The sequence below is a fragment of the Lucilia sericata genome, unplaced genomic scaffold, assembly GCF_015586225.1.
Source record: "Lucilia sericata isolate MDLA Ls3-8-SP2 unplaced genomic scaffold, ASM1558622v1 Contig001390F_arrow, whole genome shotgun sequence".
Classification (NCBI taxonomy): Eukaryota; Metazoa; Arthropoda; class Insecta; order Diptera; family Calliphoridae; genus Lucilia; species Lucilia sericata.
This window is the reverse complement of record NW_023995330.1, coordinates 72,433-137,019: the sequence shown is the minus strand read 5'-3', so window position 1 is coordinate 137,019 and position 64,587 is coordinate 72,433. Positions and strand designations below refer to the sequence as shown.

The 64,587-nt window shown below is 30.6% G+C and overlaps 1 protein-coding gene, 1 long non-coding RNA gene and 1 pseudogene across 2 annotated transcripts; all 3 read right to left on the bottom strand.

Moving 5' to 3' along the window:
• Positions 1–4,106: 4,106 nt before the first annotated feature.
• LOC119611209 lies at positions 4,107–11,889 on the bottom strand. Its single transcript, XR_005232052.1, has 2 exons — positions 11,701–11,889; positions 4,107–4,166 (listed from the first exon to the last, which is right to left on the bottom strand). It is a non-coding gene; the product is annotated as an uncharacterized LOC119611209 (long non-coding RNA).
• Positions 11,890–18,479: 6,590 nt separating this feature from the next.
• Positions 18,480–20,023, bottom strand: LOC119611207 (annotated as a pseudogene).
• A 2,191-nt stretch (positions 20,024–22,214) lies between these two features.
• Positions 22,215–23,319, bottom strand: LOC119611206 (mitochondrial 2-oxoglutarate/malate carrier protein-like). The gene has a single exon (XM_037966707.1). It carries the CDS (start codon positions 23,207–23,209, stop codon positions 22,277–22,279), a length of 933 nt encoding a protein of 310 aa, XP_037822635.1. The 5' UTR covers positions 23,210–23,319; the 3' UTR covers positions 22,215–22,276.
• Positions 23,320–64,587: the final 41,268 nt, after the last annotated feature.

Below are 64,587 nucleotides of genomic sequence, written 5' to 3'. Positions count from 1 at the left end.
CTAAAGTACCTAACAACATTTTCAATTGTAGCAAGAAAAATATTTGTTATTTAAATTTAATAATATTATTGTTTAATTTAATATTAAACATTATTATTATGGAATTTTTTTTTCTTAAATATTATTAAAAAAAATTATTTAAGTAGTTTATGGTATTTAATAACATTTAAAATTGCCATAGCTTCTAATCCCTTTTTCCAGTACAAGGCAAAATAGAAAAAACAGACAAAGTTAGAAAAGGAAATAATACTATAAAAATACTATAAACAATAAAAATAGCAACAAAAAACAATAATTTCATTAACCTGTTTACCGACGACAATTATGAATATTTTTTGCTAGTTTTTAAACAAAAAAAAAAAAAAAAAATAACTTAAATAAACAACATGTGACGTAAATTGTTTAAAGGTGCTGGCCTTAAAAAATAATTTAAACAAATTGAAGATTATAAAATTTAACAACAATATTTAGTAGTAAAAATAACATACAAGTAGTTGTTGTTTAAATATCTTTATTTAATAAAGATAAAATAAAAACAACAAGAAGATCACGAACAATTACGATATTTCACACCCAGTTAAAATTACGATAAAGCTGAAAACTTTTTATTTAAAAGATACGGTTGAATATTGCTGACTTTTATATGTATGTATGTTTGTTTATACATATGTATATGCGTGTCTTTTAGCTTATGTTTGTTTGGTTGTTTTATAATTTTCTTTAAATTTAATTGTGGCAGTTTTTTTCTATAAACACTTTTTTTTTTACTCTGTTGTTTTACATTGTTAATTAGCAAATAGTGACAAAAATTAATATACATTTTTTTTTGTAAATCTGCCGCCTTTAAAAGACGCAAATTCTGTGAAGTATTAACTCGATTAATTATGCGGTTTTGCTTAAAAGAAAAAAACCCAATGAACCACTGCAGAATTTACAATATTTAATCGAATTTAAAATTGTCAGACGATTAGTTATAACAAATAAAAAAGGCTACTAAAAATGAATAGTCTAACTTATAGTAAGAATTCATTTAGCTATAATGATCTACTAATGGTATAAACCAGTCTATGGACTCGATTGTAGTGTACATTTTAAACACGATTATAGCCTACATATTCGACTGTAGACTAGATCATAGTTAAAATTATATACTAGACTATAGTGCAGACTATAGACTGGAATACAGTCCAGACTATAGAATAGACTATAGTCACCACCATAGGCTAGACTATTGTCCTGACTAGACTATATAGACTAGGCTATAGTCTTGACTATACACTAGGCTATAGTCTTGACTATATACTATGCTATAGTACTTGACTATAGAGTATAGACTAGGCTAGAGCTTTGCCTATAGACTAGGATATAGACTTGACAATAGACTAGGCTACAGTCTTGACTGTAGACTAAGCTTGACTATAGAATTGACTATAGACTAGACTATAGTCCTGACTGTAGACTAGACTATAGCCCTAACTATAGACTAGACTATAGTCCATACTATAGCATAGACCATAGTCATCACCATAGGTTAGACTATAGTCCTGACTATAGACTGGATTATAGTCTTGATTATAGACTAGGCTATAATCTTGACTATAGACTAGGATACAGTCTTGACTATAGACTAGGCTCTAGTCTTGACTATAAGATAGGCTATAGTCTTAACTATAGACTATAGTCTTGACTATAGACTAGACTATGGACTAGACTATAGATTATAGTCTTGACTATAGACTATAGTTTTGACTATAGACTAGACTATAGTCCAGCCTATAGACTAGACTATAGACTAGACTATAGTCCATACTATAGAATAGACCATAGTCATCACCATAGGCTAGACTATAGTCCTGACTATAGACTAGATTATAGTATTGACTTTATACTAGGCTATAATCTTGACTATAGACTATAGACTATAAGATAGGCTATAGTCTTAACTATAGACTATAGTCTTGACTATAGACTAGACTATAGACTATAGTCTTGACTATAGACTATAGTCTTGACTATAGACTATAGTCTTGACTATAGACTATAGTCTTGACTATAGACTATAGTCTTGACTATAGACTATAGTCTTTACTATAGTCTTGACTATAGTCTAGTCTTGGCTAAAGACTAGACTATAGTCTTGACTATAGACTAGACTATAGTCCAGCCTATAGACTAGACTATAGTCCAGACTACAGAATACGCTATAGAGTAGTTAGTAGTCGATATAGACTAGATTATTAACTTGGCTATATTGCAGACTATAAACTCCCGACTATAGACTAGACTGTAGTACAGACTATAGGCCAGAATATGGTCCAAACTGTATAATAAACTACAGTCCATATTATAAACTATGCTATAACCCAAACGACAGACTAGACTATAATCCAAGCTATAGACTACACTATAGGACAGACTGTAAACTCTACTATAGTCCAGATCACCTACCAGATTATAAAAAAAACTAGTGGCTATAGACTAAGTTATAGTCTAGATTGTAGACTAACGATATTCCAGACTGCAGGCCAAATGCAGGCTATAGAACAAACTATAGTCCAGACTATAGTGTAGATTATAGACTAAACTATAATCTAGACTAGACTATAGTTCGAACCACAGTTTAGACTATAATCCAAACTATATTCCAGACTATAGACTAGACTATACTCCAGACCATCGACTAGACTATATTGCAGACTCTAAACTAAGCTATAGTCCAGACTATAGTCCAGAATTAGTCCAGTTCATACCATAGACTATGCTATAGTCCAGACAATAGAATAAACTATAGTCCAGACTATAGACAAGATTATATTCTAGACTATCATCCTAATCATAGTCCGGAATATAGACTAGACTATATTCCATTCTATAATTCAGATTATAGACAAGACTATGGACTTGATAAAAGCCTAGATTATAGTATAAACTGTAGTCCAATTTAAGGCAAGACTTTAGTTCAGACTAGGGACTATACCATAGTTCAGACAATAGACTTGACTAAAGTGTGGACTAGACTGTAGTTCAAACTTAAGGCTAAAATATAGTTAGGCTAAAGACTAGACTATAGTTCAAGCCATGTACTAGACTATACTCTAAACTCTAGTCCAGACTATAGACTTGACTAAAGTGTAGTATATAACTAGACTAGACTGTAGTTCAAACATAAGTCTAAAATATAGTTAGGCTAAAGACTAGGCTATAGTTCAAGCCTGTACTAGACTATACTCTAAACTATATACTAGACTATAGTCGAGTCTATAAACAATCCAGAATGAAAATAAGACTATATTTCCTACAATATTTAAGAATAAAGTCCATAGTTTAGACACTAGTGAATTGATCAGACTATAGTCCAGATTGTGGAATAGGCTACAGAAAGGACTATACTAAAGTATACTCCAGACTATAAGCCGTAGTCCATAAAGACTAGACTACATTCAAGACGGTAAACTATATACTAGACTATATTCCAGACAATGGAGGCTGATCAATTATACTTTTAAATAAAAAAAGTTCTACTAAGAAATATCTAAATTTAATTAACACATATTATTTGATTAGAAATTTTCAGGAAATTGATACAAAATGCATGGGATTTTCTCGAGAGAAAAAACCACTCAACAAAATGAACATTGCAAACAATTTATAAAAATTCATATGAAAAAGCCAACAATTTGCCTACAGCAATTAAAAGCTAATCAAATCGTAAAATCAATTGACTGAATAAATTATTTTAAAACAAATAGATTTCCATCTAGACTTATTGTAGTGTGTAGCCAGTAAACAGTTGACTTAAATAAATTACTTTACTTAACAACACGATTTTTATTCAAAATCGTGATAATGTTTTCAAGATAAATGGACAAATATTTAAGTATACTACATAAATGATTTGAAATATTTTTTTAAAATTTTTAATAAATATCTTAAATACTTACATATATAAAATAATAAATCCTTTAACTGTGTTCTTGTGATTCTTTACAGCTTTTCAAATTAATCCATGGGTGGTTTGTTTTACTTTTCTAAAAGGCCCTAAGTAGTTGTCACTTTTTGCAGACAGTTGTGTGGGTGAGTTATTTAATAAATATTTATAATTTTTTAAAATTTTTTTTATTCACATTTGCTTTTGTTGTTTTTTTTTTCAATTTTCACTTAATTTTCTGTAAAAAAATACATTTACACGCTTAAATTTAAATCAACATTATATGTCGCCAATAAACTTTTTTTTCACTTCCTTCAAATAGCATTTTTGAACCAAAAGTCTTATTGAAAAAAAACACGATCAGTAAAGTTATCTCATATCAGTGATCAATAGGAAAATCTCAAAAACTCTTTAATCCTCATTAACTTGGTAAATTGATCTCTATCTGAGATCTCTTCATATATTATCGTTTTTATTCGATCTGCGATCACTCCAATCTAAAATCTTCAATAATTTCGAAAATAAGCATTAAATTAATCATGATCAATGATCATTCATGAGAATATATCAATAACTTAACAAATAGGAATTAAACCTGATCAGTTATAAGGTGATCAGTGATCAAAAACTGTTTAATTCTCATTAACTTGGTAAATTGATCTCTATCTGAGATCACCTTATAATTAACGTTTTTATTCGGTAAAAGGATTTGTGATCATTCATAGTATATAGTATGATCTGCGATCACTTCAGTTTAAGATGTTCAATAATTTCGAAAATAAGCATTAAATTAATCATGATCAGTGATAATTCATGCATGGGAATATATCAATAACTTAATAAATAGGAATTTAACCTGATCAGTTATAAGATGATCAGTGATTTCTATACAAAATTGAATCTATGAGCCACTTGATAAAAATAAAATGAAAATGATTCAAAATTTTGTTCAAAATAAGCTCTATCGACACATACGATTATGTGTAATGATCATACGATTATATTACATTAAAAGTATCGCGATCGATCGTGATCAGTTACATTTTTACATCAATATTTTCTTTTAGAAACTTTATTTCTGAATAAATTGTCATGATCTATGATCAATCACTAAAGATCTTAAATCGTTAAGAAATAAGCGTTTTATCGAAAAAGAAGAATCTCGATCTACGATCACACACGAAACGTAAAAAGTAGAACAATTTCAATTTTATGATTTAATTATTTTACGATCTCAATTTTATGCATTGTGGATCGTAGATCACTTGGTAAATAAGTGTTTAATTTAAAATTGCAATAATTAACACATTGTTTAATTAAGAAAACAAGCTCGATTGGCTCATACGATCAATATTTTATGATCATACAATCTTAAGAAAAGAGAAATAACTCGATCGATCGGTGATCAGTTACAATTTTCAATTGTTATTTTCTATTAGAAACTTTAAAGCTTTTATCGTTAATAATTTTTAAAATAAACAATTTTTCCAACAAGAATCTCGATCAGCGATCATGTGTATTTCTAAAAAAGTAGAACATTTGAAATTTTATGATTTTATACTTTAAAGATCTGTTATTTTTTAAAATAATCAATTTTGGATTTCATTTGATAAATAAGCTCGATTGGCTCACGATCAATGTTTAATGATCGTATGAACTTAAGACTAGAGAAATAATTTATCGATCGGTGATCAATTACAATTTTCAACTGATATTTTCTATAAGAAACTTTAAAGCTTTTATTTCTAAATAAATAATGTTGATCTGCGATCAGTAATCACTCACTAAAACTGTTAAATTGTTAACAACTTCTATGAAACAATTATCTCGATCGGCGATCATGCATATACAGAGGGAAAAAGAAATATTTACGGCTGGTACCAAATTGACACCAAACTGTTTTTAATTTTTCAATACCATCCGTTGTCAAAGTATATAAATACGTACAACAACACTATGTAATGTTGCCAACATTGCAACAATTCGTTGTCGATCTCTAAATTTTGTGCACATCCGTTGTCTAAATGTTAACAAATGTGGTAAGCTCACTATAGGCAACGGATTGTGTGTCAAGTGAGCTTACCACGTTTGTTAACATTTAGACAACGGATGTGCACAAAATTTAGAGATCGATGTTTATAAAATTTACATTTCGACAACGAATTGTTGCAATGTTGACAACGTTGCGTTGTCAAAATAAAACATTTGAAATTTTATGATTTAATACTTTTACGATCTGATTTTTTTTACAAAATAAACTGATTTCTTCAAACATTTTTCCTCGCTGTTGGTAGTAAATTTTGATGAACTATATATTCATAATATTATGTACTTGTACTAAATAAAATTTTATATATTTTTTTTAAATTTTCTCTCATTTTAAACATTTATGGAGGCAAATATCACTTTGAAGATTTAATTAACACTTCCGCAATATTATTTTTATTTTTTTCAATTATTATTCTCTTGTTACTTGAGATTTATTTTTCATTCTTTTTTTTTTCAAATTTATACTACATACTATTTTTTCCTTCTTTTAGACATAAATGAATTTCTGTTTTCTTGAACAAAAAAAAAAAAAAAAAAAAAAAAAAAAATAAAGAAAATTATTTTAAATTGAGTTTAAATGTGATTGTCACCGTTTTTGTGTATATAATGGAGTTTGGTGTCTTTTTTTCAGCTGCATTTTTTTTTATTTCATTTCAATTGATTTAATCTAAATCAAAAATCTTTTGTTAAATAAACAAGAAAAGAAAAAAAATCTTATTGCGGTTTAGTATTGCAATGCTCAGGGTGTGAGTTTTCTACAGATTTTCTAAAGAATTGTAAAGAAAATAAGTGCACTACTTGAACTCTTAGCAATTTAGAATGTATAGAAAGTTATTTGGTTAATGGAACGTGTTTAATTTAAATAGTTGTTTAATGTTGTTTTAAAAGAAGCTCCTTCATATGATCGAAATTGGAGCAAAACTATTTGCCTTGTAACTGAAGCATTTGCTAGAGGTATTTTAATGATAATTTACTTTTAATTAAGTTTTATTTTAGAAAAATTTTATTTTCAATAAATCTATTAATTGACTTTTAATAATCTGAAAATGACCCTAAAGCATTTCTATAAGGAAAAAAATTGTTATCATGTTTTCAAAATATAAATAATAATAATAATTTAGAGAATGCAGGCATAAAACAAACAAAATTAGATGATCTCAACTTTTTAAGTGCAATTTTATTATATTTATTTTTTTAAATATTTTGAATAAAGAGCTGCTTTATAAAGACAACACATTTACTATAATAATATTTGCCAGCAAGGCCCAGAATATATTAGAGTGAATAATAATTAGCAGCTGCAAAATAGATGAGAACACTTTTATAACTTTGTTGATCAAGTATGTATGTAGTAGTTGTCGATCAGTAGTCCCATCTCAATAAGAATCTTCAATTCCTTAAAATTTTGTAAATAAGTATTTGAGTTCGATCACTAATCAGTTGGAACATTACTTTGAGCATGAAAATTGAGCTTGATTAGTAAAATGAAAAGTAATATCAGATCAGTGATCACTTGGAAAATCTCAAAAATTCTATCTGAGATCACTTCATAAATTAATGTTTATTCGGTAAAGGGATTTGTGATCATTCATTGTAAGTAGTTCTGCGATCACTCCAGCTTAAAATCTTCAATAATCTCGAAAGTAAGCATTAAATTAATCATGATCAGTGATCATTCATGCATGGGAATATAACTTAATTTAACCTGATCAGTTATAAGGTGATCAGTGCTCAAAAACTCTTTAATCCTCATTAACTTTGTAAATTGATCTCTCTCTGAGATCACTTCATAAATTAACGTTTATTCGGTAAAAGGATTTGTAATCATTCATATTATGTAGTTCGATCTGCGATCATTCATAGTATGTTCGATCTGCGATCACTCCAGTTTAAAATCTTCAATAATCTCTAAAGTAAGCATTAAATTAATCATGACCAGTGATCATTCATGCGTGGGAATATATCAAAAACTTAATAAATCGGAATTTAACCTGAACAGTTATAAGGTGATCAGTGATCAAAAACTGTTTAATTCTCATTAACTTGGTAATTTGATCTCTCTCTCTGAAATCACTTCATAAATTAACGTTTATTCGGAAAAAGGATTTGTAATCATTCATACTATGTAGTTCGATCTGCGATCACTCCAGTTTAAAATTTTCAATAATCGGGAAAGTAAGCATTAAATTAATCATGATCAGTGATCATTTATGCATGGGAATATATCAAAAACTTAATAAATGGGAATTTAACCTGATCAGTTATAAGGTGATCACTCCCAATGGAAATAATAGGAAAATCTCAAAAACTGTTACTCCTCATTAACGCGATAAAGTGATCTCTATATGAGATCATTTCATAAATTAAAGTTTAATTGGTAACAGGATTTATGATCATTCATATTTCTGATCTTTGTCAATAAAAACTTAATAAAAATCCTGAAACCCTTATTAAATCCTAAACAAATGTTTGATAAAGGAAAACTGCTTGATCGGCGATCAACCCAAGCGATAACTTAGGTTATGTGAATATTAATCCCTTTGTGGAAACTGAGTTTAGTACGCCATTATTACTCTGGATCCTACCCGAACCATTTCGCGACACGACTAAAGAAGTTGATCGTTTTAATGTTTAGCCATAAGTCGTGCAGAAAATGTTTTACAATTGTCTTAATCTATGTTCCCCTTCGGGGACGGGCTTTGACAAAGAAAGTGGATAGGATATCATCGACTTCCTCTTCTTTTATGCTTTTGAAGATTTAAGCTCTTCTAGCAAGAAGAACAAAAGTCCTGTTCTCTCGAAAGTGTTGATAAAGTTGCGTCATTCTACAGGTATCCTCGATTGACCTCTTGGAACGTTCATTCTCATGAATCGATCACTTGCAGCTTCTTTTTGCAAGACTATCCATGTATCCACTGTCCATTGTATTATCTATTGATGCCCCAGAATCCACAAATATTCTATACTATGGAATATACCCGTCATTTCGTTCACTGCCCTACAGCGAAGAATGCACCAAGTTTGATGTCATATAATCACTATTAATAGCGGCTTAAGGCAGCTTCTTTTTGCAAGACTACCCATTGTATTATCTATTGATGACCCAGAATCTACAAAAATTCTATACTATGGAATGTACCCGTCATTTCGTTTAGAGATGCCCTATTGTGAAGTAACAAGTTTGATGTCATATAATCACTATTAATAGCGGCTTAAGACAGGCCTAGGACTGTATAATTTATGGAACCTAAGGCAATGTACAGCCTATTTTGTAGCTGATAGTTTAACTGGGCGCAACAAGAATCCCCGTTGCTTCAGAGCCATTAATGCAAAACTCCTGAGATTCATCACGGAGAATTTATTCCATCTCATTTTGAATCGTGTTCGATCTACACGGAGATATGTTCTCCCGCGTTATGGCCAAGTATATGTTTTTACTGCTATTTACTCTGATCTGTAGGTTAATTTGTAACAGCGCGATCGATTGCGATCAAGGTAAGTCTATGGCGGCAATGTTTAGCCAACATAAAGAAGAACTTTAGTTTGTTTATGCAGATACTTAGTAGAGTGGGAGTTAGCGTATGTAGAGGCTAAAGTTAAATGCCAAAGGAACTCTTGGACGCAACTGATTCTCTTGTTAGTAAAAGAAAAGCTATTTTTGCAAAACCTTTCGCCATTGTAGAAACGGTTATCTAATGATGACCCGGAATCCAGTAAAATCCTATTGGAATGTACGCGTCATCTAGTTAAGAGATGCTCGACATTGAGGTTCCAAGTTTGATGTCGTATAATTACTATTAATAGCGGATTAGAGCAGGCCTAAGGCCTGCTCTTTGCCTTAGGTTCTCTGTGGAACCTAAGGCAATTTATAGCTGTCGAGAATACTGTCCCAGGCCTGCTCTAGTTTAGCCGTCAGAAAAAAGTTTTCTTTTAAAGAAATTTCGTTACAGTGGGCGCAACAGAGAAGCTTAGCCGAGTCTATGTTTTTACTGCTATTTATGTAAGGACTCTGGGCTTTAAGACAGCTCCATTGTTTGCGATCAAAGTGGGTCTGTGATGGCAAGGTAAAACTTTAGTTAATCTATGCAGATTATAAAGTGTTTCCAGTGGGAGTTAGCGTATGTAGAAAGGACCTGGAATGTACCCGTCATCTACTTAAGAGATGCCCGACATTGAAGTTCCAAGTTAGATGCCGTATAATTACTATTAATAGCGGATTAGATCAGGCCTAGGGCAACAGCTATAAATTACCTTAGGTTCCGTAGAGAATACTGGCCTAGGCCTGTTCTAGTTTAGCCGTCAGAAAAAAGTTTTCTTTCAAAGAAATTTCGTTACAGTAGGAGCAACAGAGAAGCTTAGCCGAGTCTTTGTTTTTACTGCTATTTATGTAAAGACTCTGGGCTTTAAGATAGCGCCATCGTTCGCAATCAAAGTGGGTCTGTGGTGGCAAGGTAAAACTTTAGTTTAACTATGCAGATAATAAAGTGTTTAAAGTGGGGGTTAGCGTATGTAGAAAGGACCTATTTGGCTCAATTCTCAATACTTATCGATCAATACATCGTCAAACGACAGTAATAAGACTTCATACGATAAAAATATTTTTAACTAAATGAGAATTATAATGTTAATATGTTAAGGATTTGGTTGATTGTCAAATATCGCAATTTAATTTGATTTTCTTCCATAAATCTCTAGAATATTATCTATATATCCAATGATTTAAAAGTTAAAAATTATAATTTTCACGGTGGATCTATATATTTAAATTTGTTGTTGTAGTTTTCAATAACCATTGAAATATTTGGTAAAATATTCACAATTTTTATTTGTTTTTAATTTAAAATTCCAATTTAAAGAAAAAATGTATTTGAAGGAAGTCAAAGTCACGTCTCAATATTTTCACACTAAAAAACTTTGTACTTTATTGTTAATTATTTTTTTAAATATTTAAATAATATATTTTTAGTATTTTTTAATAAAACTATAGAAATTATATTTGCTATTTTTTCGGTAGTTAAGCAAATTGTCAACTACATTATTTTTTTTTTTTTCCAAAAAAAATTATATTTTTAACACAAACAATTTAAATAAATATTTATTTAAATGTTATATTTTTGATTCAAGTATTTATGCTCTTTTCAATTCCTTCTTTTGTGGAATTTTTCTTTAATATTTTTGTCAAACACTCAAATTATTTGTCAAACTTGTTAACACTTCATTTTTTCTTAAACCACAAGATTTTTTCAAAATTTTTTCCATTATTTTTTGTTTAAATATTTTATTGCTTTTCATATTTCATTTGTAATTTTTTATTAACACAAGATAAAAAAATATATTTAAAAAAAATATATTTTACTATTATTAAGTAATACCGCTAAACACACGTTCTCAATACACGAAGTTTTAAACTAAATGAAAAAAAAATCCACAGACGTTGAATAAAATTTATTTTTCATATGAGGAAAACCAAAAAAAAAAAAATCAACAGAAGAGAGATAACGATCGTTTTTATTACATTTAATGCGTTTAAATTACACAAGTTAAATGACACTTGATTATGAAAAATTATTTTATTTGATTCTTTTGTTATACTTGCTGCTGCTACTACAACTACTGGCTGTTGATTCTAATTTAAGTGCTTGAATTATAATAAAAACGAATGAGCAAACTGCTGCAGTTAACCAGATACTGCTTAATATATATATATTTTTAAATTTATTTACATTATTATTTTCACTTTTTTACACTTTTTCAAACTTTTTTCCACTTTAACACTACTACCAGAAGGAGATCCAACCGCACGATCGAACTGCAAAAATACGACTGATAAGCGTTTTTAAATTTAAGTTCTACTAAACCAACCATCCAGCCAGCCCATATTCATCCCAATTATTCATCTATCTAGTTACTCCGACCGTAGTCGTGGTAGTCTCTAATCTAAACATGTTGATGAAAGTGATATTGTTCGTCTCAGTTGTTTGTTTGTATGTGCGAGTATTTTTATAATGTTTAAATGTTAAGTGCAAATAGTGTAATATACACAATCAAATTGGTGTGCTTTTTTTCTTTCTCTAGCATGCAATAAAAAATAAATTTAGATAAAATTCTTAAGGTTAACTTAGCAACGACTGTATAGCACCCTTATGTTTAAAGGTGTGATTTATAGATTTCATATTTGTAAAGCTCTAATTAACAGGTGTGATCGAACAGTGATGATCTTACACCATATACACATGATAAAACGTTATTGTATTATGATCGTGGACATTTGTGTAAAATTGAAAAATTTCTGTTCATACCGTTGATCTCCGAAATATCGCAATATCTGCTCACACGCAATAATTTTTCTATTATTTGTTTAGCTAATCTAGTCTATAGTCTAGTCTATAGTCTAGTCTATAGTCTAGTCTATAGTTCTAGTCTATAGTCTAGTCTATAGTCTAGTCTATAGTCTAGTCTATAGTCTAGTCTATAGTCTAGTCTATAGTCTAGTCTATAGTCTAGTCTATAGTCTAGTCTAGTAGTCTAGTCTATAGTCTATCTATAGTCTAGTCTATAGTCTAGTCTATAGTCTAGTCTATAGTCTAGTCTATAGTCTAGTCTATAGTCTAGTCTATAGTCTAGTCTATAGTCTAGTCTATAGTCTAGTCTATAGTCTAGTCTATAGTCTAGTCTATAGTCTAGTCTATAGTCTAGTCTATAGTCTAGTCTATAGTAGTCTATAGTCTAGTCTATGTCTAGTCTATAGTCTAGTCTATAGTCTAGTCTAATAGTCTAGTCTATAGTCTAGTCTATAGTCTAGTCTATAGTGATAAGCCTAGTCTATAGTCTAGTCTATAGCTAGTCTATAGTCAGTCTATAGTCTAGTCAAGTCTAGTCTATAGTCTAGTCTATAGTCTAGTCTATAGTCTAGTCTATAGTCTAGGTCTATTAGTCTAGTCTATAGTCTAGTCTATAGTCTAGTCTATAGTCTAGTCTATAGTCTAGTCTATAGTCTAGTCTATAGTCTAGTCTATAGCTAGCTTAGTCTAGTCTATAGTCTAGTCTATAGTCTAGTCTAGTCTAGTCTATATCTAGTCTATAGTCTAGTCTATAGTCTAGTCTATAGTTTCTAGTCGTCTATAGTCTAGTCTATAGTCTATCTATAGTCTAGTCTATAGTCTAGTCTATAGTCTAGTCCTATAGTCTAGTCTATAGTCTAGTCTATAGTCTAGTCTATAGTCTAGTCTATAGTCTAGTCTATAGTCTAGTCTATAGTCTAGTCTATAGTCTAGTCTATAGTCTAGTCTATAGTCTAGTCTATAGTCTAGTCTATAGTCTATAGTCTAGTCTATAGTCTAGTCTATAGTCTAGATAGTCTAGTCTATAGTCTAGTCTATAGTCTAGTCTATAGTCTAGTCTATAGTCTAGTCTATAGTCTAGTCTATAGTCTAGTCTATAGTCCAGTCTATAGTCTGGTCTATAGTCTAGTCTAGCCTAGTCTAGTTTAGTCTAGTCTATAGTCTAGTCTAGTTTAGTCTAGTCTATAGTCTAGTCTATAGTCTAGTCTATAGTCTAGTCTATAGTCTAGTCTAAAGTCTAGTCTATAGTCTAGTCTATAGTCTAGTCTATAGTCTAGTCTATAGTCTAGTCTATAGTCTAGTCTATAGTCTAGTCTATAGTCTAGTCTATAGTCTAGTCTATAGTCTAGTCTATAGTCTAGTCTATAGTCTAGTCTATAGTCTAGTCTATAGTCTAGTCTATAGTCTAGTCTATAGTCTAGTCTATAGTCTAGTCTATAGTCTAGTCTAATAGTCTAGTCTATAGTCTAGTCTATAGTCTAGTCTATAGTCTAGTCTATAGTCTAGTCTATAGTCTAGTCTATAGTCTAGTCTATAGTCTAGTCTATAGTCTAGTCTATAGGTCTAGTCTATAGTCTAGTCTATAGTCTAGTCTATAGTCTAGTCTATAGTCTAGTCTATAGTCTAGTCTATAGTCTAGTTATAGTCTAGTCTATAGTCTAGTCTATAGTCTAGTCTATAGTCTAGTCTATAGTCTAGTCTAGTCTAGTCTAGTCTAGTCTATAGTCTAGTCCTATAGTCTAGTCTATAGTCAGTCTATAGTCTAGTCTATAGTCTAGTCTATAGTCTAGTCTATAGTCTAGTCTATAGTCTAGTCTATAGTCTAGTCTATAGTCTAGTCTATAGTCTAGTCTATAGTCTAGTCTATAGTCTAGTCTATAGTCTAGTCTATAGTCTAGTCTATAGTCTAGTCTATAGTCTAGTCTATAGTCTAGTCTATAGTCTAGTCTATAGTCTAGTTCTAGTAGTCTAAGTCTAGTCTATAGTCTAGTCTATAGTCTAGTCTATAGTCTAGTCTATAGTCTAGTCTATAGTCTAGTCTATAGTCTAGTCTATAGTCTAGTCTATAGTCTAGTCTATAGTCTAGTCTATAGTCTAGTCTATAGTCTAGTCTATAGTCTAGTCTATAGTCTAGTCTATAGGTCTAGTCTATAGTCTAGTCTATAGTCTAGTCTATAGTCTAGTCTATAGTCTAGTCTATAGTCTAGTCTATAGTCTAGTCTATAGTCTAGTCTATAGTCTAGTCTATAGTCTAGTCTAGTAGTCTAGTCTAGTCTATAGTCTAGTCTCTAGTCTAGTCTATAGTCTAGTCTATAGTCTAGTCTATAGTCTAGTCTATAGTCTAGTCTATAGTCTAGTCTATAGTCTAGTCTATAGTCTAGTCTATAGTCTAGTCTATAGTCTAGTCTAGTAGTCTATAGTCTAGTCTATAGTCTAGTCTATAGTCCAGTCTATAGTCTGGTCTATAGTCTAGTCTAGCCTAGTCTAGTTTAGTCTAGTCTATAGTCTAGTCTAGTTTAGTCTAGTCTATAGTCTAGTCTATAGTCTAGTCTAAAGTCTAGTCTATAGTCTAGTCTATAGTCTAGTCTATAGTCTAGTCTATAGTCTAGTCTATAGTCTAGTCTATAGTCTAGTCTATAGTCTAGTCTATAGTCTAGTCTATAGTCTAGTCTATAGTCTAGTCTAAAGTCTAGTCTATAGTCTAGTCTATAGTCTAGTCTATAGTCTAGTCTATAGTCTAGTCTAGTCTAGTCTATAGTCTAGTCTAAAGTCTAGTCTACTAGTCTAGTCTATAGTCTAGTCTATAGTCTAGTCTATAGTCTTAGTCTATAGTCTAGTCTATAGTCTAGTCTATTAGTCTATAGTCCTAGTCTATGTCTAGTCTAGTCTAGTCTATAGTCTAGTCTATAGTCTAGTCTATAGTCTAGTCTATAGTTCTAGTCTATAGTCTAGTCTATAGTCTAGTCTATAGTCTAGTCTATAGTCTAGTCTATGTCTAGTCTAGTTAGTCTATAGTCTAGTCTATTAGTCTAGTCTATAGTCTAGTCTATAGTCTAGTCTATAGTCTAGTCTAGTCTATAGTCTAGTCTATAGTCTAGTCTATAGTCTAGTCTATAGTCTAGTCTATAGTCTAGCTAGAGTCGAGCTATAGTCTAGTCTATAGTCTAGTCTATAGTCTAGTCTATAGTCTAGTCTATAGTCTAGTCTATGTCTAGTCTATAGTCTAGTCTATAGTCTAGTCTATAGTCTAGTCTATAGTCTAGTCTATAGTCTAGTCTATAGTCAGTCTATAGTCTAGTCTATAGTCTAGTCTATAGTCTAGTCTATAGTCCTAGTCTATAGTCTAGTCTATAGTCTAGCTATAGTCTAGTCTATTAGTCTAGTCTATAGTCTAGTCTATAGTCTAGTCTATAGTCTAGTCTATAAGTCTAGTCTATAGTCTAGTCTATTATAGTCTAGTCTATAGTCTAGTCTATAGTCTAGTCTATAGTCTAGTCTATAGTCTAGTCTATTCTATAGTCTATTCTATAGTCTAGTCTATAGTCTAGTCTATAGTCTAGTCCTATATCTAGTCTATAGTCTAGCTATAGTTTAGTCTATAGTTGTCTATAGTCTAGTCTATAGTCTAGTCTATAGGCTAGTCTATAGTCTCAGATCTATAGTCCAGTCTATAGTCTAGTCTATAGTCTAGTCTATAGTCTAGTCTATAGTCTAGTCTATAGTCTAGTCTATAGTCTAGTCTATAGTCTAGTCTATAGTCTAGTCTATAGTCTAGTCTATAGTCTAGTCTATAGTCTAGTCTATAGCTCTAGTCTATAGTCTAGTCTATAGTCTAGTCTATAGTCTAGTCTATAGTCTAGTCTATAGTCTAGTCTATAGTCTAGTCTATAGTCTAGTCTAGTCTATAGTTTAGTCTATAGTCTAGTCTATAGTCATCTATAGTCTATATAGTCTAGTCTATAGTCTAGTCTATAGTCTGGTCTATAGTCTAGCCTATAGTCCAGTCTATAGTCTGGTCTAGTCTAGTCTAGTCTAGTCTAGTCTAGTCTAGCCTAGCCTAGTCTAGTCTACTCTACTCCATAGTCTAGTCTATAGTCTAGTCTAGTCTTAGTCTATAGTCTAGTCTATAGTCTAGTCTATAGTCTAGTCTATAGTCTAGTCTATAGTCTAGTCTATAGTCTAGTCTATAGTCTAGTCTATAGTCTAGTCTATAGTCTAGTCTATAGTCTAGTCTATAGTCTAGTCTATAGTCTAGTCTATAGTCTAGTCTATAGTCTAGTCTATAGTCTAGTCTATAGTCTAGTCTATAGTCTAGTCTATAGTCTAGTCTATAGTCTAGTCTATAGTCTAGTCTATAGTCTAGTCTATAGTCTAGTCTATAGTCTAGTCTATAGTCTAGTCTATAGTCTAGTCTATAGTCTAGTCTATAGTCTAGTCTATAGTCTAGTCTATAGTCTAGTCTATAGTCTAGTCTATAGTCTAGTCTATAGTCTAGTCTATAGTCTAGTCTATAGTCTAGTCTATAGTCTAGTCTATAGTCTAGTCTATAGTCTAGTCTATAGTCTAGTCTATAGTCTAGTCTATAGTCTAGTCTATAGTCTAGTCTATAGTCTAGTCTATAGTCTAGTCTATAGTCTAGTCTATAGTCTAGTCTATAGTCTAGTCTATAGTCTAGTCTATAGTCTAGTCTATAGTCTAGTCTATAGTCTAGTCTATAGTCTAGTCTATAGTCTAGTCTATAGTCTAGTCTAAAGTCTAGTCTATAGTCTAGTCTATAGTCTAGTCTATAGTCTAGTCTATAGTCTAGTCTATAGTCTAGTCTATAGTCTAGTCTATAGTCTAGTCTATAGTCTAGTCTATAGTCTGGTCTATAGTCTAGTCTATAGTCTAGTCTATAGTCTAGTCTATAGTCTAGTCTATAGTTTAGTCTATAGTCTAGTCTATAGTCTAGTCTATAGGCTAGTCTATAGTCTAGTCTATAGTCTAGTCTATAGTCTAGTCTATAGTCTAGTCTATAGTCTGGTCTATATTCTATCTATAGTCTAGTCTATAGTATAGTATATAGTCTAGTCTATAGTCTTGTCTATTGTCTTGTCTATAGTCTAGTCTATAGTCTAGTCCATAGTCTAGTCCATAGTCTAGTCTATAGTCTAGTCTATAGTCTAGTCTATAGTCTAGTCTATAGTCTATTCTATAGTCTAGTCTATAGTCTAGTCCAATCGACAAAAATTTGTCGATAAACCGATCGACGTTAAAGTTTTAATGCCCTTATGCATAGTGTAGTATATAGTCTTGTCTATAGTCTAAATTATGGTCTAGTTTCAATTATTTGATTAATAGCGTTGGAAAGGTCAGAGAAATAGCTTTAATTTGAAATGTATTAGCTATTTATGGTCTAGAGAGATAAAATGTCTTGTAGTGATATTGTCTTATGGAATTGTTCCAATTTGGTGTTCTTAAGATATTCGTGTTTTGCGAAAGTTTGATGTCAGTAGATGTGCGGACAGACATAAGCGTTTCATCGATATATGTATGTGTCTTTCTTTTCAAGGGATAAGAAACTATTATTCTGGGAAATGATGCAAAAAAATGTGGGTTTTATGGAAGTTTTAAGATGGCAATACTTGGGTTTGTATATGCATATATACGTGTCTGTGTGAGAGATTTTCTCTATTTATTAACAATAGAATCTGTAATAAATATTTATGGACTGAGTATAGATAATGCAGTACGTCACAAATATTACATGAAGTTCAACGTATAAATGACATAAAATGAGATTAAAAACAATTTATTTATAAGAATATTATAAATTCAATTAAATAATTGTTTAAAAGTTTTTTTAAACATATTTTTTTCGCTTACGGACGGTGTTTTGGTTTTTTATATTTCAACAATCAATTTTAATACTTAAATAATTTATAACAGATTTTTTTATATTTTAATTTTTTTAATAAAATTTATTGGTGTAATGAACTATTTAACCAAAGAATATATACACATATTTATATGCAACATTTAAATTACAACAAAAACATTTTATGAAAATTAACATTATTTTCATTTGGACACGTTACAACTTCATTGTTCTACAACAATTGCAACAATTAATCATGGAGCTGGGGAGGCTGTTGCTGTTGGGTGGAACCATGGTTGATGTCAACCATAAATTTATGGTTGATATTGTTTTTTTATTATTACAATTTTTTTTCAAGTATTTTACAAATTAAATTATAATTAGCAAAAAAAAAAAAAAAATACAAACAATTATAACAAAAGTTTTAACATGATACGAGTACAATTATTCGAAGTTCATTTACATTTGAGTAGACAAATTAATTCATCTAATTAGTTATAAATAACGTCATAATTAAATAAATTTATACATTTCAAATTACTGTTAGCAAAATAAAAACAATTGTTGCAGTAGAACTGGTAGTAGCAGTAGTGGGTGCTGCTAAATTGGTAACGATCTAAAAGCCTCAGGTGTGGTTGTTTATCCATACAAAAGACCACAATTATTTCAACATTTGGTTAGCACTACTACTGAGTTTATAATAAATGTATTTAACAATAGAAAATTGTTTTATTAACAACTAATATGACCACAATTGCAATGTTTATAAAACATCAAATTTACATTATGAGCCCATTGAATTTAATCCTGAAATCACAAATTGGAACCTCCCTCCACACCCAAAACATATTTATAGTACAACTTGTTATACTGCTCGAGGAAAACAAAAGTTAATATCGTATGTGGGGTAATACGAGCAAAATAGGGAGTAAAACCTTTCCACAAAGCCAACACACCCTCTTTCCTCAAAATTTTTACCAAAACATCCACTGTTCCCGAATATTCCGGCTTAGTTCCCGCGGCAATTTTCATATTTTGTATTCTAGTCTTAGCAATATCCAAAGGCATTGAGGCCACAGAAGTTAAAAGTCCTGAACAGAAACTTGCTGCCACATGTAAACCAAAACCTTGTGACATTTGGAAAGGGCCTTGCTGTAGATAATTTTTAACTTGACTATATGAAGCCAATTGACACATATTTACTACCATGGCTCTGCCGACAGTGGGTAGGCAACCTCGCCATAAACCCGACAAACCTTCTTCCTTGAGTATACGCCACAAGGCATCTACGACATTTTTGTAATTTCTTCTCTCACTCTCCGGTAACCTACCATCGGTTACCATACGTATCAAAGCCACCTCTGCGGGATTACCAATAAAAGCTCCTGCAGCTCCGGCCATTATACCCATAGACATACTAGCCGCCACTGTAGGGACTTGCTGCCTGTTTCTTCTATACAAATCTATTAAAATTTGATAAACCCCCATTCGAGTGGTAGTATAGGAGGCCTGTCTTAGTAAACCTGCTCCCAGACCTTGCCAGCACTTTAATAGACCCTCATTTTTTATCACTTTCAAAAGACAATCTAAAGAATTCTTATAGTCTCTTGTTTTACCACCCCGCTCCTGCCATTTGCATGCGTGTTTTAACTAAATCCATGGGTTGTACGAAACAAGTTGCTGTCATGCCAGCACCACCACCTATAACGAATTTCATATAATTGGGCATTTCTTCGTCTCAGCCATGATTTGAAATTTGGGTTGCAACAGGAATTTGGAAGACAATTCAATTTTTTTAGCCGAAATTATAATTTTGTTTATTATATTTTAATTTTAGTTTAATGTAAATTAGTGTTGTAAATTGATAAATTGTTTATGTTTTTATTATATGCCAGGGAACAGAACTGAACTAGAATTGAACTAGAACTGAACTAGAACTGAACTAGAACTGAACTAGAACTGAACTAGAACTGAACTAGAACTGAACTAGAACTGAACTAGAACTGAACTAGAACTGAACTAGAACTGAACTAGAACTGAACTAACTGAACTAGAACTGAACTAGAACTGACTGAACTAGAACTGAACTAGAACTGAACTAGAACTGAACTAGAACTGAACTAGAACTGAACTAGAACTGAACTAGAACTGAACTAGAACTGAACTAGAACTGAACTAGAACTGAACTAGAACTGAACTAGAACTGAACTAGAACTGAACTAGAACTGAACTAGAACTGAACTAGAACTGAACTAGAACTGAATAGAACTGAACTAGAACTGAACTAGAACTGAACTAGAACTGAACTAGAACTGAACTAGAACTGAACTAGAACTGAACTAGAACTGAACTAGAACTGAACTAGAACTGAACTAGAACTGAACTAGAATTGAACTAGAATTGAACTAGAACTGAACTAGAACTGAACTAGTACTGAATTAGAACTGAACTAGAACTGAACTAAACTGAACTAGAACTGAACTAGAACTGAACTAGAACTGAACTAGAACTGAACTAGAACTGAACTAGAACTGAACTAGAACTGAACTAGAACTGAACTAGAACTGAACTAGAACTGAACTAGAACTGAACTAGAACTGAACTAGAACTGAACTAGAACTGAACTAGAACTGAACTAGAACTGAACTAGAACTGAACTAGAACTGAACTAGAACTGAACTAGAACTAACTAGAACTGAACTAGAACTGAACTAGAACTGAACTAGAACTGAACTAGAACTGAACTAGAACTGAACTAGAACTGACTAGAACTGACGAACGGAACTAGAACTGAACTAGAACTGAACTAGAACTGAACTAGAACTGAACTAGAACTGAACTAGAACTGAACTAGAACTGAACTAGAATGAACTAGAACTGAACTGAACTGAACTAGAACTGAACTAGAACTGAACTAGAACTGAACTAGAACTGAACTAGAACTGAACTAGAACTGACTAAACTGAACTAGAACTGAACTAGAACTGAACTAGAACTGAACTAGAACTGAACTAGAACTGAACTAGAACTGAACTAGAACTGACTAGAACTGAACTAGAACTGAAGCTAGAACTGAACTAGAACTGAACTAGAACTGAACTAGAACTGAACTAGAACTGAACTAGAACTGAACTAGAACTGAACTAGAACTGAACTAGAACTGAACTAGAACTGAACTAGAACTGAACTAGAACTGAACTAGAACTGAACTAGAACTGAACTAGAACTGAACTAGAACTGAACTAGAACTGAACTAGAACTGAACTAGAACTGAACTAGAACTGAACTAGAACTGAACTAGAACTGAACTAGAACTTGAACTAGAACTGAACTAGAACTGAACTAGAACTGAACTAGAACTGAACTAGAACTGAACTAGAACTGAACTAGAACTGAACTAGAACTGAACTAGAACTGAACTAGAACTGAACTAGAACTGAACTAGAACTGAACTAGAACTGAACTAGAACTGAACTAGAAACTAGAACTGAAACTAGAACTGAACTAGAACTGAACTAGAAACTGAACTAGAACTGAACTAGAACTGAACTAGAACTGAACTAGAACTGAACTAGAACTGAACTAGAACTGAACTAGAACTGAACTAGAACTAGAACTAGAACTGAACTAGAACTGAACTAGAACTGAACTAGAACTGAACTAGAACTGAACTAGAACTGAACTAGAACTGAACTAGAACTGAACTAGAACTGAACTAGAACTGAACTAGAACTGAACTAGAACTGAACTAGAACTGAACTAGAACTGAACTAGAACTGAACTAGAACTGAACTAGAACTGAACTAGAACTGAACTAGAACTGAACTAGAACTGAACTAGAACTGAACTAGAACTGAACTAGAACTGAACTAGAACTGAACTAGAACTGAACTAGAACTGAACGAGAACTGAACTAGAACGAAATCGAAAATTTTTTAAAATTTTTAAATATTTCTCTATTTACAGAAGATTTTCGAAAAAGGCGATATTTTAAAAATTTTCACGTTTTCGCAAAATTTTTGAAATTTTCAGAATGTTTAGAAACTATTTTTATTTGTTGTTAAAAATATATTAGAACGAACTGAACAAAACTATTTTTTTTTACAAACTTGAACCACCCTCAGTGCCCAAAACATATTTATAATACAATTTATTATACTGCTCCAGAAAGACGAAAATCAATATAGTTAAAGGCGTCAAACGGGCAAAATACGGGGTAAAACCTTTCCATAAAGCCAATGGTCCTTCGTTACGACACACCCTTACTAGAACGTCTATGGTACCGGAGTATTCTGGTTTTGCCCCGGGCGCAGTCTTCATATTTTGTATACGAGTCTTAGCAATATCCATGGGGAGTGATGCTATTGATGTAAGAAGGCCTGAAAAAGAACTAGCACCAACATGCACACCAAAACCTTCTTTCATTTGTAGAGGTCCTTTTTGTAAATAGTTTTTCGCTTGACTATAGGAAGCCAATTGGCACATGTTTACAATCATGGCTCGACCCACCGTGGGTAGACAACCTTTCCATAGCCCCGGCAAACCCTCTTCTTTAAGAATCCTTGTTAATGCATCGGCTACATTTTTATAATTTCTTCTTTCAGCTGGTGGCAATTTACCATCGGTTACCATACGTATGAGGGCCACATCGGCTGGATTTCCTACAAAAGCACCAACGGCTCCCGCCATTATGCCCATACCCATACTTGCCGGTACTGTGGGGGCATGTTGAGTATGGTTTTTATAGGCTTCTATTAAATTCTGATAAACCCCCATTCTTGCCGTAGTATAGGTAGCCTGTCTTAATAAACCAGCTCCCAGACCATGCCAACACTTTAGTAAACCTTCATTTTTCAGCACTTTCATTAGACAGTCCAAGGAATTTTTGTATTCACTCTCCTTGCCACCAATACCAGCCATTTGCATGCGAGTTTTAACCAAATCCATGGGTTGTACAAATAGTAATCCGGTCATACCAGAAGCACCACCGATTATAAATTTCACATAGTTGGGCATTTTCTTTTCTTCGGTCATGTTGGTTTTGGTTTTTTTGAGGTTTTAATTTTTTGAATGCTTTTTTTTAATTCAACGGAAATTTTTAATGAAAGAAAATCAAAATTTTGAAAAGTTGTTGAAATAACTTAATGTTATAAAAAACAAATTGTAATAGAATTCTAAGGGTTTTATCATAAAAATTTTGCTTCATTATACCACGATTGCGATGTTGGTAAATAAAAGGAAAACAATTTGGAATTTTGGTCTGATGTCAGGGCTACAGAATGATCTAAAGTCTTAACTATTGACTGATCTACAGTCAAGACTATAGGTTGATCTATAGGCTGTTCTTTAATCAAGTGTATGGGCTAATCTATTGAGACTATAGACTGATATATAGTCAATAGTATAATCTGATCTATAGTCAAGACTATATACTCATTTATAATCAAGACTATAGACTAACCTATAGTCAAGACTATAGACTAACCTATAGTCAAGACTATAGACTAACCTATAGTCAAGACTATAGACAAATCTATAGTCAAGACTATAGACTAATCTATAGTCAAGACTATAGACTGATCTATAGTCAAGATTATAGACTAATCTATATTTAAGACTATAGACTAATCTATAATCAATACTATAGATTGATCTATAGTCAAGACTATAGACAGATCTATAGTCAATACTATAGACTGATCTATAGTCAAAACTATAGACTGATCCATAGTCAGGACTATAGACTCATCTATAGTCAAGACTATAGACTGATCTATAGTCAAGACTTTAGACTGATCTATAGTCAAGACTTTAGACTGATCTATAGTCAAGACTATAGACTGATCTATAGTCAAGACTATAGACTGATCTATAGTCAAGACTATAGACTGATCTATAGTCAAGACTATAGACTGATCTATAGTCAAGACTATAGACTGAACTATAGTCAAGACTATAGACTGATCTATAGTCAAGACTATAGACTGATCTATAGTCAAGACTATTGACTGATCTATAGTCAAGACTATAGACTGATCTATAGTCAAGACTATAGACTGATCTATAGTCAAGACTATAGACTGATTTATAGTCAAGACTATAGACTGATTTATAGTCAAGACTATAGACTGATTTATAGTCAACACTATAGACTAATCTCTAGTTAAGTCTGTAGACTGGTCTATAGTCAAGACTATAGACTGATCTCTAGTCAAGACTATAGACTAATCTATAGTCAAGACTATAGACTGATCTATAGTCAAGACTATAGACTGATCTATAGTCAAGACTATAGACTGATCTATAGTCAAAACTATAGACTGATCTATAGTCAAAACTATAGACTGATATATAGTCAAGACTATAGATCAATAGGCAAGACTGGTATATAGTCAAGGTCATAATAAAGGCTGTAGACTGATCTGGAGTCAAGGCTAAAAACTGGTCTATAATCAAGGCTATTGACTGATCTATTGTGAATGCTATAAATAGTTCTATAGCCATGGCTATCTACATTTAAAGATATAGACTGATCTACAGTCAGTAGTATAGACTTGTCTGTAGTCATAGACAGGTATAGACAAGACTATATAGACTCTTATTATATACATGACTATTAATAAGTCTGTAGACGGTTGCTGCATACACATTGCACGTTTCGGAATCTTGCCCATGGCTGCATTTTAAACTTAAATATTTAATCGCTCAAAAAACAATAAATTAACGGTTTACAACACAAAAGGGGGATCATCGAATGAATAAATTATTGTGAAACAAAACTTCCTTCTTCCCATTAACAATTATAATCTATTGCTTTAGATATTTCGAACAGTAGGTTAGCAACATTGTTGTTACATATTTTACTATAGTTGCTGTTGTTGTTGTTGCTATAATTGTTGCATAATAAATAAGACAAGGCCATTTAGCATGCATCTCAAATTAACTCATTAAAGCTTAAATGTTGAAAATTATATGGTTGCGTTAATTAAACGCTAAAGATTTTCGTTGCAATCACAAGTTAACACAAGCATGCATTTAATCGCAAAATCCATTAATGCATATTTGTAAGTGTAAATATTCTAATGTATAGGCGTCTCAGGTGTATGTATATGTTACTATTTGGTCTACTTTGAAATGTTACACATTTTCAGGTGTTTATTTTGGTTATTTTACTGCATTCGTTCTAGTTTTAATGTGTGATGTAGAAAAATCGAAAGTTTAATTGAATTTATTATTCCAAAAGAAAACTTGTGAAGGCTAATAGTAACAAATATCAAAAATTTTCTATTAAAAGTGAAAGTTTTAAAAATTAAAGAAAACATTCTATATAAGAAGAGATATTAATGAAAATTTTGCAAATTTTGAAACAGAAAATATGTATTTTAAAAATTTAAAGAGAAATTATTTAAAAATTTTTTGATAGAAACACAAAATATTATAAAAATTTTTATTAAAACATATTCTTTTTTAATTAAATTTAATAAAAAGACTCCTCTTAAAATATAATTCTTAATCCTTATCACCCTCTAATACATACAAATAAAGTTATAATTCAAATAAATTTTTTTGACATATTTTTCAAATACATTTTCGAAAAAAAGTTAAAATGAATGTCACTTAATATTTCAGTAAGACAGGCATACATATATACACACATGGATACATTAATGATCAAAATAATAGTATCGTTTTGACGAATTATATCACTACTCTTTAAGTAAATTGAAATATTACTGACTATTCTTTGTACTAGCGATTTAATTGGCGATAAGTAGTACAAGTATAGATCAGCTAAAACATGTAAAATGAGTAATAAATATGCTTCACATATTTAAAAGCAACCGATAATGTAAAATGTTTGATGTTAATCTGTAACTAGTTACAAAACTAGATAAAAGTTGTTAATTGTAAATTTTTGAACAGTGGAGTCTTTGTGGGAGTGTGTGTGTTCGGATGTTTACATGGCTGTGTGCTAATGCAGTGAATGTCATTTTCGTTTATAAATTGCAATGAGATCCTAATTAAAACTTCACGAATTTTATGATGATAATGTTGTTGATGAGGTTGGTGATGATGTCGTATATTGGCGGTGTTTGGTAATAATGGTTAGAACAGTTTGGTGCCGTTTGTATTTATAAAGTTTTAAATTTTTCGTTAGGAACAGGGATTTAAAAGAAGTGAAGTAACTAACTACTAACTAACTAACTAACTAACTAACTAACTAACTACTAACTACTAACTAACTAACTAACTAACTAACTAACTAACTAACTACTCTAACTAACTAACTAACTAACTACTAACTAACTAACTAACTAACTAACTACTAACTAACTACTAACTAACTACTAACTAACTAACTAACTACTACTAACTAACTAACTAACTAACTAACTAACTACTACTACTAACTAACTAACTAACTAACTACTAACTAACTAACTAACTAACTAACTACTAACTACTAACTAACTACTAACTAACTAACTAACTAACTAACTAACTAACTAACTAACTAACTAACTAACTACTAACTACTAACTACGAACTAACTAACTAACTACTAACTACTAACTAACTAACTACTACTAACTAACTAACTAACTAACTAACTAACTAACTAACTAACTACTACTAACTAACTAACTAACTAACTAACTAACTAACTAACTAACTAACTAACTACTAACTAACTAACTAACTAACTAACTAACTAACTAACTACTAACTAACTAACTAACTAACTAACTAACTAACTAACTAACTAACTAACTAACTAACTAACTAACTAACTAACTAACTAACTAACTACTAACTAACTAACTAACTAACTAACTAACTAACTAACTAACTAACTAACTAACTAACTAACTAACTAACTAACTAACTAACTAACTAACTAACTAACTACTAACTAACTAACTAACTAACTAACTAACTAACTAACTACTAACTAACTAACTACTAACTAACTAACTAACTAACTAACTAACTAACTAACTAACTAACTAACTAACTAACTAACTAACTAACTAACTAACTAACTAACTAACTAACTAACTAACTAACTAACTACTAACTAACTAACTAACTAACTAACTAACTAACTAACTAACTAACTAACTAACTAACTAACTAACTAACTACTAACTAACTAACTACTAACTAACTAACTAACTAACTAACTAACTAACTAACTAACTAACTAACTAACTAACTAACTAACTAACTAACTAACTAACTAACTAACTAACTAACTAACTAACTAACTAACTAACTAACTAACTAACTAACTAACTAACTAACTAACTAACTAACTAACTAACTAACTAACTAACTAACTAACTAACTAACTAACTAACTAACTAACTAACTAACTAACTAACTAACTAACTAACTAACTAACTAACTAACTAACTAACTAACTAACTAACTAACTAACTAACTAACTAACTAACTAACTAACTAACTAACTAACTAACTAACTAACTAACTAACTAACTAACTAACTAACTAACTAACTAACTAACTAACTAACTAACTACTAACTAACTAACTAACTAACTAACTAACTAACTAACTAACTAACTAACTAACTAACTAACTAACTAACTAACTAACTAACTAACTAACTAACTAACTACTAACTAACTAACTAACTAACTAACTACTAACTAACTAACTAACTAACTAACTAACTAACTACTAACTAACTACTACTAACTAACTAACTAACTAACTAACCTAACTAACTAACTAACTAACTAACTAACTAACTAACTAACTAACTACTAACTAACTAACTAACTAACTACCTAACTAACTAACGAACTAACTAACTAACTAACTAACTAACTAACTAACTAACTAACTAACTAACTAACTAACTAACTAACTACTAACTAACTAACTAACTAACTAACTAACTAACTACTAACTAACTACACTAACTAACTAACTAACTAAAACTACACTAACTAACTAACTAACTACTAACTAACTAACTAACTACTACTAACTAACTAACTAACTAACTAACAACTAACTAACTAACTAACTAACTACAACTAACTACTAACTAACTAACTAACTAACACACTAACTAACTACTAACTAACTAACTAACTACTAACTAACTAACTAACTAAATAACTAACTAAACTAACTAACGAACAAACTAACTAACTAACTAACTAACTAACTAATCTACTATATAAGACTAATAACCAACTAATTAAACTGCTCATTGCTCCTCTGTCTCTCTGAGTTACCGATTTCTGGATTAAAGATTGAGGGAATACTAGTTTACTTCAGTAAAAAAACCACATACATAGATCCTGTTATGGAGAACTGTTGGTGGAAATCCGTCTGATGTTGGAATCTCGGTATCCTTAGAATTTTCAAATCAATGTTATCAATCCTAAGATAGTTCAATATAATATCTATGACATTACTCCATGTGGCCTCGTTTCGTCAATCGGTATTCCATCTGTTAGGTAATTTTCTCAATAGAAAAAAAACATTATTACATTAATTACCTGTTATTCTCTAGTATCCTGGTATGTGTCGACCTTATAACAGGATGATCTTTTTCTGGCTATCAGATCAATTCGTATTTTCTTATGGCTTTAGGTATACTACATATCTTTACATAGTTGGGAGCCCTGATAGAAAATATAACACATAATCTCGGAAGTTCCTCTTTTTATCAACTGTTTTTGAAGTCTTCTATATGTATATGTATTACATGAATATGGTAGTACATTTGTTCGTACATATGTATGTATTTATATACTTTAAAGCAAATTTCGTTATAAAATATCTAAAGTGAGTTGCAATGTTTTCCTCCCCTTCCACCTTTTATATACATACAAGTACTTTTTTGCTTATAAATGGCGGCAAAAATCACAAATACTGTACAAATTTGACAATTCAATAATTAGTTTTCCACGTCAAATCCATTTTTGCAATATCTGCTTATGGTTGTTGTATTTCCCTCTCCCTCCATCTAGTTGCTACTCATGTATAGTACATATTTCATGTGCAAAACTTCCTTTTGGATTTGTTGTTGTTGCCGTGGTTATTGTATTTATATTTTAGTTGCAGCAGCAACAGCAGCTGGAAGTTGTTACCAATCCACAAATCCAATTGTGGTTATTTTGGTTTATTGGAAAAATCGTTAAATATTTTTCTTTGAATGTGATGATGAGTTTTGCAAAAATTCATTTTATTTGACGGGCACAAAATTATTATTTATGTGTGTGTGTGTGTGTGTATGTGTGCGTAGATTAAAAATGGGAAAAAAACAATAAAAACGCTTAAAATTTATTGTTTAGTTTTTATTAAATTTATTTAAAATTGTTAACACTATCAAAAAAAAGCTTTATTAGTTTAGTTAATTCTTGTTAGTGTTGCATACGTTGGGGCGAGTTAGAAAATTATAAAGATTTTTAGAACAAACTATGCAAAGATTTTATGATATCGATATTAAAATAGGAAATAAAATCGTGTTTAATTATAACGATATTTTAAAAATAACAAAAACAGTTTGGGATTGCTTAAGTATACGCCCATAAATTATATAGAATGAGTTCAGGTTAATTTTTTGAAAATAAATCTGGCATTTTAAAACAGCTGATGCGAGAAATTTGACATAGGCATAAGAAAACGGAAGACTGTTTTGGAAACCTTGATGTGTCCTCTATTTGCCTCCATTGTATTTTCCCAGCCCCGAGTGAAATGTGGAGCATATGGGCAAAAACAATTTGATCTTTTTTTCAGATTAATAGTATAGAATATCCCCCTTATTCACAAACAAAATTTTTATTTTATAAACAGTTTATAAATTAGATTTTGTATGGAAATTTTGTTTTATAAACCTTTTATAAAATAAAGATGTTGTTTGTGAATAAGGGGGTAAATTGATTCATCACAATTGTCAAATTGTCGAGTTACAAAAAAAAGAAAGATGTGGGCATTTTTCAAAATTTAGGAATTGATATCTCGAAAACCTATTGTGATTGAGAAATTTCGATATCAGATTCGCGTTCATCGCTACATAGACCTTTAGAAAAGTATACTTTGGTCTCTGGGTGAAAAAATACACTGTTGACCTGTGTAATTTAAAGATCACACAAAATAACATGTCGACAGGTTCATGTCTTCGCTAACAACATAGTTCGTTTAGTAAATGAATTTAGCAAAGTCACACACTCTCAGTGTTTTTAGTACACTTGAACGCAACGATAACTGAGATGGATAATAATCAACTGGAAAATTCTCTGCGTTATCAATCAATTGATTGAGGCGATCCCATCCGTTCTACACAAAATTTTGACAGCTCATATTACTTGTGTGCTCGTGTGAAGGGGGCTTTACAATCATCAGAGTGATAAGCAGGTGTAAGAGGATTCGTATTAAATGATTGGAAATTTTTGCAATAAAAATGCGAGACAAAAATAAAATTATTAAAATGAATGTAATTTTTTTGTATTTAAGGGTAAGGAAAATATAGTGGGTGCTTATAGCTGATAGTTAATAAAGTTAACCAACATAAGCATATCCGAGATCGTCTATTATGAGGTGTGAAAATGGGTTTAAAAATGGGGTCACCTGCACTTTTAGAATTTCACACTTTTTTTTGGTTTTTTTAGTTACTTACACTTTATTTTCTATGTTTACATTTGTTGTTGCTACAATAACTTTCATACTGTTGTTGTGCTTTTTCTTTGTTTACATAGTGCATGTTTGAGCTTGCTTGTTTGTTCTTATTTAGTTTAGTGGGTGTATGTGTGATTGTACGTACTAACAAACATATACATTGTAATTGCTTTGACACATTCTCCGACGCACTGAAATCTTATTGTTAAACCGACCTTATTTGGAATTTGGAAAAATGTGTGAATTTTATCTCGATATCGATGTTTTTAAGAAAATTGTGAGGAATTTCTAAAGGAAACATTATATAGGGGACTTGTGCCAAATGTGGTCCGATGTTTTTTTGATAACAAACTTTAAAGTGCTAACAAAACTTCTTATTTTCTGAGGCGATGTACGAATCAAACAAATTTCGGATACCCACGTCTAAATTGTAGCGTATCTTAGAGATCGCGTTCTGCATAGATCAAAACAAATAGTAGTCGGAGGGGACAAGGTCTGGGCTATACGGCGGTTGAGGCAAAACATTCTAACCCCTAAATAGTGTCTAAATAGTGTCATCATAATGGAATATGACCCTTCCAATATGGCCGCATATTCAGGGTATTTTCAGCCAATGCTCGCTTCAAATGAATCACTTACATTCGGCACAGAAGTCGAGTGCTTTACGTGAACACCTGTCAAACGTCCACCACCATTAAAAACTTTTCTAACCACCGAGTGAGCTAAAGTCGACTAACTAACGCCCATTTATGCCTTGCAATGAACACGCATGTGAAAATTTTCCTAAATGGTCCATCTACAAGCACTTTGCTTAAGTACCCGACCTATTTAATCTCTCACCATTGCTGTCCCGTTGTTTATCTTCCGCAATGAAGAAATATCACTTCTGTTAACAACCAAGCAGATGGGATAGCCTCTGTTGATAGGTCAACAGCATCTAGAGACGTAATCGGTGGATCGTCTGGTATGAATAGAGTAAACCCACAACATACTCTGGCAAGGAAGGGAAATTCAACGGAGTCACTTGTATAACATACCGTACATTTATCATCATTCAACCCAGCATACATCTCATCTCTCGGGAGCTGTGAGGCCCGCATACCCCTCCATCCATTCCGTATATTAATTACATTTACATTTCAACGTCTTTTAACCAGCATTGTCTTCCCGCAAGTTTGGGTTTAAACCATAGTATCACATATGATAGGTTGTCTGGTTCGACACTAAGTCAAATCATTCTAAGAAAAGACCGAGGATGCATTTAACACCACAGGTTTATAGTCCCAGCAGACTAGAGATACTAGTAGTGACACCTTTTTTCTCGGATTGCAAGGGGAGTGTTATCCAAGTTACCTGAAAAGTATACGATAAAGTTTTCTTGCGATCTTCTGGCCAAGTTTCAGCTGCTTACAATAGGACCTCTTTTGTTCCCACCAAATATAGAGCAATTCCTTTGCTCCCGGGGTATTTAATTTGGTGTCGTTTTATTCTTAACATTCAAACAGCATTTCAAGAATTCAAGAATCACTTGGTCTCAAATCGTATGATACCCAATTTCCCAGATTTTTGGAGCAATCCTACTGCTTACAAACAATATGAAATTAAGCTCTTGTTGAGTTTGAATAACCACTTCTGAACCGCATAAACCATATTTTGATCTTTGAAAGCGATTCAATACAAGATTCGTTGAACAACCTGTATTAGGACAGGGACATTATTGTTTTTACTTCAATACTCCCACATAAAACTAATTGAAGAAGTGATCTCTAATATATTTAAAAAACTATTTTCACATCAAAGTGAAAATAGATAATGACATTCTTATTAACTTTAATTTACTCATTCTATCTTAGATGGTGCGTACTCATCGGTCTCATTGTCACAATTGTAAACTCACATTTCACCCCCCCCAAAAAATTCTTTATAATACTTTATCTTAACATTTTGACTTTTCAGTTAATCATCATTTAACATGAAAACATTCGTCTAACCGTTCAGTCAATTTCTCAGTCAGTCAGTCATTCATACCTCCATTTAGCCATCAATGTCTGTCCTAAACTCTCTTTATATTCATTCATCCATCCATCCATTTATCCATCCACTTATTCAGCCATCTCATCCATTTATTCTTTAGTTATTTGTTCGTTTATTCACTCACTCATTCGTTCATTCATTTATTTATTAGCATACGTACTTTATAATACTTACAACAATTGCATGCAACAGAGCAGCAGCTGCCATCATTTGTTGATTTGGCCAATATTTAGTCGGTGATGATGTCTTCTACCGTATTTTATGTCTCAAGCTTTGTATTACCATTTTTATATATATTTTTTTCCAATTTTGTACTTTGAAGTTTTATTGTAGTGCTGCTGGTAAATGATGAATTTTGTTTGTGTATTTCAAAGATCATGATGTTAAAGTTCTCTCAAGCATAAATTTTTTTAGTGGCTTTCAATATAATAAAAATAATATTTCTTACTTTTGCGAAATAAATAATCGTAGTATTGAGGTGGCCAGATTTGTAAGAGTTTTCACCTGTAATGGGGAGTTTTTAGGTTCTTACTGAGGAATGATCAAATCGCTATATTGCTCCGGAGATTTCTTCTATATATAGTTTGGCTGAGTCATAAGTATACCACCTCGATAAAGAGTCGTCTGGCGGTTGGGTTCGTACTTGTTGAGAGTGGTTTTTGTCTGTTACCTTTCTCACTCTTGGCGATTTACGTGTCTTTGCCTGCGATGGGTTGCATTTGGATGCATTAGACAAGGTGAGTGCGATTCCAGAAACTGTACTAATCAAGCATAGCTTAGTATTTACGCAACTTTCCTCTTCTTATGTTATCTGCATTCTTAGATATCTTGTCAAGAGTTTCCACAATTCCTCATATTTTTTTGAACAAAAGTACTGAGTCTTTTGCTTACCTAACATAACGTCCAAAGTCTGGCAACTATAAACAGCAGCAACAACAACAATAACACATAATAGATCGCTTACATTTTCTACCGTTTACTGTGGTTTTCTTATTTGTTGCTGCTGATCAAGCTGTTGTTGTTGTCGATGAGTTTTGCCTACCAATAATGTTGAATGCCTTAACTCTGGTGGCTGTCATTTAACTTAACGTTAATTTAGTTTTATGCAACTGTTTTAGGGCTTTTTGTTACCACCATCATCATCACGATGATGATCATCATAATGGTGATCATTGTAGTCATTGTCTTCGGCTTCTTCAACTACATCTTAAACTTAGTATAGTAGTGCGAGAGTGTTTTTTTTTTTTCGATCATTATTACAATACGACGAGTACAATTCGTTTTCAGTAGTTGGTTTGAGAGTTTTGTACTTCTTTCAATTGTTGTACTAAATATCAACTTTATTTTAGTTGTCTTTGTTGTTGTTATTTCTATGGATCTAAGAAATGTAAGAAGTCTACGACGAAGACGAGGTGGTAGAATATGATGACTGTGAAAAAAACTATGAAGCCATTCAACCTAAATTAGTTTTGTGGTACACAAATCACAACAGAGTGTTAAAAGAGTGAGGTCTTTCATTAGGTAAAACCATTTTTGGAACGAAGACAAGCTTCAGAAATAGACTTTTCCAATGCTCGCATATGTAGCTTGGATGAATATGAGATCCGTTTCGGGGTAATTCGGATACCTAGACTATAGTGTTGGCACCAGCAAGAGCAGGGCGTGGTGCCTCACCACCTTACCAACACCAATTTGATGGTGAGTTTCGATTTAATAGGAGCTGACTTGGCTCGTCAGGTTGTTGCTAGACTATAGACTAGACTATAGACTAGACAATAAACTAGACAATAGACTAGATAATAGACTAGACTATAGACTTGACAATAGACTAGACTAATGACTAGACTATAGACTAGACTATAGACTAGACTATAGAATAGACTAGACTAGACTATAGACTAGACTATAGACTAGACTATAGACTAGACTATAGACTAGACTATAGACTAGACTATAGACTAGACTATAGACTAGACTATAGACTAGACTATAGACTAGACTATAGACTAGACTATAGACTAGACTATAGACTAGACTATAGACTAGACTATAGACTAGACTATAGACTAGACTATAGACTAGACTATAGACTAGACTATAGACTAGACTATAGACTAGACTATAGACTATAGACTAGACTAGACTATAGACTAGACTATAGACTAGACTATAGACTAGACTATAGACTAGACTATAGACTAGACTATAGACTAGACTATAGACTAGACTATAGACTAGACTAGACTATAGACTAGACTATAGACTAGACTATAGACTAGACTATAGACTAGACTATAGACTAGACTATAGACTAGACTATAGACTAGACTATAGACTAGACTATAGACTAGACTATAGACTAGACTATAGACTAGACTATAATAGCTATAGACTAGACTATAGACTAGACTATAGACTAGACTATAGAATCGACTATAGACTAGACTATAGAGTAGACTATAGAGTAGACTATAGACTAGACTATAGAATAGACTAGACTATAGAATAGACTGGACTATAGACTAGACTATAGAATAGACTTGACTATAGACTAGACTATAGAATAGACTATAGACTAGACTATAGAATAGAATAGACTAGACTATAGACTATAGAATAGACTAGACTATAGACTATAGAATAGACTAGACTATAGAATAGACTATAGACTAGACTATATACTAGACTATAGACTAGACTATAGACTAGACTATAGACTAGACTATAGACTATACTATAGACTAGACTATAGACTAGACTATAGACTAGACTATAGACTAGACTATAGACTAGACTATAGACTAGACTATAGACTAGACTATAGACTAGACTATAGACTAGACTATGGACTAGACTATAGACTAGACTATGGACTAGACTATAGACTAGACCATAGACTAGACTATAGACTAGACTATAGACTAGACTATAGACTAGACTATATAGTAGACTATAGACTAGACTATAGACTAGACTATGGACTAGACTCTAGACTAGACTATAGACTAGACTATAGACTAAACTATAGATTAGACTATAGACTAGACTATAGACTAGACTATAGACTAGACTATAGACTAGACTATAGATTAGACTATAGACTAGACTATAGACTAGACTATAGACTAGATTATAGACTAGACTATAGACTAGACTATAGACTAGACTATAGACTAGACTATAGACTAGACTATAGACTAGACTATAGACTAGACTATAGACTAGACTATAGACTAGACTATAGACTAGACTATAGACTAGACTATAGACTAGACTATAGACTAGGCTATAGACTAGACTATAGACTAGACTATAGACTAGACTATAGACTAGACTATAGACTAGACTATAGACTGGACTATAGACTAGACTATAGACTAGACTATAGACTAGACTATATGACTAGACTATAGATAGACTATAGACTAGGACTATAGACTAGACTATAGACTAGACTATAGACTAGACTATAGACTAGACTATAGACTAGACTATAGACTAGACTATAGACTAGACATAGATGCTATAGACTAGACTATAGACTAGACTATAGACTAGACATAGACTAGACTATAGACTAGACTATAGACTAGACTATAGACTAGACTATAGACTAGACTATAGACTAGACTATAGACTAGACTATAGACTGAGACTATAGACTAGCTATAGACTAGACTATAGGACTAGACTATAGGACTAGACTATAGACTAGACTATAGACTATACTATAGACTAGACTATAGACTAGACTATAGACTAGACTATAGACTCTGACTATAGACTAGACTATAGACTAGGACTATAGACTTAGACTATAGACTAGACTATAGACTAGACTATAGACTAGACTCTAGGCCTATAGACTAGACTAGACTAGACTATAGACTAAGACTATAGACTATAGACTATAGACTAGGACTATAGACTAGGGACTATAGGACTAGACTAATAGACTAGACTATAGGACTAGAACTATAGACTAGACTATAGACCTAGACTATAGAACTAGACTATAGACTAGACTATAGACTAGACTATAGACTAGACTATAGACTAGACTATAGACTAGACTATGGACTATAGACTATAGACTAGACTATAGACTAGACTATGGACTATAGACTATAGACTAGACTATAGACTAGACTATAGACTAGACTATAGACTAGACTATAGACTAGACTATAGACTAGACTATAGACTAGACTATAGACTAGACTATAGACTAGACTATAGACTAGACTATAGACTAGACTATAGACTAGACTATAGACTAGACTATAGACTAGACTATAGACAAGACTATAGACTAGACTATAGACTAGACTATAGACTAGGCTATAGACTAGACTATAGACTAGACTATAGACTAGACTATAGACTAGACTATAGACTAGACTATAGACTAGACTATAGACTAGACTATAGACTAGACTATAGACTAGACTATAGACTAGACTATAGACTAGACTATAGACTAGACTATAGACTAGACTATAGACTAGACTATAGACTAGACTATAGACTAGACTATAGACTAGACTATAGACTAGACTATAGACTATACTATAGACTATACTATAGACTAGACTATAGACTAGACTATAGACTATACTATAGACTAGACTATAGACTAGACTATAGACTAGACTATAGACTATACTATAGACTAGACTATAGACTAGACTATAGACTAGACTATAGACTAGACTATAGACTAGACTATAGACTAGACTATAGACTAGACTATAGACTAGACTATAGACTAGACTATAGACTAGACTATAGACTAGACTATAGACTAGACTATAGACTAGACTATAGACTAGACTATAGACTAGACTATAGACTAGACTATAGACTAGACTATAGACTAGACTATAGACTAGACTATAGACTAGACTATAGACTAGACTATAGACTAGACTATAGACTAGACTATAGACTAGACTATAGACTAGACTATAGACTAGACTATAGACTAGACTATAGACTAGACTATAGACTAGACTATAGACTAGACTATAGACTAGACTATAGACTAGACTATAGACTAGACTATAGACTAGACTATAGACTAGACTATAGACTAGACTATAGACTAGACTATAGACTAGACTATAGACTAGACTATAGACTAGACTATAGACTAGACTATAGACTAGACTATAGACTAGACTATAGACTAGACTATAGACTAGACTATAGACTAGACTATAGACTAGACTATAGACTAGACTATAGACTAGACTATAGACTAGACTATAGACTAGACTATAGACTAGACTATAGACTAGACTATAGACTAGACTATAGACTAGACTATAGACTAGACTATAGACTAGGACTATAGACTAGACTATAGACTAGACTATAGACTAGACTATAGACTAGACTATAGACTAGACTATAGACTAGACTATAGACTAGACTATAGACTAGACTATAGACTAGACTATAGACTAGACTATAGACTAGACTATAGACTAGACTATAGACTAGACTATAGATTCAAAAACATTCCTTTAACTTCCGATTTCGTTCTATTTTTATTAGTTGGTATTAGTTTTTTGCATTTAAATATGGCATGGTAGGTTAATGCCATTGATACGTACTAGTATACTTTGGTTTAGTTTAGTTAAGTTGGTTAAATAAGTATTTGTATTACTAAACAACAAGAGACCCGGCATTTGTATGGCTGGATGGAACCACAGTAAGCAACAACAACAACAGAAATCTAATAGAAACGCAGCAGTACTAATAGCAGCAGCAACAACAATAACTGCAATAACAGCAGCTGTTGTTGCTTACTTTGCTAGATTTGTTGGTTTCATTTGGTTTGATATGATCTTATTTGTTGTTTAAATATTTATTACCATTTTGAACAATTGACAATTTTGTTTCTTTTTCAAAAAGAATAATGTCTGCTGTTATATGTTTGATTTTGTTTGTGTGTGTTTTTTTTCTTTTCTAATAATGTTTCAGTTACTTTAACTAATGATAATTATGAAGATGTGGTTTACATTGTAGTTAATGTTGAAGCATTTGTTATTTATTATTTTTTATAGAAATATAGAAAAAAATGTATTTATTTTATTTGTCTGTTCATTCGCGTCTAACGTTAAGGAAATAATTTCTATAAGCATTTTTGGCCTACTTTTACTTTGAAAAAAAAAAAAAAAAAAAAAATATATGATAAAAAATATTTGCATGCGATTGCCGTTAATAAATATTGTCATTGTTATTTCGTTGTTGTGTGTGTTTTTTTTCTTCATCTGCAAGATTTTTTATTTGAATATTTATATTTCCTCTTGCATTCTCATCAAAATTTTGCAAAAATTGTTTTGTCTGTTACTTTATTGTCTGTTTTTAACAAATAATTGAAATGTTTTCGATATTTAGTTTTAATTTAAAATAAATGCAAAAAAAAAAAAACGAAATAAGAAATAAAACTCATTTCCATAATTTGATTTGCTGAAATTTTCAATTATTAATGGTGATTACTAAAAATCATGAAGGGGATTTTTTGTTTAAAAATGTTGTTTAGTAATATTTTTAAGAAATTAAATTTGTTATTTTTTTACCCAAAATATTGTATTTATTGAATTTTTAACTGTATCTCATAAATTTTTTTATAACGATGAGTTTCCAACTCATGCTGAGGGAAAACCTAGCTAATGGCAACTAGGGCTTTTTAAAAGATTAAGACGTTCCATAGAATGCTAACCCATAACGTTCCGTGAAGTACGGGATGTAGAGCGGTCCGATGTTTAACTATATGTATGTGGCCATGAGAAGGATTTTTCTCTCCTGTTGATAAGGACAACATCACTAAAAACTTGCTTCAGCCCTAAAAGTTAAGTTTATCACTAACACAATGTTTCATTCAAAAGCGGATTCAGCGCCCAGCATGAAAGCGCAACACTCTGCACACCACCTGGACGAAGGAAGTAAATCTAACTCTTGGCTTCAAAGTCCTCAATGCGCTAGGCACTTGTATGGATAAAGAAAGCATTGGTTAATTATGCTGCTTCAGTGTAGCCACTGTCACTCAGTGATATCTGAAAAGTCACTGGAAAAGTCATCTCAACTTTAACATTACACAGTTGGATGCTCCCTCGAGGTACATGTTTGTAAGAACGAGGAGAAGTTACATAGTTAGAACAGTATAAGTTAGCTTTGAACGAAATTCATGGAGACAACATCATTTCTGCGGTCTCAGGATACTGTATGAACGTCATATTTGGTCCAATGTCCAAATTGCAGACACAAAGGAAAAGCTGCCGCGGTAAACAAGAGTTGTTCTGGTACAACTAAGATCAAGAGAGAGAACCACAGGCTTAATGTCTATTGTTTAGGTATAGAACTTGCCGTTCCCAACTAATGTCCTGCTTGTGGTCAGAGTTGCGATGATGCCTACAACATTCTCATCTGCTTAGACAATGTGACTTTGTCTGCCAACTTGATTATTATATAGTTTTAACTGTTTGAACAACAACAGAGCTTTACAAGGAAGTGTATGAACATTTTTGCCTCACCGGCCTACTGTCTAAAACTTGACGCCTAGGATTACTATTAATTTCAATCGATGCTGAATACTCTCTCTTAGATATGCTTCACATTAGAATAGGCTAATCGAAATTGCCTTAATTCGTTTATCATCTGTTATCAACTTGAGAAATGAACGTCGAAGTATGTTCTTACTGAGGAGAATATCGCTTTGATTTTATGTTTTAAAATTAACTTCCAAGGTCGTGCGATTTCACATTTCATTGGGCCTTATTTCTTCAAATATTAAGCCTGAGATCATCTTACGATCTCCGTAGATTATTACCGCACTGTCAATTAACCTCCAAGGTTGTGCGAGATCATTACCGTACTGTCAATTAACCTCCAAGGTTGTGCGATTTAAGAATTCTCCATTATTTCTGGTTCACATGCTTGTGACACCATCATCTCGCCTTTATTCTTCAAAAGTTAAACCAGGGATTGCCTTGCGATCACAGGCGGGAGATTTTACACTTCTCGAATATTTTCTGTTTAGAAGCTTGTGGCATTATATCTTCAAAAGTTAAGCCAGAGATTGCATTGCGATCACTGGTGATCGTTATCGCTTCATGATAAATGATGGAAAAGTACGGACCTTGGATTTCATATGGCGACCGTATTTGTCGATTTATTGAAATCAAAATTTAACGATATATTAATTACGAAGAACGAAGCTGTCAATTGGCATCCAAGATTCTACACTTCTCGATTATTACCTGTTTACGTGATTGTGGCATCATCGGGATTTATTTCTTCAAAAGTTCAACAGTAGATCGCCTTGCGATCACTGCATATCGTTATGGCACCATGATTAATGATGTTATGTTTCAAAATATTGAAAAATATTGATCCTGAATGCCATAACGTGCGATCATTGGTGATCGTTATCGCTTCATGATCCAAGTACAGACCTTGGATTTCATATGGCGCCCGTATTTGTCGATTTATTGAAATCAAAATTTAACGATCGTCAGATTCTACACTTCTCGACAACTTGATTCTGACATCATCGGGCTTTATTTCTTCAAAAGTTCAACCTTAGATCGCCTTGCGATCACTGCAGGTCGTTATGATATTCGTTACCATGATTAATGATGTAATGTTTCGAAATATGGAAAAATATTGATCATGAATGTCATAACGTGACCTCAACCATCGATTTATTGAAAGCTAAATTTAGCGATAACTTGATTACGAGAAATGTACTGTCGAGAAATGGCTGTGCGATATCAGATTTCTTGATTATTTCCTATTTACATCATCGGTCCTTAGTTCTGCAGAAGTTGAGATGGAGATCGATTTGCGATCAGGGTCGTAAGATTTTACACGCCTCTATTATTACCCGTTTACTTGATTGTGGCATCATCGGGCTTTATTTGTTTAAAAGTTAAGCTGGATATCACCTTGCGATCACTGTAGATCGGTATTGCATCATGATCAATGACTTTATGTTTGAAAATACGCAAAAATATTGACATTGGATCTTATATCTTGTTTACGAGACTCACAGCTGTCAATTGGACTCCAAAGATGTCCGATTTCACATTTTTCATGCCACTAGCAAGCCGGAGATCGCATTGCGATCACTGGAGATCGGTATGACAACATGATCAATGATGATTTTTGTGTTTGAAAATATGAAAAAATGTTGACCATGGATGCCATAAAGCAACCGCAACCTTTGATTAAATGAAATCAAAATTTAACGATATTTTGATTACAAGAAACTGAGCTGAAAGTTTGGAAATACGTAAAAATATTGACATTGGATCTTATATCTTGTTTACAAGATGCACAGCTGTCAATTGGACTCCAAAGATGTCCGATTTCACATTTTTCATGCCACTACCAAGCCGGAGATCACCTTGCGATCACTGGAGATCGTTATCACAACATGATCAATGATGATTTTTATGTTTGAAAATACGGAAAATTATTGACCATGGATGCCATAAAGACACAGCAACTTTTGATTAAACGATATCTTGATTACAAGAAACGGAGCTGTCAGTTGGCCTCCAAGGTCGTGTGATTTTACATTTCTCTTCAAAAGAGATCGTGGCAACACAATGATCAATCATTTCATGTTTGAAAATATTTAAAAGTATTGAACCTAGATGCCGTAAGGCGACAGTAACTAACGTTGATCATGTTATCCATTAAAATTGGCCCGAAATTTGACGAAGTACATTCTGCACCATATGCCCTAGGTCAGGAACTATCTATGGTTTTATTGCCTATATGAATTATTAACAAATAACTAACGGGAAATCAAGAGAAAATAATGAACCTAAGTATTCTCCCATCTCAGCTTACTGTTTGCTGCTAAACTTAAAGCATTAACTTTATTTTAAATACACATATGACAGCTGTCCCGTATTATCGTATTTCCATTGTTAGCATTTAAAATTTCATAATTATTATTAATTATTTAAAAAAATTTAGCAACAAAATGTTATTAACTTAGTTATCTTGTTAAACAGATAGTATTTTCTAAAGTCTGATCAAAGTTAATTTGTTGCTAGCAAAAAAAATACAAAATTTATGCAAATTAAATATTGTTTTTAATTTTTAACTTTAGGTTAGAATATTTCACCATCTCTACAGACAACCAAAAACAATAATGATGATGACTACAAGTCTATTTAAGAAAACAAAATCTTAAAAGTTATAACATCATAATGAAGCTAAAGTTGTTATTGTTGTTGCTGATTCTTTTAGTTGTTGTTGTTATTTTAATAATTATAACTGTTTTTAGTTAGTTGTTGTAATCTATTAATAAAACAACTTTTAGAGAAGCTGTTGATTTGTGCTCTGAGAGAAAAACCGTAAATGCATTCATTTTTGTGATTACTCTTGTTTACTCAATAGTTCTCTAACAAACTCTTGTTTGGATTTAGAGTAGTGAGTATAAAACAAAAGACTTAAACAACAAACTTGGTTTTGAGTTAAGCAGCAAATTATGCTCTTTAGAGCAAATTGTTTAACAATTTAATGCTCTTGAATGATATTTTATTACTCTCTTTTCTTTTTTGTCTTTGATGTCGACTTTTTATGGTCGTTTCTTTTAGAGACCTCAAGTGTTAAAAAACTGAACTTGTTTTTTTGTTTGTTGGTTGTTGTTGGTTTTCTTTCATATTTTGGCCAGCAAGCTTATGGTATTAACTGAGCTCAAAATAAACAAACCAGCTGAGACAAACAAGTATGGAGCTAAGACTTGGAGATAGAGACAAATGCATAAGCATTCGTTAGTTAACTGTCGAGACGGTCGAACGTGTTTGTTTTGTATTTTAACGGTTTTATATAAAGTGGCATTTTTTTGTCTTGTTTGTTTTTGTGATATTGAAAACGCTGCGCTTTTGTTAGCTTTGAATGACAAACGATCTTAACTATTATTGAAATAGCTAAAACAATGGAGATTAAGTTTTACGAAAAAGATAGAACGGTGCGTGAGAAATGTGTGTTAAAATTTGAGGAAAATGTTTAATAAAAAGAAAATTTTTTTGTAAAAAAAAAATAAATATTTGTAAAGAATTTGAATAATTTAAAAAGAAAATTATGGAAATTTTATAACAAATGTGATATTTTTGAAGGAAAAGAAAATTAATAAAGAAAAAAATTTTCAAAATTTATAAAATTATGGGAAAAATGTTAAAAGTTCCCAAATTAAACAAAAGTTTTAAAAGGTAATGCAATAAAATTCTTAAAAAAATTTTTGTAAAAATTAAAAAAATATACAAAAATTAACTAAAATTTAAAAAATATTTTTAAATAAATAAAAAAAATTTTGAAAATTAAAAACAAAATATATTTTTGATAAAAAACTTAAACTAAAATCATTAAAAAAAACTAAAAAAATATATTAAAATATTTTATAATAAATAAAAAATTTTATAAAAAATTAATTGAAAATTCTATTCAAAAAAAATTTTGCTTAAAAACAAAACCTAAAAAGTGTTTATTAAAAAAATATTTTTTTGCTTAACAAATATCAAGTGTTCAGTGTTTTTTGTTTATATAAAAAAATATCAATTAAATAATATTTAAATTAAAAACAAAAAAATTCAAAACATAATTAAAATTTGATGTTGACATAATTTTTTTTATAACGAATTTGCTCTAAGCTTTTTTTTAAAAAAAATTAACAACAATTTCAATATAACCCCAAAAATTATAAAATAAAATAATACAATAAAACCTTTTTTTTTTAATACAATACAAAGCCACAGCAAAAAGTTACAATAAAAAAAATACATAATAAGCTAAAACAAAAACAACAATAACAAAAGATATCTTTGTTTTTCTGTGTTAAAAACTAAAGTTAAACAACAACAAAAAAAAACTTAAATATCAACATAACATTCTGCAGCCATAGCAGCAGTAGTAGAAGCAACAACAAAATATTATAAAGTAAATAGCTGCAACATCTTGCCGCAAAATCACGTTTCGTGGGAATTATTTCCTTGGTGTACTCAATACTGCCAGAACTGCCACAATATTGCAGAAATAGTTAGAGACACTATTAAACAAAAACAGAAACACGCACACAACCATACAGCAGCTACAAGAACCCCTCTTCCTTTTTACCATCATCATAGTGTTTAGAAAAGAAAATGTAAAGACAAATAAAAAAAAAACAACTAAAATAAGTATATAAACAAATATATATAAAAAATTGGCATTTGACTTCTTGTAAGCATCAGGCACAAGAATATTACACCATTTCCTAAAATAAAGCAATAAAGAATTTAAAAAAATCCATCGCTTTAGAGTTAAAGTTAAGAAATTTTAAAGAAATTTTCAAGAAATATTTCAACACATCCGATTATTTTCGCATTTGATAGAAAAATGTAAACTTATCCAAAATTTTTCATTTTGTTGGCGATCGTGCAAGGGTTAACATTGTCAGATTTTAATGAAAATAACAAATTATATAGACCATGATTAACATAATTAAATTTCAATATTTTTTCCCTCTAATTTTTTCAATTCTAAAGAAAAGCTTTATATTTTTCAACATTTTTCATTTTGTTGGCGATCGTGCAAGGGTTAACATTGTCAGATTTTAATGAAAATAACAAATTATATAGACCATGGTTAACATAATTAAATTTCAATATTTTTTCCCTCTAATTTTTTCAATTCTAAAGAAAAGCTTTATATTTTTCAACATTTTACCTGACACTGATCGTGCAAGGCTTAACGTTGCCAGATATCCATAAAATCATCAGAATATATTTTCTTTAGATAACAGTTTTCTGTTTCTCTTTATGTATCTCTCAATATAAAGTGAAATACATAAAACTTTCTGTATTTTAAAGAAAAAATCAAATTCAAAAATTCAACTATTGTCAACGATCGTGAGAGGGTTAATGTAATCCCATATAAATGAAATTATCAGTAATTATAGTCTGTGGAATAGTGTTTAAATTTATATTATTTTTTCCCCAAAATCATTAACAAATCTTGTAAAAACATTTGTTTTTCAAAACAAATTAATATTTGTATTAAAATTCTACTTTTGACAACGATCGTGAAAGGCTTGAGAGGGTTAAGGTAATCGCTTTCAAATGAAGTTATAAGTATTTATGGAATAGTGTTTAAACTTATATTATTTCCGCTCCAAAATCATTAGGAAATCTTGTAAAAATATTTGTTTTCCAAAACAAATTAAAATTTTTATAAAAATTCTAATTTTGACACCGATCGTGAAAGACTTTACTTTACCGGATATCAATAGAATCATCAAAATATATTTTCTTCAGATGACAGTGTTAATTCTCCCTATTTTTCTTTCAATATAATGTGAAATACATAAAACTCTTCGTATTTATAAAGAAAAAATTCAAATATTTACTTTTGACCGCGATCGTGAGAGGGTTAAGGTAATCGTTTTTGAATGAAATTATCAGTAATTATAGTCTATGGAATAGTGTTTCAATTTATATTATTTTCTTTTCAAAATTATTAGCAAATCTTGTAAAAATATTTGTTTTCCAAAACAAATTAAAATTTTTATTAAAATTTTCCTATTGACACCGATCGTGAAAGGCTTAACTTTGCCAGATATTTATAAAATCATCAGAATATATTTCCTTTAAATAACAGTGTTAATTCTCTTTATATATCTTTCTATATAAAGTGTAATAGAAAAAATTATCTGCATTTTAAAGAAAAAAAATTCAAATATTTACTTTTAACAACGATCGTGAGAGGGTTAAGGGCTCTGCATTTAAATGAAATTATAGTCTATGGAATAGTGTTTAAATTTATATTATTTAATCTCCAAAAGCATTAGAAAATCTTATACAATTCTTAATTTTTCCATGACAAAATTAATTTTTATAAAAAGTTTGATTTAGTTACTGATCGTGCCGGATTTCGCTAAAATTCTCAGTAAGTGAAACTTTTAGTTATTTTATGTGTATAGAAAACGTTTAAATTTTTAATATTTACTTTCCGAAACCATTAACAAATCTCGTTATAATATTTGTATTTTCGTAAAAGATATTTTTTTTTCTTCAAAAATTAAGAATATCAGTGAAATTTTTATTAAATATTCCTTGTAGACAAACGTTTTAGTTGTCATACATTTCCTTTTTACTTCTAAATCTCGTGAATTATATGTCTTAATCAAAAATTTCAAATATTAAATAAAAATTTTCTTTTGTTACCGATCGTGAAAAAGTAAAAGCTTTCCGAATTCAGTGAAATTTTCAGCAAATGTTCTCTGTAGAAGGAAGATACAATTTCTATAATATTTCTCATACTACAACTACATATATTTGTGTAGATCATAATTTAACATATAGTTTTTTACACCGATCGTGAGTGCGTTAAAGATTGCAGATTTGAATAATAAAGTAAATATATTAAAATTTGTATTTTTTTCTTTCAATTTCGCTATTAAATCTCGAAAACTTAAAGGTTTAATAAAAAATATATAATTTTTTGATTAATGATCGTGGAAGAATTAGCGTTTCTAAATAGCAAGAGAATTGAACTTTGACAGTGATCGTGCAAGTTTTAAAATTTGCGGATTTCAATGAAATATTTAGTAAATATTTGCTACATTAATATTTCTTAAAATTCTTATTCTTAATCTCTCTTAGATCTTTTGTAATCATAGAATTAACACCGATCGTGCAAGAAGGTTTAATTTCAATGAAATATTTAGTAACTATGCGTTATACTCAAACTACTTAATTATCAATCATTTTATTCGAGTGAAGTTTATAAATTCTTTTTGGTTTTTATAAAAATCTGAAATATTAAAACATTTTTACTTTTTCACTGATCTTCAGCAACTTTTGACACCGATCGTGGAAGAGTTAACGTTATGCTATTTGAGTGAAGGGATTAGCAGATTTCTTTTCACATCTAAATCCAGTAAAATTGACTAAATTTTTATAAAAAATAATGTTTTTCTTTTGATACTGATCGTGCAACGGTTGACATTACTCGATTTCACTATAACCTTTCGTGAATACTTCCTATGACTTAAGAAATAATATTTTCTGAAATATTTTTTTTTAAATTCGGCAAATATTAAAATATTTTCCATGTTATTCACAAAAATTTGGATTTTCTCAAAATCTTTAAAATTGAAATACCCCTAATAAACAGTTTATGAAAAGTTTTGCATAAATACATCAATTAAATATCAATATTTTGTTTTAGAAATATTTAGAAATTTGACTGCTTCCAAACACTTAATAAAGATATAATCTGATAAAAACTTACGATAGTTATTTTAAAAACTAATTCATATTCCAAACATGAAATTGGTTTCAGCCCAAAATCATTAAGTAAAAACATACAGACATACCTCTTTACGAGTACAATTATAATTCTTTTAAAAAAGCAATATAGAATTAAATAAACAGATATAATTTTGTTTTTCAAACTGAGAGTATGATCTTCAAAATTTTCTCAAAATTTGTAGTTTTCTTAGTTAAATTTTACGAAAAAATAATAAATTTTATTTTTCAAAGAACATTTTATTTATCTTAATAATTTTATGTTTTTATACGAAATTGTACAAACACTTTCATATTTTTTGTGGAAAACAAAATTTTTTTATGACTCAACTCATAAAATAAAATAATTCTACAAGTGCAACTTGTTTAGAGACAGCTAATGCACTTGTGTTATACTCCTTAGAGATCGTTAAATTATACTAAGAAAATGCCACACAAATCTAACAAAACAAAATTATTTCATTTATAAAATGTTCGAAGAAAGTCTAACTACTGTGCAGATTTACACAGCACAGTTTACATTTGCCACATAAAACTCTTTAAAGTAGTTTGCCAGGTAACTAGTGTTCATCTTTAAATGCATAAAACTTTTCAATTCTAAACGCATTCCAACAATTAGCTATAGTGCCAGATTTCCTTGTCGGGTCACTATCAAATGTTTCAATAACAAAAATCTTATAAATCAATACATTTTTAAGTTTTCATATAAAACTGTCAATTTAGTTTTTTACTTCATACTACTTTAAATTCATTATTCGTTTATGTACAATTGATCGACTATTGATTATTGCCATAACAATTTAGAGCAATGTATTATTTTTAGCTGTGGGGCTTTGTGTTTTTAACTTTTATAATATAAATCTATATATTTTTGTTAATAAAATTATACAAAACAAATATGGTTTTAAATTAAAATTAAACAAACATTATGTTAGTCATTTTATTTAAACAAAGAATTAACTTTACTTTAGATAGAGATAAATAGAAAATAGTTTATATATATTTAAGTAGATATAAAAATATTTGCTCTGGACATTTCTAATGTTTTTTCTAATATTAAAGCCAGAAGCCGATTTTTATGATTTGTTTAATAAATACATATTATTTTTAAATTTACTTTTTGTCTATTAATGTTGTCATTTAAAATATTGGAGAACTTACATCATGTGTCTTTATCAGATTCTCGTTCAGTTCTAGTTCAGTTTTAGTTCAGTTCTAGTTCAGTTCTAAATCAGTTCTAGTTAAGTTCTAGTTCAGTTCTAGTTCAGTTCTAGTTCAGTTCTAGTTCAGTTCTAGTTCAGTTCTAGTTCAGTTTCTAGTTCAGTTCTAGTTCAGTTCTAGTTCAGTTCTAGTTCAGTTCTAGTTCAGTTCTAGTTCAGTTCTAGTTCAGTTCTAGTTCAGTTCTAGTTCAGTTCTAGTTCAGTTCTAGTTCAGTTCTAGTTCAGTCTAGTTCAGTTCTAGTTCAGTTCTAGTTCAGTTCTAGTTCAGTTCTAGTTCAGTTCTAGTTCAGTTCTAGTTCAGTTCTAGTTCAGTTCTAGTTCAGTTTAGTTCTAGTTCAGTTCTAGTTCAGTTCTAGTTCAGTTCTAGTTCAGTTCTAGTTCAGTTCTAGTTCAGTTCTAGTTCAGTTCTAGTTCAGTTCTAGTTCAGTTCTAGTTCAGTTCTAGTTCAGTTCTAGTTCAGTTCTAGTTCAGTTCTAGTTCAGTTCTAGTTCAGTTCTAGTTCAGTTCTAGTTCAGTTCTAGTTCAGTTCTAGTTCAGTTCTAGTTCAGTTCTAGTTCAGTTCTAGTTCAGTTCTAGTTCAGTTCTAGTTCAGTTCTAGTTCAGTTCTAGTTCAGTTCTAGTTCAGTTCTAGTTCAGTTCTAGTTCAGTTCTAGTTCAGTTCTAGTTCAGTTCTAGTTCAGTTCTAGTTCAGTTCTAGTTCAGTTCTAGTTCAGTTCTAGTTCAGTTTCTAGTTCAGTTCTAGTTCAGTTCTAGTTCAGTTCTAGTTCAGTTCTAGTTCAGTTCTAGTTCAGTTCTAGTTCAGTTCTAGTTCAGTTCTAGTTCAGTTCTAGTTCAGTTCTAGTTCAGTTCTAGTTCAGTTCTAGTTCAGTTCTAGTTCAGTTCTAGTTCAGTTCTAGTTCAGTTCTAGTTCAGTTCTAGTTCAGTTCTAGTTCAGTTCTAGTTCAGTTCTAGTTCAGTTCTAGTTCAGTTCTAGTCAGTTCTAGTTCAGTTCTAGTTCAGTTCTAGTTCAGTTCTAGTTCAGTTCTAGTTCAGTTCTAGTTCAGTTCTAGTTCAGTTCTAGTTCAGTTCTAGTTCAGTTCTAGTTCAGTTCTAGTTCAGTTCTAGTTCAGTTCTAGTTCAGTTCTAGTTCAGTTCTAGTTCAGTTCTAGTTCAGTTCTAGTTCAGTTCTAGTTCAGTTCTAGTTCAGTTCTAGTTCAGTTCTAGTTCAGTTCTAGTTCAGTTCTAGTTCAGTTCTAGTTCAGTTCTAGTTCAGTTCTAGTTCAGTTCTAGTTCAGTTCTAGTTCAGTTCTAGTTCAGTTCTAGTTCAGTTCTAGTTCAGTTCTAGTTCAGTTCTAGTTCAGTTCTAGTTCAGTTCTAGTTCAGTTCTAGTTCAGTTCTAGTTCAGTTCTAGTTCAGTCTAGTCGTTCTAGTTCAGTTCTAGTTCAGTTCTAGTTCAGTTCTAGTTCAGTTCTAGTTCAGTTCTAGTTCAGTTCTAGTTCAGTTCTAGTTCAGTTCTAGTTCAGTTCTAGTTCAGTTCTAGTTCAGTTCTAGTTCAGTTCTAGTTCAGTTCTAGTTCAGTTCTAGTTCAGTTCTAGTTCAGTTCTAGTTCAGTTCGTTCAGTTCTAGTTCAGTTTCTAGTTCAGTTCTAGTTCAGTTCTAGTTCAGTTCTAGTTCAGTTCTAGTTCAGTTCTAGTTCAGTTCTAGTAGTCTAGTCAGTTCAGTTCAGTTCTAGTTCAGTTCTAGTTCAGTTCTAGTTCAGTTCTAGTTCAGTTCTAGTTCAGTTCTAGTTCAGTTCTAGTTCAGTTCTAGTTCAGTTCTAGTTCAGTTCTAGTTCAGTTCTAGTTCAGTTCTAGTTCAGTTCAGTTCTAGTTCAGTTCAGTTCAGTTCTAGTTCAGTTCTAGTTCAGTTCTAGTTCTAGTTCAGTTCTAGTTCAGTTCTAGTTCAGTTCTAGTTCAGTTCTAGTTCAGTTCTAGTTCAGTTCTAGATCAGTTCTAGTTCAGTTCTAGTTCAGTTCTAGTTCAGTTCTAGTTCAGTTCTAGTTCAGTTCTAGTTCAGTTCTAGTTCAGTTCTAGTTCAGTTCTAGTTCAGTTCTAGTTCAGTTCTAGTTCATTTCTAGTTCATTTCTAGTTCAGTTTTAGTTCATTTTTAGTTAATATTTGGTTCAGTTCTAGTTCCAAGTTCAAAACTATGGACTGTAGTCTACGTAAGTTCAGTTCTACTTCTGTTCCAAGTTCAAGATTAGGGTCTGTAGTCTGGACTAAACTTAGGTTTATATTAGAGATTATAGACTGGAGTAAATGCAAGATTATAGTTTATATTACAAACCAATGTCCAGACAATAGACTAGAAGACCAATCAAGGCTATAGTCAATATTGGCGACCAGACAATATACCAGATAATAGTCCAGATTATGAACTAAACTATAGCTCTGTCTACCGTCCACTCTATACAGCATATTATTGAATAGCCAAAAATATTGAACCGCAGGTCAGATAATAGATAAATCTAACCTAATCTAATACTATGACCTCGATTATAGTCTAGACTATGGACCGACTATAAACTGGAACATAGACTAGTTTTTAATCTGGTTTTTAGATCACACTATAGACAATAGTTCTATTCTAGTTTCGGGGATTTAATTTTTTATTTAAATGAATCTGAAATTTTCACTTTTTGCGATTTTAATTTAAAGCCGAATTCTTGTCAAGTACTAAATATAACTCGTCCATTTATACATGTATTCGAAATTTTACTCAGTTGCAGTAAAAAAAATATTTATTTCCCCAGTTTATGTGGTTTAGTATGTCTCACAACTTATCTATAATTTTTCTAATCGTCGATTTAATCTCTTTGATTTATAGCAAAAGTGAATGTTTAATGATAAATTTTACAAAAAAATCGTCTCCACTTAGTTTCGGTCTTTGGTAGTAGACATTTTTTAAACTATTTTATATTCCCCTTAGGAAATGGTGTAGTTAATACTTGTGGTTTCAAACTCACACAATTGCATTTAACATTTAAAACTTTTTTTGTAGCATTAGTGAATATTTTTTGTTTGTTAAAGTTTATTTTATATACATATACAGTTTTTTTAATGTTGTCTTATATATTTTTTTCTTTCTAGCCATTCGCGATAGTTACAGCGTGAATTTGTTTTTGCTGTTTGTCTTAAGAGAAAAAATCTTAGTTTAAACAGTTTTTGTTTGCAGCAGCAACAACAGCAACTACATCTAAGTAAAGGTAAGTTTTTGTCTTAGTTTTTTTTTTGTTTTATATTTTTAGTCGTTAGTGGTTCTTGGGTTATTTTTTTTCCCGACAATTTTCAAGTAGGCCTTACTGTAAGCGTTATAAATTTTCGCCTAGTTGTTGCTATTTTCAGTTGTTGTTTCAATTTTTTTGTGTTGCTGACTGAGTGGCATGACGTTTTACTTGCCTGGTCTATTTGCTTGTAAGAGATTGTTTGTTGTTGTTGTTTTGTGTCTAAAGGCATTTGAAAATAATCTTTTTGAAGAACAGGAATTTCCACTCCTACATTTTAACAGAAAAAGTAACGTTCAAATGTTTTAAGTCGTTGTCGTTTAGTATTATTTTATTCGTTTTTTTTCAATATTTTTGTGTTCATTATTTTGAAAGTAATTTTTTAATTTATACTTATTTTACATTCCATTTTTTTGTTTGTTTCTTTGCTGTTTTTCTTGAAAGGCCAAAATAATTGTGGTGTGTAATTTGACATTTTGAAAATTATAATTTTTTTTTGTGAGCTTAGCGTAAAATTATGAACTCTGAGTTAAAAATACTTTTAATAAACGTGTTTCTTAAACGATTTTAGGCAGTTCGTTGTTTAAGTTTTTATTTAAAATTGATTTTTTTTGAACGAATATTTGTTAAAATGTCAAAATTGGTTTGGCAAACATATCTAATATGTAATTTTGGTTTTAGGCTTAAACAATTATTGCATTTTAAAATTGTTCAGATTTTAATAAAATATTTACCAAAGAATTTTCATGGTCGGCTGAGATCATTTACTCACATTTCTACTATCAAATAGACTTTATTTAAGCCATAGTAGAGATTATTGAGGAGACTCTAGTTCATTTTGTATATCAGTTCTAGTTCAATTCTAGTTCAGTTCTAGTTCAGTTCTAGTAGTCAGCAGTTCTAGTTCAGTTCTAGTTCAGTTCTAGTTCAGTTCAGTTCAGTTCTAGTAGTTCTAGTTTCAGTTCTAGTTCAGTTTCTAGTTCAGTTTCTAGTTCAGTTCTAGTTCAGCTTCTAGTTCAGTTCTAGTCGTTCTAGTTCAGTTCTAGTTCAGTTCTAGTTCAGTTAGTTCAGTTCTAGTTCAGTTCTAGTTCAGTTCTAGTTCAGTTCTAGTTCAGTTCTAGTTCAGTTCTAGTTCAGTTCTAGTTCAGTTCTAGTTCAGTTCTAGTTCAGTTCTAGTTCAGTTCTAGTTCAGTTCTAGTTCAGTTCTAGTTCAGTTCTAGTTCAGTTCTAGTTCAGTTCTAGTTCAGTTCTAGTTCAGTTCTAGTTCAGTTCTAGTTCAGTTCTAGTTCAGTTCTAGTTCAGTTCTAGTTCAGTTCTAGTTCAGTTCGAGTTCAGTTCTAGTTCAGTTCTAGTTCAGTTCTAGTTCAGTTCTAGTTCAGTTCTAGTTCAGTTCTAGTTCAGTTCTAGTTCAGTTCTAGTTCAGTTCTAGTTCAGTTCTAGTTCAGTTCTAGTTCAGTTCTAGTTCAGTTCTAGTTCAGTTCTAGTTCAGTTCTAGTTCAGTTCTAGTTCAGTTCTAGTTCAGTTCTAGTTCAGTTCTAGTTCAGTTCTAGTTCAGTTCAGTTTCTAGTTCAGTTCTAGTTTCAGTTCAGTTCAGTTCTAGTTCAGTTCTAGTTTCAGTTCTAGTTCAGTTCTAGTCAGTTCTAGTTCAGTTCTAGTTCAGTTCTAGTTCAGTTTCTAGTTCAGTTCTAGTTCAGTTCTAGTTCAGGTCTAGTTCAGTTTCTAGTTCAGTTCTAGTTCAGTTCTAGTTCAGTTCTAGTTCAGTTCTAGTTCAGTTCTAGTTCAGTTCTAGTTCAGTTCAGTTCAGTTCAGTTCTAAGTTCAGTTCTAGTTCAGTCTAGTTCAAGTTCTAGTTCAGTTCTAGTTCAGTTCTAGTTCAGTTCTAGTTCAGTTCTAGTTCAGTTCTAGTTCAGTTCTAGTTCAGTTCTAGTTCAGTTCTAGTTCAGTTCTAGTTCAGTTCTAGTTCAGTCTAGTTCAGTTCTAGTTCAGTTCTAGTTCAGTTCTAGTTCAGTTCTAGTTCAGTTCTAGTTCAGTTCTAGTTCAGTTCTAGTTCAGTTCTAGTTCAGTTCTAGTTCAGTTCTAGTTCAGTTCTAGTTCAGTTCTAGTTCAGTTCTAGTTCAGTTCTAGTTCAGTTCTAGTTCAGTTCTAGTTCAGTTCTAGTTCAGTTCTAGTTCAGTTCTAGTTCAGTTCTAGTTCAGTTCTAGTTCAGTTCGAGTTCAGTTCTAGTTTAGTTCTAGTTCAGTTCTAGTTCAGTTCTAGTTCAGTTCTAGTTCAGTTCTAGTTCAGTTCTAGTTCAGTTCTAGTTCAGTTCTACTTCAGTTCTAGTTCAGTTCTAGTTCAGTTCTAGTTCAGTTCTAGTTCTAGTTCAGTTCTAGTTCAGTTCTAGTTCAGTTCTAGTTCAGTTCTAGTTCAGTTCTAGTTCAGTTCTAGTTCAGTTCTAGTTCAGTTCTAGTTCTAGTTCAGTTCTAGTTCAGTTCTAGTTCAGTCCTAGTTCAGTTCTAGTTCAGTTCTAGTTCAGTTCTAGTTCAGTTCTAGTTCAGATCTACTTCGGTTTTGTTTCTGGTTTCTGGTTTCAGTTTCAATTCATTTCATCATAGACTAAACACAATTCTAGACTGTGCTAGATTGACTACACTATAGACCAGATTATAGACTATAGTCCAGACTTTAGACTATCGTTCTGGTTATAGAAATCGTAAAAAGGCCATAAAATAAAACAGCTTTGTTTTCTTTTACTGCCTGTTTATGTTAAAGGAACGAAAAACTGATTTAAACAATTGTACGAAAATCACTCTAAACATTTTAAAAACTGCGTGATTTTTATACAAATTTTCTACACGAAATTTTCATTCGTTTACATAAACAGGTCTTTATTTAGACAATATTTTTTTAGTTTATCTCTAAACTCATTTACAGTTCATTTAAAATTTTCCTTAATAAAAAATCTTAAAGAATAGATCGCATTTTTTTTACATTACACAGTAATAGAAATTAAAATTATTTAAAAATTTTACTTAAAAACTATAAAATTATTAAATAATTTTGTTAGTCTGACAATTCTCTCTCCAACTACGCCTTCTTTGATTTACAAGCATTTAAATTAATGATTAACTCCAGGTTCATCTAATTAGTTCTCATAACTTTGTTATACGACCATGTGGATTTGGATTCTTTATGCCCAATTTCTCCAAATGATTCATGCGTTTCAGCTCAGATTTCAGTTGATTTTTGAATTTAATCTCCCGAGAAAGTGCTCTCAGATCATCGGCCGTACAATGTTTGAGACTACTGAGTGTTTTCGATATCAAACCATCCGTTAGAGTTAGTTTCGTTCTATTTAAACGCTTGTAATGTTTTTGGGTGCGTTTCAGCTCTTGACGATATATGAAGAGAGTGTAAATGACTGATGGTTTTTTGCAGTTATCCATGATGTGGTTGGTTGTTTTTTTTTTTGCTTTTTAAAGGTTTAGAAGTTATCTTTACTGTTTGCTTTTCGAACTGGAAATGATGTTATTGCTGACAAGTCCTTTAGTTTTTGTATTCAATATGAGAAGCTGTGCTAAATTTTTAACTAGTTACCTGTTTGTTTACTTTTAGTACAAATACGCGAACATTTTCTTTTTCATTATCAGGTATTTTGTCTTGTCTACATATGTTTTGTCCTTAAATGGGTTTTTATTTGAAAAAAAAAACGTATATTTCATTGTTGTTTTTAATTTCTAAGAGTTGCGTTCGAAAATTGTTGAGATTTTCACTTTTAATCCGCTTTTTTCGTCGCGTTAATCTTGAGTTTCAAGGTCGCTATGTGTTTAGATTATGTGTATACAGCGCGAAATACTTACCTGTATGTGAAAACATGCTTAAATGTCATTTGTACTTACTAGTACAGTTACGACAAAAATAACTTTACAGTGCTTGTCAATATTATTAGCACAGAGTACGAATTTCAGCTAAATTCTTTGTTACAAGGTTGTTTGTTTAATTCATGAACTCCAGTAAACTCTTCAACATTTCACCAGAATTTCTTTAGTTCCAGCAAGAACTATCAGCGAAAAGTTCTAACTCTTTTGTGGGAAAACTTTTCGCTTTCCAAAGTCCAGATCGTACTTGTTAGAGTCAAATTACTGTATTCGATGGCGATCAATTAAGATGCCATAATTCAATCTCAAGTTATATCGCCAAATCATCTGAAATATTGTGAGATTTTAATTAAGTCTGGCCTGATTGTCACCGATCTCTATAGCTCAGCAGAGGCTTATTAAAAAAGCTTTTGTGCTTTATATTAGAGATCAATTTAGGATAAAATATCTGACTTCTGGGGCCTTAAATGTTTATCGAATAATTCACAACCGTTAGATGAAGTGTTTTAGATTCCAAATTAATCTCAAGTTTTTCTCAATTTCAATTAATATTGTTTTGGATGATGCTTCCGGATTCTGTTATAATCCAAATCGTTCCATTATTTTAGGAATTTAATGATTCAGAGATCGGTTTCAAAAGAACTGTCATATTTGTGATTACTTCCTCCCTTTCAAACTCTAACTGAGTTTATCACTAGATACAAATACTGCTGTCCTCATTAATTTCTATTAATAACACTAGATCATTTGTTTTAGAGGATCCTTCCGGATTCTGTTATAATCCAAATCGTTCCATTAGTTTAGGAATGTAATGATTCCACGATCAGTGTCAAAAGAAACTGACATATTTGTCATCACTTCTTCACTTCCATTAGTTTAGGAATGTAATGATTCCACGATCAGTGTCAAAAGAAACTGACATATTTGTCATCACTTCTTCACGTTCAAACTCTAACTGAGTAATCACTACTAATATACAAATACTGTCTTCCTCGGTAACTATATTAGTCTCCCTTTTTCCGAATTATACGCAACTCCATGTTTTATATTTACAAAGGCAAGGCACTTGCTGTCGAACTGAATTATTATTGCAACGTCTAGATATAATTTTCAGTTTATTTTTTAACTCTGTTCATCAACTTACTAGCTCCAACATTTCACTGTGACTAACTAGCCTCGCAGGACTATGAAAAAACAAGCGAAGTATTATTGAGTTTCTCTTCTCCCGGTCTACCTGTTTTAGACAATCACCCATTAAACATTGTGTGTTAGCTTTAACAATTCAAACATTTAAAACTAAAGCAATGCTACAACTTAAAACTGTATTCTCCGACTTACTAGCTCCAATAGTTTCACTGTGACTAAACTAGTCTCAGTGGTCTATGTGAAACCAAGGCGAACATTGTTCTCATTTTTCATCAGTCGTCTACCTGTCTTAGTCAATCGCACGTTAACCCTTGTGTGCCTGTTTTCACCTTGAATGTTCATATTTTAGCATTCTTTAACTTTTAACGAATTCGCCGTAACTACTGTCCTCTATACGTCTATATATTCGGAACAAGGCGAAATGTTGCTGTCTTCTACCTGTCTTACTTATGTACTTACTTATCTGTTAACCCTTGGGTGCCTGTTTAACCTTGAATGTGTCAAATTTACTCAAACGTTTGGAATAAAGTTGTCTTTTGTAGTTTCACCAAAATTTAAATTTCACTAAAAATTTTAATTTTCACTTAAGTTCAAAATTTTATAAAAAATTATAATTTTCATTAAAAATTTAAATTTTGATTAAACTTTTAATCTTAAATGAAAATTAACATTTTCACCTAAAATGAATTTTCACAAACATTTCAAATTTTCACTAAAAATTTAAATAAAATCTTAATTCTATATTTAATTAAAATCCTTATGTTTTCAAAATTTCATACAGTATAACAATGTCTTCTATGTACATCGATCTTAGTTGATTTACGTAACATTTCATTAAATTGACGAAATTTTTTATTGAATTAAAACCCTCTGCTGGCAATTACTAAACTAAATAATTTAAAATTCTTATAAGAATTCTTCTCTTAACCTAAACATTTAAATTTGTCCTAGGTTCTGGTCCCTAAAAAATCTCTTTCTTACCTGTTTTAATTTTTTCACACATCCAAGTAACACCTAAAATTTTTATTACCTAGCCACACATTACATTTGTTTAACTCTTTTTTTTAATCTCACTCATAAAAATTAGTTACTTTTTTAATCCTCTTAAAATTTAGCCCGTTAGCGTAATGTTAACGCACTTAGCAAAAAAAAAGGATTAACTTGAATTTTTTAATCCATGTTTTAGGCGCTTGTACTATATGAACAAATGTTGCATAAATAAAAGGATTTATTTTTAAAAGCAGTGAAAGTATTTTACTATTTAACACACAAATTTTGTAAAGTCAACTAATTTGTGCATAAATATTTTGTAAATATTGTAAAATAAAAAGATCTAATTTAGCATTTTTGCTTTAGAGTTTTACAGCCATAAAATATCATTATTGAATTGGTATTTCCCACAATTTGGTGACATCTGTAGCAGCAACACGTTTGAGCAAGAGTGTTTTAAAGAGCTATTAACGTTTGAAATGTTATTGTTGGTTTCAATAGATTTCAGTAACTAAATAGATAGTTAGTTAGTATTGATGGAAATACAAAAATTTATGAATAATTTCTTATAGAAAATTTTTCATAAATTTTCTTATAGAAAATTTTCAAATTTTCTTATAGAAAATTTTTCATAAATTTCTTATAGAAAATTTTTCATAAATTTTCTTATAGAAAATTTTCATAAATTTTCTTATAGAAAATTTTTCATAAATTTTCTTATAGAAAATTTTTCATAAATTTTCTATAGAAAATTTTCATAAATTTTCTTATAGAAAATTTTTCATAAATTTCTTATAGAAAATTTTCATAAATTTTCTTATAGAAAATTTTTCATAAATTTTCTTATAGAAAATTTTTCATAAATTTTCTTATAGAAATTTTTCATAAATTTTCTTATAGAAAATTTTTCATAAATTTTCTTATAGAAAATTTTCATAAATTTTCTTATAGAAAATTTTTCATAAATTTCTTATAGAAAATTTTTCATAAATTTTCTTACAGAAAATTTTTCATAAATTTTCTTATAGAAAATTTTTCATAAATTTTCTTACAGAAAATTTTTCATAAATTTTCTTATAGAAAATTTTTCATAAATTTTCTTATAGAAAATTTTCATAAATTTTCTTATAGAAAATTTTTCATAAATTTTCTTATAGAAAATTTTTCATAAATTTTCTTATAGAAAATTTTTCATAAATTTTCTTATAGAAAATTTTTCATAAATTTTCTTATAGAAAATTTTTCATAAATTTCTTATAGAAAATTTTTCATAAATTTTCTTATAGAAAATTTTTCATAAATTTTCTTATAGAAAATTTTTCATAAATTTTCTTATAGAAAATTTTTCATAAATTTTCTTATAGAAAATTTTTCATAAATTTTCTTATAGAAAATTTTTCATAAATTTTCTTATAGAAATTTTCATAAATTTTCTTATAGAAAATTTTTCATAAATTTTCTTATAGAAAATTTTCATAAATTTTCTTATAGAAAATTTTCATAAATTTTCTTATAGAAAATTTTTCATAAATTTTCTTATAGAAAATTTTTCATAAATTTTCTTATAGAAAATTTTCATAAATTTTCTTATAGAAAATTTTTCATAAATTTTCTTATAGAAAATTTTCATAAATTTTCTTATAGAAAATTTTTCATAAATTTTCTTATAGAAAATTTTCATAAATTTTCTTATAGAAAATTTTTCATAAATTTATAGAAAATTTTTCATAAATTTTCTTATAGAAATTTTTCATAAATTTTCTGATAGAAAATTTTCATAAATTTTCTTATAGAAAAATTTTCATAAATTTTCTTATAGAAAAATTTTCATAAATTTCTTATAGAAAAAGTTAGAGTTAGTTAGTTAGGTAGTTAGTTAGTAGTTAGTTAGTTAGTTAGTTAGTTAGTTAGTAGTTAGTTAGTTAGTTAGTTAGTTAGTTAGTTAGTAGTGGTTAGTTAGTTAGTTAGTTAGTAGTTAGTTAGTTAGTTAGTTAGTTAGTTAGTTAGTTAGTTAGTTAGTTAGTTAGTAGTTAGTTAGTTAGTAGTAGTTAGTTAGTTAGTAGTTAGTTAGTTAGTTAGTTAGTTAGTCGTTAGTTAGTTAGTTAGTTAGTTAGTTAGTAGTTAGTTAGTTAGTTAGTTAGTTAGTTAGTTAGTTAGTAGTAGTATAGTTAGTTAGTTAGTTTAGTTAGTTAGTTAGTTAGTTAGTTAGTAGTTAGTTAGTTAGTTAGTTAGTTAGTTAGTTAGTTAGTTAGTTAGTTAGTTAGTTAGTTAGTTTAGTTAGTTAGTTAGTTAGTTAGTTAGTTAGTAGTTAGTAGTTAGTAGTTAGTTAGTTAGTTAGTTAGTTAGTTGTTAGTTAGTTAGTTAGTTAGTTAGTTAGTTAGTTAGTTAGTTAGTTAGTTAGTTAGTTAGTTAGTAGTTAGTTAGTTAGTTAGTTAGTTAGTTAGTTAGTTAGTAGTTAGTTAGTTAGTTAGTTAGTTAGTTAGTTAGTTAGTTAGTAGTAGTAGTTAGTTAGTAGTTTAGTTAGTTAGTTAGTAGTTAGTAGTTAGTTAGTTAGTTAGTAGTTAGTTAGTTAGTTAGAGTAGTTAGTTAGTTAGTTAGTTAGTTAGTTAGTTAGTTAGTTAGTTAGTTAGTTAGTTAGTTAGTTAGTTAGTTAGTTAGTTAGTTAGTTAGTTAGTAGTTAGTTAGTTAGTTAGTTAGTAGTAGTTAGTTAGTTAGTAGTTAGTTAGTTAGTAGTTAGTTAGTTAGTTAGTTAGTTAGTTAGTTAGTTAGTTAGTTAGTTAGTAGTTAGTTAGTTAGTTAGTTAGTAGTTAGTTAGTTAGTTAGTTAGTTAGTTAGTTAGTTAGTAGTTAGTTAGTTAGTTAGTAGTTAGTTAGTTAGTTAGTTAGTTAGTAGTTAGTTAGTAGTTAGTTAGTAGTTAGTTAGTAGTTAGTTAGTTAGTTAGTTAGTTAGTTAGTTAGTTAGAGTTAGGTAGTTAGTTAGTTAGTTAGTTAGTTAGTTAGTTAGTTAGTTAGTAGTTAGTTAGTTAGTTAGTTAGTTAGTTAGTTAGTTAGTTAGTTAGCTTTTAATTTACGAAATGTCCAAAACAATAGAAAGTATTTACGATAACTTTGTCGAATATATTTCAAAGTATTATAAACATAAACGGACATAAATGTCATCTTAGCTAAATGTAAATTATGTACTCACTTAATTTAAAATAAAAAAATCTACATGAAAACTAAAATTCATTAAGTAAAAACAATACAATTTAAATTTCTTTTGTCTTTAAAAGCTGCTCTACTGCTCAGCAGTATGAAAAAACAGAACAAGCCAAAATGATACCAAACCAAACAAACTCAAAATATGTAAATTTCCTAACAATGATAAACAAAAAACTCAACAAAAACAAATAACTTAACAATTAAATTTAATACAACAACAAACCCACAATCCATAGAATTCTGCTAGAGTTGTAATAATGACCCAACTTGAAATAATCTTCTTACTCAATGGTCGAATAAAATGAGAAAGACCCTGTGTTTGCAGTCTTGTTTATTTGTTTGGTCGGACGACTACTAACTACCTTTTAAAACCAATACAATCCAAAAGAGAATTTTAAATTTGAATAATTTTAAATAAATTTTCGTGAAAAAAAAGAAAAGAAAAATCATGTTCTTAAAAGTTCATTATCACTTCGACAAAAACAAAGTTGAAGAAGAAAATAAATAAAATATATAAATATTTATAAAAAGAAAGAACTTAAAGAAGAAGCAAACCATAATAATGATGATGTAAAAGTAGTCAGAACGAAGAAGAAGAAGGAAAATAATAATGAAGAAGAAGATTCACCAAAATAAATAACAACACGAAATTTATAAGTGAAAGCTTGAAATAAATGCATTTTTCTTATGGGTGTTTGGGTTCAAACACTGTGGGTTACATGATTAGGGAAATTTTGTTAGTAAAAATTATTTATAAATTAAAATGAGGCAGTTTTAGCTTTATCGATTGCCTTTATTAACTCAGTGTTATGCAGTGTTAACCTTTCATTGACGATATATAGTTTTAGCAACGTCAAATATTCTTCCGTATTTATGGTTTGTGGTTAAATACATTGAGTCAAAATCCAATCAAAATGAAGGTTGCTAATTAAAGAAGCAAAAACTTTTTTATTTATTATTAATATAATATTAAGGTTTTTTAATAGGTATTAAAAGAAATAATTTCATTAAATTTTAGAAATATTATACCAAAATATTATTGCTGCTAATTAAGACGAAGTAATTTAAGTCTGCGCATAAATGCTAGAGATGATGAATAAAATGCTACTGATATTTAGAAACGGAAAATCTTAATAAAAATATAATAATTTTGGCGTTTTACTAAAATATCTAGCATAACTACAATTGAACTAGAACTGAAGTAGAACTGAACTAGAATCTGAACTAGAATGAACTAGAACTGAACTAGAACTGAACTAGAACTGAACTAGAACTGAACTAGAACTGAACTAGAACTGAACTAGAACTGAACTAGAACTGAACTAGAACTGAACTAGAATGAACTAGAACTGAACTAGAACTGAACTAGAACTGAACTAGAACTGAACTAGAACTGAACTAGAACTGAACTAGAACTGAACTAGAACTGAACTAGAACTGAACTAGAACTGAACTAGAACTGAACTAGAACTGAACTAGAACTGAACTAGAAAACTAGAACTGAACTAGAACTGAACTAGAACTGAACTAGAACTGAACTAGAACTGAACTAGAACTGAACTAGAACTGAACTAGAAAACTAAACTGAACTAGAACTGAACTAGAACTGAACTAGAACTGAACTAGAACTGAACTAGAACTGAACTAGAACTGAACTAGAACTGAACTAGAACTGAACTAGAACTGAACTAGAACTGAACTAGAACTGAACTAGAACTGAACTAGAACTGAACTAGAACTGAACTAGAACTGAACTAGAACTGAACTAGAACTGAACTAGAACTGAACTAAACTGAACTAGAACTGAACTAGAACTGAACTAGAACTGAAACTAGAACTGAACTAGAACTGAACTAGAACTGAACTAGAACTGAACTAGAACTGAACTAGAACTGAACTAGAACTGAACTAGAACTGAACTAGAACTGAAATAGAACTGAACTAGAACTGAACTAGAACTGAACTAGAACTGAACTAGAACTGAACTAGAACTGAACTAGAACTGAACTAGAACTGAACTAGAACTGAACTAGAACTGAACTAGAACTGAACTAGAACTGAACTAGAACTGAACTAGAACTGAACTAGAACTGAACTAGAACTGAACTAGAACTGAACTAGAACTGAACTAGAACTGAACTAGAACTGAACTAGAACTGAACTAGAACTGAACTAGAACTGAACTAGAACTGACTAGAACTGAACTAGAACTGAACTAGAACTGAACTAGAACTGAACTAGAACTGAACTAGAACTGAACTAGAACTGAACTAGAACTGAACTAGAACTGAACTAGAACTGAACTAGAACTGAACTAGAACTGAACTAGAACTGAACTAGAACTGAACTAGAACTGAACTAGAACTGAACTAGAACTGAACTAGAACTGAACTAGAACTGAACTAGAACTGAACTAGAACTGAACTAGAACTGAACTAGAACTGAACTAGAACTGAACTAGAACTGAACTAGAACTGAACTAGAACTGAACTAGAACTGAACTAGAACTGAACTAGAACTGAACTAGAACTGAACTAGAACTGAACTAGAACTGAACTAGAACTGAACTAGAACTGAACTAGAACTGAACTAGAACTGAACTAGAACTGAAATAGAACTGAACTAGAACTGAACTAGAACTGAACTAGAACTGAACTAGAACTGAACTAGAACTGAACTAGAACTGAACTAGAACTGAACTATGAACTAGAACTGAACTAGAACTGAACTAGAACTGAACTAGAACTGAACTAG

What these genes read in the sequence shown, in the direction of transcription:
- LOC119611206 (XM_037966707.1), bottom strand. Translation starts at nt 23,209, where the DNA reads ATGACCGAAGAAAAGAAAATGCCCAACTATGTGAAATTTATAATCGGT.